The sequence below is a fragment of the Leuresthes tenuis genome, unplaced genomic scaffold, assembly GCF_036924035.1.
Source record: "Leuresthes tenuis unplaced genomic scaffold, fLeuTen1.0.hap1 SCAF_16, whole genome shotgun sequence".
Lineage (NCBI taxonomy): Eukaryota > Metazoa > Chordata > Actinopteri > Atheriniformes > Atherinopsidae > Leuresthes > Leuresthes tenuis.
The window spans coordinates 24,073,868-24,145,956 of record NW_027325370.1 but is presented as its reverse complement, the minus strand read 5'-3'; the positions used below and the strand labels follow the sequence as shown (position 1 = coordinate 24,145,956).

The 72,089-nt window shown below is 38.9% G+C and overlaps 4 protein-coding genes across 4 annotated transcripts; all 4 read right to left on the bottom strand.

Annotated features, from left to right (window-relative positions):
• Positions 1-9,059: 9,059 nt before the first annotated feature.
• LOC140271568 (uncharacterized) lies at positions 9,060-11,381 on the bottom strand. The gene is made up of 5 exons (XM_072366838.1): positions 11,297-11,381; positions 11,062-11,190; positions 10,737-10,950; positions 9,599-9,765; positions 9,060-9,340 (listed from the first exon to the last, which is right to left on the bottom strand). Exons 1-5 carry the CDS (start codon positions 11,321-11,323, stop codon positions 9,296-9,298), a joined length of 582 nt encoding a protein of 193 aa, XP_072222939.1. The 5' UTR covers positions 11,324-11,381; the 3' UTR covers positions 9,060-9,295.
• A 9,001-nt stretch (positions 11,382-20,382) lies between these two features.
• On the bottom strand, positions 20,383-21,867 carry tcf15 (transcription factor 15). Its single transcript, XM_072367154.1, has 2 exons — positions 21,225-21,867; positions 20,383-20,721 (listed from the first exon to the last, which is right to left on the bottom strand). The coding sequence occupies exons 1-2, from the start codon at positions 21,699-21,701 to the stop codon at positions 20,659-20,661; spliced, it is 540 nt and encodes a 179-aa protein (XP_072223255.1). The 5' UTR covers positions 21,702-21,867; the 3' UTR covers positions 20,383-20,658.
• A 7,920-nt stretch (positions 21,868-29,787) lies between these two features.
• On the bottom strand, positions 29,788-32,245 carry srxn1 (sulfiredoxin 1 homolog (S. cerevisiae)). The gene is made up of 2 exons (XM_072366842.1): positions 31,969-32,245; positions 29,788-31,261 (listed from the first exon to the last, which is right to left on the bottom strand). Exons 1-2 carry the CDS (start codon positions 32,203-32,205, stop codon positions 31,052-31,054), a joined length of 447 nt encoding a protein of 148 aa, XP_072222943.1. The 5' UTR covers positions 32,206-32,245; the 3' UTR covers positions 29,788-31,051.
• Positions 32,246-38,600: 6,355 nt separating this feature from the next.
• scrt2 (scratch family zinc finger 2) lies at positions 38,601-46,886 on the bottom strand. Its single transcript, XM_072367823.1, has 2 exons — positions 46,345-46,886; positions 38,601-43,051 (listed from the first exon to the last, which is right to left on the bottom strand). Exons 1-2 carry the CDS (start codon positions 46,499-46,501, stop codon positions 42,252-42,254), a joined length of 957 nt encoding a protein of 318 aa, XP_072223924.1. The 5' UTR covers positions 46,502-46,886; the 3' UTR covers positions 38,601-42,251.
• Positions 46,887-72,089: the final 25,203 nt, after the last annotated feature.

The window sequence follows — 72,089 nt, the reverse complement described above, 5'->3', positions numbered from 1 at the left end:
ACTGTGAGGGGAGTGATCAGTGACATGAGGTGCAGCTGTGAACAATTAGACAGGTGACGTGAGTGAACTGAACGTGACAGGTGAAAAACATGACTTGAACAAAACATGATTAAACAAACTGTGATATAACATAAGGAGATTGGGCAGACTGTGACAGGGCTACAGTATGATTACCCACTGGGTTGCTGTGTTTCATTATATTAGGACAACAGTGGTCATTCTTCAATTCAATATAATTCAATTAACTAATTCTTTATCAATCCCAACGGGAAATTATATTGCTGCAGTATAGGTTATCATTAAAGATACACTGTTTTATTCGATAGATAACAAAATAGATAAACTAGAAATCAGCTGACAGTTAAAGTGTAGCAGAGAAATCTTCAGAGATCACCGTGTATGAATCAGGGTGTTAAGATTAAGATCACATTTATTGTCATGTACAGGGAAATACACAAAATTTCTCCTCCGCATTTAACCCATCCAGGTTTTTTTTTTTGCATACTCTACAGGTTCTGGGATGATGAGGGTACTGCAGCTAATTAATCATCAGCAGCTTATCCATTGCAGGAACTTGAGATTGTATACTTCAACGGAAATGACAACACTAATCACTCATTTTAGCTTTTGTATTGCTATTTAGAAGTATAATGTACTGAGGTCCGTTTCACAAAGCAGGTTTAGGGAAAACTCTGAGTTTATTAACCCTGAAATGAGGGAAGTTTTCCGTTTCACAAAGGGAGGTAACTCAAACCAGAGATTGAGGGGTAACTCTAGCCTGTTTCAGAGTGAGAGGTAACTTAAGCTCTCGGTCAGTTATCGTAGTAACAGACTTTATGAACCTAACCTGGTCGGGACCAGATTTTTCTCAGCACCATTTTATTTCCTCATTCATTCATTCAGTCAGCAGGCGAGTAGCCTAGTTCTCCTAGAAGTTCTGGAAGTCCATTAGGCACCGTAGGAGGCGACTTTTTGCATGAACATGGCATGTCCTTTTGACAACGATTTCATGGATGAAGGTGCAGCATTACTGTCAGAGAATTAAATATTTGTTGGGAGATGGTTATCAGATAGATAACATAGATGTTTTAGCATTTCCAGACAATTATCTTTTTGAGTGGCACCATCAGAATCTGTTGGGACACAAGAAAAAAAAGACTATAGGCTTAAAAAATATATCTATAGGCCTATTTCAAGGCGTTTGTGTCTTGGGGTTGGAATCAGAGGATGAGCTCCGTCCAGGGTTTCTCTCAGCCACTGGCCTTACAATATTTTGGTTTAGGTCCAGCTCCTCTGCCCCTGTTAGAGGTGTCGGTGCTGGGCCAACACCCATTTTACGGGCATCTGCCTTCTTTCTGTTGGCTGAGTAGAAGTCTGTAGTTAGTTTGAATAGGCTTAATTATTTAACAGAATATGATATAGATGAGAGGACATTTATGTGTGTGAAAACAGCATTATGTTGGGATAAAACAACTGCACAGTCAAATAGCCACATAATATTTACTTTACAGTGTAAAACATGATCAAAATGAGGTACCTGCCGAGGTCTTACCTGTTTGAATAATATTTTTATATTTCATCTTAAGCTGCTGCCAAGTGCACTTCTCCCCTGCGGGATTGCACCCAAATGAAAAATGAATAGACAACCATTCAAGCAATTTTCCCCCGTAATATTATTGTGATTGCAAAGGACTACATTTAAACTTACGCACTGACCCGAGCAGCAATGTTCTCCCACGCCGTCTCCCTCTCTTTTGCTCTTCTTTCTAAAAACGTGTTGAAACTCGCCGTATGAGCGCATTAAGATTTCCAATTCAAGGTTGGTGAAAAACGTAGCCCTCCTCTTCCCTGTTGCCATGGTGACTCATTGGGGCACCATTGATGTTGGCTTTCTATAGTTGTGGCTCACGTGCTTAATTCAAGGTGTAACTACTCAGAGTTGACTAAACCAACTCAAATCAGCATTTCTGGAACAGGAAACTCAGAGTTTTCTGTCTCAGAGTAGATCAACTCAGAGTTTAGGATTAGACTCAGAGTTTGATTAACCTGCTTTGTGAAAGTGACCTCTGGTACAGACATGGAGATGAGGACCTGAATGAAGATTTATAGTAAAAACTTGATTTATTAAAAAAAACACTAACAAAAGGAGTGGAAAAGCTGGAATTCAAAAACCTAAACTGACATTCAAGGTAAAGACAAGAAACTTGTACTAAAGAAGAAATGGACCAGACTCAGTAAAGGGTAGAAATAAAATAGGTAAAGATAAGTAGCAATGGGATTCAAACCCTGGTTCGGGTAGGGGGTAATGAAAGTATAGAAAGTGCCAGAGTTGGAGGCAGGACAAGACATACTAGCAGATTCAGCAGACAAACTCACCTAAACAGTCCTACAATCACTAAAAAGCCAGCAAAAACAAGGCCATACAGGCCAACTCACCTAAAATGGCCGCCTGGTTTTAAAAGGCTCATATGGACCACACCCTCTCAATAATACCCAACTGCAGCCACCGCAAAACATGGCACGTAGACATAATAGGTATAATATTCCATCTAAAGTAATCCATAAGTTTAATCAAGAGGCAATGTGACAATAAATGTACCAAGCACTGAAAGATTGTTATAGGGTCGGACAAGATTTGCTTCTAGAGAGCTGAGATGGACTAAAATAGACAAATTGTCAGTGCAATCAAAAGGAAAGGGAGACAGAAAGAAATCCTCCTTGTTGAACTTTAGGAAATAATAAATATTTACCTTTTTGCATGGTCCAGTTCTTGGACATGTTCCCTGTTCTGTGGATTACAGATTTGGATACCGTTCCTATAGTGACATACCATCCGTTTGTTTTTTCTCCCCAACAGAATCATAGCAGTGTATATGTTTTACATTGCTGTGTTTTTTGTTACTCACAGCAGATTGCTGTGGGAGCCTGGACAGAGAAGACTGCTCTGGATTTGGAGGTGTTGCCTGCAATATCACAATCAAATTGATTTGTAATTATCGGATGACTACTATTGGTTGACTGTAATTGTCTGTCATACAGGGTGTTCCTAAGCAGACACATGGCAATGATTGTGGTGTTTTCATGATAATGGTGACTGAGCCTTATAAAGTAATGTGGGACATGATTGTTTTTTTTCTTTCTTTTTTTTTGATAATTCATTTGTAATTGCATCTTTAAGCCAAGAATTATTTCAATCTTAAGTCAATTTTGTTCCAGCTATAGAAGCTGGAAGTACTGATTTAATAATACATTGGATGATATGTAGTATTTTCCATGGCACCAATACAATTCAAGGACAATGTTTGGCTCATGTGGAGCAATACAACACAATTCAATTACTTGAAATTGATACAGTAACTTTTTTTGAAAAAAATAAACCAGTGTTACTATGAAGTAAATAAATGGATTGGAGACAGTGCTCTGTTTTCTATCTATGCAATATGTCATGTCTTTTCTAATATGCAATTTATTGTAATGATCTGCACTACATATCCGTAGGCACATATTTACACATTATGTGCCGTAGGCACATATCTACACATTTCACTGAGTAGTCAACTGTCAGATATTCCCTGTGTATTGCATGTATTGCTTGAGAATTTATCATCCCTACAGTATGCCTGGTACTTTGCCATGGATGCTTGCTTTGACTACAGTATTGTAAATTTTAAATCACTACTTTTTAAAAAAAAAAATTATATACTGCAGTAATAAGTGCAAATGTCAATCCTCTCTGGATCCCCACAAAACAAACTGACACAATTATGGTTTGCTTTCTGCAGAGTCCACAGGCACTGCCACCGACCACATGTACCACAAGAGGCCTTACAGCTTTCCACCCAGAGAGCAGGTTGATGTGTCTTGATTAAGGACAATAATGACTGCATGGACCAACATGATGTGGTCACCACAAGCAGAGATGTTGGGATCCTGAGTGAAGACACATCTTCCGACAGACTTGTGGTAAGGACATGCAAAGGATCAAGAAACAACAAATCTTATTTAATATACTTAACCAGAATAATTATGTTTAACATCTAAATGCTGATTAATCAAATTTTGGGAAAGGGCTCAACAAGCTGAACGCCAAAGAAGAGTCTCCAGTGACCTTCTTTTAACGTCCATCACTCAGGATAAAGGCCTACTGCAACATCTTGAAGTGAGTTTGAAATTAAAATTTGAGTGGCATACTGTAACTAATTTTGGTCGACACGTGATAAATGAATCATTTAAGTGAATCATTTTCTGTTAGCCTAGTGTTTGTGCATTTTCTTTGACCATCCTCCCAAAAAATATATATATTTACAGGCGATCATCGCAGGAAAAGTTTCATTCTCCTGGGCAACATCAAAGGGCAGGGTGAAAATGTTATTGTTTGTATATTGTTTATGACAGCCTCTCAGCGTGAATGTCATTTTACTAATTGCTATTTCATTTAGTCTCATCAGTGAGAAAAAGCTGCTACGCCATTTTATGTCCAAAAACATGAGCAAGGAGGCACAACAGAAAACGGACACATATGCAGAACAACTCAGAAGAGCTCTGGACTCGGAGGCTGTAGAACTATAAATATGTTTAACTGACAATGTTTGTTTTATTTTATTGCTAATAAAAGTTAGCAATAAAAGCTGGCTGTTTCATTTGTCTAAACTTTTTTCTCTTTTACAGTACATATTTGAAAGATTTGTGTATGGTCATATTTATTTTACTAGTCGTATGAATTGTATACATAATACAAAATATTTGATTTAGTTCTAAATAAATACATTTTATTTGTGTCAAAGGGCCAGCAATCTTTTCTGTTGACCCATAAGAAATCATCACCTTAGAGTGATGAAATAGGCCAAGCTCTGTGACAGTGTGGCTCTTAGAAAAACGGACAGTGGAAACATCCTATCTTAATTGAAATAACTACTACTAATTACTATTTTATTGAGTTTAAGATACAATTTTGTGAATTCATTAGTCACTTTCATAAATAAATATAATTATAAATCTGCAGTCCTATATTATCTTTTTAAGTACATTACTTTCTATTTTTGTATAAATGCATTGTTTGCATTAAAATACATTTAATGTTGTGAATCAACCATTAAAGTTGTTAAAATTGCTCCATTATTGCTTTGTTTCCCTCAGGTTCTAAGGCCATGGGCCTCTCCTCTACAGCCAGCTGGAGGCGTGGTTTGTAGTGGGCATGTTTTGTAGTGGCTGCAGTTGGGTATTATTGGGCTCTACAGCCAACTTGGGACGTGGTTTATGGTGGGCGTGTTTTGTAGGGGCGTGGTTTTTAGTGGCTGTGGCTGCAGCTGGACCTTACTCGCTGGGCCCCCAGCTACTATTGCTTCTTCTTATCCAAATCCACTGACTGGACTTTACTGCCTCATCTGACACTTCCTTCACTATTTTCCTCACACTCTGTCCATTTACACCAAACTTCCTCAACAATGAGAACAGACTTTGCAACAAATCCTCTACATCCTACTTCCACTGGACATAGCCTAACCTTCCATCCTCACTGCTCTGCTTCTGCCCCCAACTCCACATACCTAAGCTTTTTTTCTTTCATATGCTTCTGCTCCTAATTCCTCCCAAGGGACAGTCAGCTCTATGAAATAGATTCTCGTTCTACTCCGAGACCACAAGACTATATCAGGCCTTAGATTTGTAGAGGCAATTTCCTTGGGAACAACAATTTTCCTCCTAAATCAACCTGCATCTCCCAGTCACAAGCATTCTCTAAGCTGCCTTGCCTCCTTTATTGTCTTATTAACTTTCTCTACCTCTTGAACAAACTGAATTGCCTCTCAATTGATCAACTGTCATATTAAAAATGTGTAGAAAATAGATGATGTGGAGCCAGATCTTTGAATAGAGCTGGACTTTTCAACAGTATCTTATGTGGTTTGACCCAAACAGATACCACCACTTTGATGTTGTTTAAACTTGCTATGCAGATAATGTGCTACTATACAGTCCCTTCTGAAATGACTCCTCCTGATTTCTCTTCACCACCTCCCATTCAACATTAATTTCCTCAGCTTTGCATGGTCTTAATATACTTTTTACACTCTCCCTTTCAGACTGACCAGTTTGGTTGAACATTTTTCCTGCCCACATATCAGGAAACACCTGAACTGGGGAGTAGATGTATATGGCTGTATTTGGGCACATTATAAACATTCTAAAATGTCTTTTTAAAAAGTAGTTTTTTTATATATATTCAATGAAAAAACACTTGTCCTGCCTTTGATGCTGTTTTCAGAGCTGTACATAAGAGATGGGGGGAAAAATAACTGTTTTAAGGCTAAACGAGTTAGAGTAATAGTAATTGAACCAGTTTTGAAATAAAAGATTCATCATTATGATCCAAACAAATGACTGATTTTTATTTATTTTTTATTTGATATTTTCATTTGTTTTATTTTTTTTCCCAGTGACACCTCTGCTACAGTTTAAAATAATTCTTGTCAACATTAAAGTATTTTACACCATTGATATATATAATTCCACAATGTTTTTAGGCCATAATCCCCAAATCAAATTATACATAAAGTATTCTAATCACATCATTCTTTTGACATTGTTTTAAAAAAAAGGTGAAACCTAAAGAACAAATCATCATGACAACGATGATGTCCACTGTTAGTGGTGTCTGAGGATTTGCCAGCAGATGGTGGTCTGTTCACATTTTCTGTTCAGCTGCTCCCAATGAGGCACTAGACCTCATGTTTGATCTCTAATCCATGTCTATAGACATGGCAGTGTTCACTATAATGCAGTACATTTCCTTTGTCTGACTCTGTAAAGCAGGTGGAGATCTCAGTAGTAGGTTTTAACTCCTCTGTGGTGTTTATTGGGTTTTATAGCAGCTGCTGGATTTTTCTACAGCTGTGAAAGTCAATACAGACTGGATGTGCGTCAGCTGAGCTGCGTTTCCTCTTCTTAAACAGGAATTAAACTCCCCTCAAGGGGACTTTTACTATCAAACGAAAACTCTGAAACTCAGAATGGCTCCTGGAATTTTATTACAATATTGTTGCCACAATAAATATTTTGTTAAGCTTGATATAACCACTGTTTCTAGAGTGTTACTGTTTTTCTGAGCATCTGAAACTAAAATATGTGATGGAAGGAAAACTACAAATTGAGTGATACAAAAAAACACATTTTTCAATTATGAATGAAAAACATTCTTTAAAAAAAAAAATGTGGTTGGGAGATGCTTAAATGTTTCAAACACTGTGTGAGAGTGGATTTTTTTTTAATCTATTTTTCTTCTTAAGAGACCAAACATCCTGCCACATCTGTTCCTGTTGACCTCCTAAAATGCCAATAGAAAGTCAACAGGTGCTCTTGTTCTGCACCTTGATAATTTTACAAACTGACACCCATTCTGTTCCTTTTTATTCATGAATTCTAATATAAAAAGTAATTCAAATACACAAATAGAAAGAAAGAATGAAATAATAAAAATATGCTTGTTTGCATAAAGTCTATTTATATGTTTTCTCTGTAGTCTTCAGAGTTGTTGCATCACCACCTACATGATGTGAATGACCTAAATCAACATAAAAAGAGACAAAAAAAAGTTCAGCAAAGGAATCTTGAAAGAAACCAACTCTGCATGAAAAAAAGATAGACCCCCCCCCCAAGCTTGGAAACAAGCTGCTGTTAGAGGAAATGGTGCCTCAGAGCAGGAGCTAGAGCGCCTACAGTCTCTCCACCAACACAAATCAACAACTGCCACACAACTGCTTTCGAGTCTGACTCTTCTACTGACTGAAATATCTCCAATACAGACAGTTGGGTCTCGCACCTCATACATAAACTCTTTACATCTGGGGCATTGTGAAAACGTTGAAAGTTTATATTTGCTGTGTGTTACACTCATCTTTCTATCTAATCTAATTCTAATCTAAAAGAACAGCAGTTTCATCTAAAGGTAACTTATGAAGCTATTTATAACACCACAATTAAAAAAGTTAATGTATGAATAAAGGGTTAAACTCATTTATAAGGGGCTGTTTGTTAATGATAAACTATAGGTATTTATGAATGAAAATAATGGTACAAAGAAAAAAACATTCTGTGGAAACAGTTTCGCCTTGTGCTCTGTTCTGGTTGGCCTTTCTTTATATTTCCACGTTAGACTGCCAGCCTGTAGGCTCAAACCGCCAAAAAAAAAACAGAAAGAAAGTGAGAAAAAGGAATGTGTCTGAAGAACACTATTTCCCCTTTTTAGATGGTTAGCTGGTTTTTGTTTTGGACTTTTCAATCTTTTCCATTTGATAAACTGCCGTTTTGCTTTAACATTGAGGTGGATTATGTGTAGAATGAGGAAAAAATATTTACTGAACCTTTTCAAAGAAATATCCAAAAACAAAATTTGGAAAACTTAAAAGAGAATGAAAGCATTCAGAATGCATTTAAAGTATTTTAAAAATAATTAAATCAGTCTTATTAAAATAATTCCTTTATCTATATTTAAGGTAGTGAGAGGTCATGTGGCTGCTGGGGCACATAAGACAAAATGTTGATCAACAAAATGCCGGTTGGTGGTTTGTCAAAGCAGGACAATGACCTTTCATAAACCCCTGAACTACATGTTGATTTGAATTAGTTGATGACAAAGAAACCTCATAACTGTTAAAGCACTTTACAACAGTTTTTGTATTTATTTCTTAAATCGCTCAGTCCTATTTGTCTCCCTTGTTCTGTCACTACTTACCAGTGAAATATACTTAAGGTCAATTTCCCAATTCTTTTATATATCCAGAAGCACACCACCTGAAGATCTCTTAAATCTTTTAACAATGCTTTTCCTTGGCCCCAGTCTTTCCTGATTTATAGAATTTATTTCAAACTTCCATAAAGCACTTTCATCATATAATCTATCGACTATCTATATAATCAGATAATAGACTTGATTTGTTTGTTTGATGTTTGCCTGACTGGCGACCTGTCCAGGGTGTACCCTGCCTTTCGCCCAATGACTGCTGGGATAGGCTCCAGCCCACCCCGCTACCCGATTAACGGACTGTCGGTATAGAAAATGGATGGATGTTTGCCTGCATATACTTCAATAAAGACTGATCAAATGAAAGTTTAACACAAATGTGTTGATGCACAAAAACAGACATTTGAAGTACAAATAATTGCAATAAAGTTTATGTATTTAATCAGGATAAAGTTTTAGTCTCTTCTGCAGTTTAAAGTTGAACGTAACATGATGTATGATAGGATCAATCTGGAGTGTAGACATGGTGGTGGTCTTCAAATGAGGTTCTATCTTGGGCTAAATGAGAAGGTTGGGGAGCAGGTGGGATGCGCATCGCATGATCTAGGAGAAAAATCACAGCAGAAGTGAAATTAAAAAAGGAGTGGAAAATGACTGATTGGCTGCGAGAGAAATCAAGCAGGAAGACCAGATTAGTCCAGAGAGTGATGTCATGATTAATGTGGAAAACTTGACAGTTTGGTAAGATGAAAATGGCAATGCAGTAGAGGAAAACCCCAGAGGTAAGAAAGAGTGAATGAAACATATTAGATCTCCCTTATTGACGTTTCTTCAAAGATTTATGTAAAAGACTACATTTACCTGAATGCTGATCAAGGATAGAACAATTTTGGCCACTGCCACGACCACATAGCCTATCACGGTCCACGTGAGCGGGAAGTCCTCAACTTGTTTGTTGTAGAGCAGGTTGGACTGAGTTGTGTTCAATGTGTTTGTCATTGTTATCGGCTCAGCCTGGGTCACGCACTCTGCATTTAGACAAAATAAACCACAAAGAAAAATCACTATACATTGTACAAATAACGTTTCAGAGAGTTTTAAAAAAAAAAACATTCCAACAGTGACAAGTTGTTTGTAACTCAGTACAACAAAGAAAGGCTTTTTCAAATGATTTTATTTACATAAAAGAAATTAAATATTTGCTGTAAGCAACTTTTGTTTATGGAAAATATATACATGTCAAAGTGGAAAGAAAATATTGTTTGTGTATTTATAGACTCATCCTAAAATGTGCTTCCTGCTTTCTGATGTGGTTTTACACATTATGTCACTCTGTGCAGAAGCTACACTGCAGTGAGAGTGTCATAAACTTTGTTTTGACAGATTAATTTAACACATTTGTTGTGCCCAATTTTTGGCCGATTGCACGCATGCACGCACACACAAACATATATAAAAATATATATATATATGTATATGTATAGATATATACTGCCAGTGGTGAAAAAATAAATAATGAATGCATGTATTTAAAATATATATATGCTTTGAAATATTGTTTCAGTGACATTGTTGTCATGTACATCCACATGTAACAAGTCTACAGGTGTGTGTGTGTGCATATGTATTACTTTTGTACTCTTTTGTACATTGACAATACACAGTTCAATTTCAATCATTCAAAATTAAATATCACATCATTTCTGAAGCATCTAACCCATAGGAAATAAAAAAAACTAAATATAGATGACTCTTGCTGCTTATATACTATACAATAACTTATACCCTTTTAAGCGTCTAACGTCGTGGAAAATAATCTGCTAGATATGCGGCAACAAACTTGTATTAACCGATTTACATCCAAAATTATAGATTAACTATATTAGAAAAAAGTACGACCCTACATTGTTTATGCTCATGTGTAGCTTCTTTTGTAGGTTTAGTCACTCGGGTGTCACACATATTGACAAAGATGATTGATATTAAATTCAAAGCTTACCATGAACCATTAGGTTGACTCTGTCTCTCTTGTTCTTACCACCTACATTAGCTTGAACGCTGCACTCATATGTGCCTGAATCTGCAGGTTTGACGCTGGGCAGCAACAGGCACTGCTGCTTTCCAAACTCAGCTACCCGAGTGAAGTTGTACTTCTGCGAGGTTTTTTCACCTGTGCTTATCCTAATAATGCCATGCTTTTTCTCACCGCTGACCTGTTCAAAGTAAAAACCAAAGAGCCATGTTTATGTCACCCAATAAAGTGAAATTGTACAATATATAAACTTTAAAACAGATTGAAATAAATGTATGTCCAAGCCACTGACCTTGTACCAGGCCAGTGAGAGGAAATCCATGTTGTCGCTGTTGATAGCTGGACATTCTAGTGAAACATCCTCATTGCAGAAAGCATAAATTTGTTGATGATTCTGGGCAGCATAATGCACCAGCAACAACTGAGACAACTACAGAGTTCAAAACAAAGACATTTCTGGATTGATAAAATGTTCAGTTGAATATTATTGAAATGGTATTAGCTTAATCAAATTAAAATCAACTCACACTGATGAACAGTACCCCCTGGGACATGTTTTACACCGCATCTGGCACATGGGTTTATCGACTAAATGGGGTCATTTTTACACTTCAGATGAAACTGAATCAGTTTCCTGATAAAACAGGAAGGATGAAGCATTGTATATGGAGAGAATATGCCATCAAGTGGCATCTGAGAATATTGCATCTTCACTTTGTTTTTATTCTAAGTTACATCATCAGTTCAGTTTAGATCTCCCACAAGGCCAACAGTTTTGTTGCTGTGTTCATGGTTTAAGTAACCTTTATCATGCTGTTCATGATCTGAACAGAAAGATGAACATATCCTTCCAAAAGGCATGTTGCAGGGTCACTTTATCTTTTGCACTAATCGCTGGTAATAAACTGGAGTTTTTCCTGTCCTCTTTAACCTGGAAGATGCCACGTCCATAACTTAAGACAAGAATTTCACAGTTTTATTGGCTCGACGATAGGACAATTTCCCACCTCATCCCCATCCATTTGAAATTAGCTTAGACGAAGGGAAGATAGCAGCCCTTCTTGGATCATGTAAATATACAAATACATTTTTATTTAATATTTCAAATAGCTCCTCTCTTTGGATAGTTTGAACTTACATGCGTACAACCCCAAATCTTATAAATCAATCTTATATTCACAATATAGTGTAGAAGACATTTGAATACTTTAATATTTGATTAAAAGTATTAGCTCACCTTCATTTTGATGGCAGCGACACATCTGAAAATAGTTTGGTAAGGGGCAACAAAAGGCTGGAAAAGTGGTACTAAGTAGAAAGAGCTTGGAGGACCATGTTGCAGCTAAGCAGGTTAATTGGCAACAAGTTAGTAAAAAGATTGGGTACAAAAAGAGCACCTTAGAGAGGCAGAGTCTCTCAGAAATAAAGATGGGCAGAGATTCAGCAATCTGCAAAAATCTGTCTTCAAGTTGTGGAGTAGTTTTAAAATAATGTTTCACAATGTAAAATTGCAAAGCGTATTCCATCCACCGACTGGGGGACATCTCTATGACATGTCTGTCCTTCGCCGTCAGGTGAATTTGCATTAAAAACAGGCAATAGAAATCCCTGCAGGGGTCTGAATATAGGAAAGTGACAGGTGCAGCATTCTTTAGATCAAATAGACCTTAATATGTTTTCTATTTCCTATGATGAATAAAATATTAGCTTATGAGATTTTCAAATCATTACATTCTATTTTTACTGAACACATTTACCCAGTTTCTTTGGAATTGGGGTTGTATTTGTCCACACTTTCTTTCACAAAGGGAAAGAAATCTTTACAAATGACAGAATCTATTTTTCTGGGCTGCCCTCTTTATCCCCAGTCAAGTTGTCAAATACCCAAACTATATAGATCTTTAACCACGGATCCATAGGACTCTACTACTATTACTACTAACAATAATAATAATAATCTATTATTATTAGTAGTAGTAGTAGTAGTCAGGGTCTTTAATCTCTACCCACAGAAGTATGTGAAACATTTTGGAAATTAAAAAAGATTTAAGTCAGTGAGTGACATGGTCCTTCCAGAGACTGTCTTGCATGCAGAGGACTCACATCAATCTTACACACATACACACACACGCTCTTATGAGTCTGGCTCATCCTGTTGTTTTTATGGCAGGGAACTAACCATTGTCTCCCCTTAAGCATATTATTTGTATGTGTCGCTCTTGTTGACAAAAGAGGTCGATATATGGTTATTAATAGCAAAGTGACTTTATGGAAAAGGGAAGAGTGAGGTCTCTGGATTCCCCCATCTTGCATTAAACAATACCTCATTCAGCAGCAGCTGGCACTACAGGAGAAGAGGCATAGAAATGTACTGATTTGACCACGCAACATTAGTGGAAATGAGGATTTTTTTTTTTCTTTTTGGAATCTTCCCACTGGACGCAAGCAACTGCAGCTGTGAGCAGTTTTAGATCTTTGACCGGGAGTAATCTCAGCATTACAGCAGAGTGAGACATAAATATCGAATGTTGAGGCATGATACTTCACATTCCTCAAATGTCTCTCAGTTGCAGATGTGCTGATATTTCAGTGCTGCATTTGGGAAAACACCATAATCAAACACAAGGGAGTTTTAAAGTTCTTGCAAATGACATGCAATAAGGGGTCACAGAGGTCAGTGGCAAGAACTGTGCAGGCGTGTAAGACTCATCAAGGTTGTGATTCTCTGAAGGTTTAATTGTTGGTGTGAATGTGACAGAGGGCACGTGTGATGTATGCATGTATGTGTTTGATTTTGCCTCTCAGTGCTGTAGTTAAAGGGTGTTGCACGCCACACTAAATCCCAGAGGTTGTTAGCACGCCCAGCTGCGAGTGCAGGCCTCCATGTTTCTGTCAGTGAGGTTGTTCACTGCACACTCTGTCGCCTCTGATTGAGGAAATCCTCTGACTGTTTGCTCTGTTTGCTGAAATGAAACATCCCAATGGTTCCGCCATCGCTCCCACAGGTCCTGTATGCACAGACTTTCCCATGAAAACCATACATGTTTACAAGGGTTTGACAGATATACAGCTCTTTGATAGACACGAACAGCGCCAGTATTTCTGTGCCAAAGAGGGATTTACATGATATTTAGAGATAATATTTGCTTGTTTATCACTTACTCTTGAATTTTAATGCTACAAATAGTTGATAACGATTTAGTTTTGTTTAAAATTGTCTAAATATTATGATTACAGTATGATAGGTAAAAGAATACAGATATGGAAGTAAAAAAAAGCTTTAAGAATAAGTGATTATTCTTGCTTATTTATCATTTACTCTTGAATTTTAATGCTGAAAATAGTTGATAACGATTTAGTTTTTTGTTTAAAATTGTCTAAATATTATGATTAAAATATGATAGATAAAAGAATACAGATGTGGAAGAAAACAAAAACTTTTTGTTTGCTTGAATTTGAGCGGCTGTAGCTCAGGAGGAAGAGCAGTCGCCCACCAATCGGAAGGTCGGTGGTTCGACTCTGGCTTCCCCAGGATACATGTTGAAGCGTCCTTGGGCTGAACCCCACGTTGTCCCCCCAGTGTATCATTGGGGGTATGAATGTGTGTGAATGATTAGAAAGCACGTTGTTATGTGTATCTTAATTAACAATATTGTGAACTAAAACACCCGCTAACTTCCACTCCATAAAAAGAACAGACAGCTGAAAGTATTTGCAAGTGCTGTAATTGATTTACGTTATCAAACGGGCCAAAAACATTGGTCAGATCTTACATAGAGAAACAGCAAGACTGGAGCTTCCTTGGATTTGCCACTTTTAAACTCACTCCAGTAAGCAGAGGTAGTACATCTGGGTCAGTAATCCAGTCCAGCATTAGGATCTGTGTCATATTTTATTTAATTTTTTTCTCAGCAAGGTCAAGTTTCTTTCTCTTTTCCTGTCTCCATCTCCATCCTTCTACACTAAATTTGACCATATTCAACACCTATTTTAGCCAAACTATGCCAGTAAACAACAGACGGTGGCAGAAGCCGATAACATGACAGTGTTCCACATAAGTTGGTGCTCCTTTTCCAACATGCAACTAGGCATGACTGCCTGTACATTCTCTATACAAATGCTTTTTATTTTGCAATCATATGAATTAGACACAATGTCAGTTTAGAGCACTTTGGCACAGGTTTAATTTTTCAGAACTAATATATGTCTATTTTCAAATAGAGTCTATAGGTTAAGGATGGTAAGGGGTAAGGGTTGAATCACTATGGGACATGCTCAGTTCACAGCAGGTAATGACAGGTCAAAGGTTAAAATATTAGTTTGACAAGTTAGTCTGTTTTAAATTTGCCAGTTAACTATAATGTCGCAATTCATTAAATAAACTGAAGCTACATAGGATAGGAAGACCAAAGACTTAAAACTGTAGAGCTCAGTTTGACTTGACATAACTGAGAAACAAGAAACAACAAAAATGAGGATTTGGCACTGAACAAAGGAGTATTTGTATTGAGGGAGCAAATGACTCACAAAATTCAGGTATGGAAATTATTGAGAACAGGTATGTGGTAAGCAAGAAAGCAAGACTAACCGAGAAAACTCGGTGGAGCAGACTGAGGAAATGACAAGTACTTGTGTCATACAATGAAACAGAAACCCAACATGAACTTGATGCAGAGTAATACAGAAAACATGAAAATCAGAACAACAAAGTGACTCATAAACAGAACCAAAAACATAAAAGAAAAACACAAACCATGACATCATACCAAAGCACAGTTGATGATGGTGGTTTTCACTAGTTGTGCAGATAGTTTGCAATAGATAATGTAAGGGACAAATGGATACTTTGGCCTGTTGTTAGCGCTAAATGAAAAGTCAGGATGTTACACAACTGTTTGTGAGTAGTTTTTAAGCCAGTCCTCTTGGCTCGGCTGCCATGCAAGTTGGTCGTAGACAAATCTCATAGTGGAGTCAAAGGAAATGACAGAAAGCAACCTCCTCCATCCTCTGAGCACCGTGAATGTTTGAACAAACTGTTTCAGCAATTGTTTCAACGATATTTTGCGCTGAACCAAAGTTACGAGCGGTATGATTCTGCCTGTAATGGAGCCTACCTGCAGCTGTAATGACAAGCAAGCTGTTTGTGAATTCTATCAATCACTGATCAAATCAACATGACAGTTATGCAAAGTAAAAATAGAACACTAACAAGTTTGTCACATGAGCGTTATGGAGCAATAATTTGTCAGTCTTGTGTTTATTGCCTGTTTCTGTTGCTCCAGTGTGGGCAAAACATGATTCATAGCCTTTTATTTTTATTTCACACACATTTCAAACACTCATAACTATAAACATTTACACACACTGGGGGAAATGAGTACTTCTGTCACCACTCAGAATGTGTTTCTTCCCCTCCCACTTGGAGAGGGTAATGTCTTTGTTTTGTATTGCTGAATACAGCTGTAACTGGTTGAAATTATTCTTGCTTTTGTGAATAAACTGAGGCTTCAGAGCTGCAGCACAGTGCCTATTCAACTGTTTATTTAAGAAGGAAAAAAAAACCTTTATGATTAGTGTGTATCGCTGGATTCTCACCTCTGCCTCTAGGCTTTGGCATGCTGCTGACTGCTGGGGGTTGATTGGCTGAGCCTGCAACAGAACACAGCAGTGTTACGAGGATCTGTATTGTTCCCTTAATTTCTTCTCTGGGATTTCCTCTAACCAGCTCCCCCCACCCATCCATTCTATTCACTCTGTGGCCCTCAATCATCCTCCCTCTGTCTGAAGGGCCTGCCAAACTCTCTGGCACATGAAAACAATGGTTCTTGCATGTCTGAGGAGACACAACTGGCTCCTCGGACAGCTTTTCTCCCCCACAGAAGCTCAGCTGACGGTCAGGCAGACAGACTTCCTCCTCCTTCATGTGGAAAAGTGGCCGTGTCCAGTAAAATAGGAAGGGAGGCGTCTGAGCCTCAAGCCACAGAGTGACACAGAACCATTAATATCTTTGACATGCAGGTGGAGCGAGGGGCCATCTCCCTGGCTAATGGGCGTTTGAAACATACTGACTCTGGGAGCAGAAGCTATTAAAATATTACCATGTGCAGGTTTGTCTAACAAGAGTTCTCGGACAAAACTACAAAATGCTGAAGATAAGCACCCTTCTGGGAATCAGGATTCCGTTCCCAGATGATGCTAAAAAAACGCTTTACATCCTTCCTCTTTCTGGTTCATCTAGTTTAACTTTTTCCCCTCCTTTACTGTTGGTGAAACAAGAACCGGAACACATTCAGCTGTCTGAGAACTGATTTGGGGTTCATCAGTAAAGGTGTTTTATAGCTGTCAATGCTCCAGGATTTATTAAATAAGGCCTCTTCATTTAAATATGACTTCTTTCCCCCTCTATGTATCGGATCACATAGTCCTTCACTATATTCACAATATGTTTTTTATGCTCTTTTACATGAATAACTCCCAAAAGATGCAATCTGTAATGTGCTGTAAATCAGAGTTTCCCAACCACGTGTCCAAAGACATTGAGGTGCTGCATAACATGTAAAAGAAAAAAACAAATGGCTTCAAAATCTCTTGACAACATGACTACGCAAACAAACTACCTTTTTTAAAAGAAAGTTAGGACAGGGGCAATAAGGAATGGAAAAGTTGTGTATAATTTGTGTAAAGTATAGAAAGAAAAAAGGATAATCAATTAGAATAACTGGCGACTGAGTCCATCCATAAGATGATGCTGAGTCGCTTTAGAAATAATGACAGAATGATGGGGAGAGATTTCACAATTTAACAAAAAAAAAATAGAAATGTCATTACCAAAACATAGAACAAAACATCCCTGAAGGAGTTTGTTTATTTTGCAACAAAAGTACACATTATTCTGTCTTGGAAATCATTGCATGGGCTCTGAAACACGTCTAAACAACACTGTCAGTGAGCACAGCTGCATCCACAAATGGTTATAGATGGTTACGTTAGTAACTTATTCAAAGAAAAAAAAAAACAAATATGTAAGCACAAACACGGAGAGCTGTTCAAATGCATAAAGAATAAAAAAATTCAACTGTGCTCAGAATTTATGTATGCTGCAGCCCCCAAGCTGCCATTAGAGCCCAGCTCAAAAACCAGCACCTGTGATGGAATCCAGGTGCACTTGCATGGGAAAGATATGTAGTCATCCACAGTCTTTCTCTTTTATAGGGATGTTGTCTGGGTGGTAAAATATCTCACTACTTGCTGCCTTACTTACTTTAGCTAGACTACATCAAGCCCCTGTCTGCATGTAATTACAACATGACTTTGCAGTTAAGGAGCTCAAGTTCTTATCCTGCCTTACGTCCAGACTTGCCAACCACTTACAACATTTCGAGCATTATGCAATAATGCAACAAGGGGGTTAATAAACCACTGAGCAGCTAAAAGTCCTACATCACACAAAAATGTGAAAAATGTAAAATTAGCTTCCAAACACTTTATAGTTTCACTGAAAGAAAATCAGAAGCAATGGAGTAAACATGCCCCTGTCTCAATATTGCTGCTTACATCTAAAATGTCTCAGTTTCAAGGGCTGATATTTCATATTTGTAGTATTTTCAACTGATGTTGCCAAAACGTTGAGTTACAATGAATACATAATACCTGATAAAAATATATATTTGCACTCAATCTCTATTTGCTTAAACTTGAAAAATGTGAAAAAAATTCAATGGATCAATGGATTTAAACTTGTGATTATTAGAGGGAAAAAAGGTATTTTTCCATTTTTTGTCACTGCAACAGTTGCTTATTAGTACAAAGGAAGTTTTCCAGCTGCATTCTTAAAATAATTTACATTACAGAAGAGAAAGGTAATTAAGAATTTGTTCTGTTTCTATGTTTCTATCCTATCTGACAACAAGAACAACAATAAAAAGAATAAAGAATAAAAGCTCTAACTATTCAGGTTATTTTTCATCTCATGTCACACTTTTGGCAGAAGGAGGCTGTAAACTGCGGTTGAGCTTCATTTCATCTCTTCCTGCAAAAAATTCTCTGTTGGGATTAAGAGAGAAGAGCATCAGAGGAAGAGGAAAAACTCACCAAAGTGAGAAGGTAAACCTTTGCAGTGGTCCCCAGATGGATCCCCTGGACCCTCGCCTGATGGACATGTTAAACAGATCTGCAATGATCACATCCGCTGTCTTTCCTTAAACCCTTCTCCTCTGATAGTCTCTGCCATCAATTTCTTACCTGTCATCTTTGTAAGAAAAGAAAAAAATATATATACGATTCTGAATTTGTTCAGGACTCACCGTTGGGTTCGCTTGCTCTGAAAAATATCACGAGAGAGCTGTACATCTGTGTCCCAGTCCCGGATGATGTCAAGACTGGCGATGACCCAAAGCCCACCGCACAGAGAGTTCCTCAGAGAGGTCGGCTGTGCGTTATTTTCCCTTCCTCTGCCTACGTGACATCTTCCTGCCGGTGGGAGCCTCGGGGAGCCATTTGAGGAGGCCCTGGTCCCGAAACTTGGAGGACAAATTCGACTTATCCTGACAGGGCAGGTGGGGGAGGGAGGCTGACGGAAGCTTAGACCTGCAGCATGCACCTTTAACTGCCTTAAAATTATCTTTCCATACAGCCTCCTGTGTCACCGGGGAGCCTTCTTCTGTCATTATGAGGACTACGTTTGCAGTCTTACTCAAAGCGATGCCAGACAGAAACTCTGGCTCAGCAGTCTGTGTTTCTGAGCTGCAACCTGCCTGACAGAGTGCTCACTAGTGGCTTTTGAAGACTGGAGAAGAAAGTAAGAGGCTGGGCCGTTTTTTGGCATTTTTAAGTGAACGTTGTCTGTGTTCGCTATGGAGACAAGTTAACAAGAAAACATCAAAACTGTATGAGGAAATGAAGAACCTGAGTCTTAAAATCAGACTGAGTCTTCAGCTCCTGCTGACATTTGAATGAAACGACTAACAAGAAAAGACAAAAAGACAAGTTTATGTTTGCATCATTCGCCATCATTACATTTCACTTCACTTCAGTGCTCTACTGTGACCTCTGGCCTCTCACCCCATCTCTCCCTGTCCACTGGGCCCACAGCAGTGATTTATTCCTCTGACACACCAACAGCTGTGTTGGGGCTCAGAACAGAGTGTGGGCTACTATTTGCCGTGACTAATCGAAAACAGACTTCAAAAAACAGCAATGCTGAGGATTTGGGAAAGTAAAAAAAAAAAAACAGCAGACAGTGACACCAGAAACTTTGAACCTTTTGCTGTAGCTCCGCATGCTTTCCAAACAACATTTTGGCAACAGTGATGGAAATCATGGAAATGTTTGTGTGCGTTTTTGTGTATGAGTGATGCAAAGTACATTTAATACCTTATAGATTTATAATCTATATTTGTAAATGGAGCTTCAAACAGGATTTTCACTGGGCATTGTGATAATAATATGGTTAAACAAAGTGGTTATTTTGTTTCCAACTGCAATGGCTTGCTTAATATTTATATTTATTATATATATTCATTACAAAATCTCACCTAATATTGAAAACTTATTTCTTTTGTGGCAGAAGTCTCTTCTTATCAGTGGATCAAAACTGGGAATAAGATGCTGGCTCTCATTTTGATAAAATAGATTTTATTTAAAACTTCTGCCAGATAAAAGGATTTTAAAAAAAACAACAACTCCCAAGTTTCAAACAAATGCACTGCATCTTTTAAAGTCCTATGCTTAAATGTCTCAGTCAAGTATAAATAGTCTCTTCTGTGGTTGCATCATTTGATCCAGCATGTGTACAAGTACACGAGTGCGCGCTCTGTAAAGACCAGCTTCGACTCTTCCCTGAGAAAGTCTTTGAGGATTTTCAGGTTGCTAATCATCCACTGGTCTTCAGTCAGCGCCTCATTCGCAGCGGACCCAGCCCTCGCATTTTCAAACAGTCTTTTCCATCCTTAATCTGAAAAGACAAAAAAAATAGAGTCATTTGAGGATTCAAGAAAAATGTTTAATTTATCTGCACCAGATTCCACTGAAAATTCTCCTCTGGGGAAATAATGTAGTTACTACACAGCAATACTTTTTTACAACTTAACCATTTGAGGGAGGGTGTGTGTGTGTGTGTGGGGGGGGGGGGGGGGGGGGGGGTGTCTGTCACACCATGTGAAAGTGGTCAGTAAAACACAGCCATCTGTTTGAGGAATTTAAAGAAAGCGACAAGCATGTGTGGTGCGTAAAAGTGTTTTGAACCCACACTTTCAAAGATTAAATGATTAATAGATAAATAAGAACGACATCGCTGCAATGATTTTAAGCAAAAACAGATGCTGCCTCAGGCACAAACCTCTTAAAACACATTATCAAGACCAACAATTTAGGTTCGTCCTCAGAGCTGATAAGCCATTGTCTTTTCCTGTAGCTGTATCTCAATTAGTTTTGACCGAGATACAAAACAAAATTTACCCCTTTTCTCTGGTTGCTCAGACAGAAGGTGCAGATGGTCCGAGGCTGCTTCCCTCCGCTCTCTCCTGGAGCGTGGACCGCGCTGAGGCACGGCTGTCCATCAGCGCAGCCGTCCCCTAGAAGAAGCACGTTGGCCAGATGGGAAATGTAGCTGGATGCCAGTCTAAGAGTCTCAATCTTGGACAGCTTTCTGTCCACCGGTTCGGTGGGTATGAGAGTCCGTAGAGCTGTGAATGCGGTGTTCACGCTCTGGGTCCTGCCTCTCTCCCTGGCGTTGGCTGCGCTCCTCTGCTTCATCACCACCGCGGTCTCTCCCTCCAGTTTGCGCGAAATCCGCCGCCGTTTTTCGCTTGAGCCGCAGTAGCTTTGCTCCGAGCTGCCGTCGCTCTCGCTGCGGTTCTCGTCGTCCTCGGAGTTAACAGCGAAGTCCGAATAGAGTAAGTGCGTCGCCACAGGCCGCAGCATGGCAAAAGTCATGATTAAAAGTTACCAGCTCCCAATCCGATGCACAGTTAGTCCGAAAACAAAACCCGGGGACTGTTCCTACATTTCCATGTGGCACAAAGCCTGCGATGTATGACCACCTGCGGGAAAGGACGTTTGTAATAAAGCTGTCCGACTTTTCATAAGTCAACTTGTGTTGGCCTAGATCAGGATGGACACAGACTACCAGGTCAGCTGGCCTCTTATAGCTGGATGGGAGGAGCTGCCCGCACAAACTTACAGTAGCTTCTAAAGTCAAAAGACTCAATAAACTGCACATTGAATACAGAAACCACAGAAGTTGTGGCTTTTACAGTTCGTAGACTAACTGATCACAGGATCAACACAGAAAGAAACACTGGCACTGGATTTATTTAATGTAGCAGCCACCATTTACAACAACTTTAACTTGCTGAATTAGAAGTTAAATTCTAAGTTGCACTTGGTAAAGCCAGCTTATTGAGTGAAGAAATAATCAAAAGCAGTGGCTCTATCGTATAATAAGTACTTTATTATTCATGTATTCCTATATAAAAAAAGTAACCCAACCAATGTTGCTTCTCAGTGTGGGTCTGCTTTACTAATGAATAAATCTGTAATTTAGTCTATAAAAATGTATTTCTTTAATAAACCAATCATGACTTCGGCTTGTAAAAACAATAATACAACTACTAATAAAAGAAAAGGTGTAAAATGGACAACAACATGAGCTTGCATAATGATATTTGTGATTTGAATGTTTTTAAGTAGAGGTATAAAGCTGAATAAAAGTGAACAGTCCAAACCGTCTGCATGTTGCAGCGAACTCTGTTTAATACATAATGACAATCCAGGCTAAGATTTAATGATTAACTTTATGGCCATACTTTTGGATGTTTAGAGTCTTTTAAAGGCATTTTGGGACAAAAATGTGCTTTTCGTTCATTTTACAGTCATATCTTGTCTTTGTCTGACATGTTTATGGTTCTGCCACCCGCTGAGATCTGTTTTTCTTGGCTGGTAAACTAAAAATGTAAGAAGTGCTCTTATCCAAATATTCCCCTCAGGGACATACATCCATTCTGTATCTTTAACTAGTATTAGCCTGCAACAAAACAAAGGGGCCTATCTAGTTAGAGCACAGAACCCCACTGTTTAATCCCCGTTTAGAAAGCTGCTTCAGGCTCGTTGCAAGGATCACAGCTCAGACAGCAGGAGAAAGTTAAGTGTGAGTAAATAAACAATGAACAGATGATCCTGGAATGACAAGGATTTATTTGCTCTTTGCCCTGAGTTCAGAAAAACAAAGTGGTGGCAAATGGATGATTTAGTCCCTCCAAGCCACATCAGTAGACTCAAGCTGGCAGCAAATTCAGCCACTTCAGTGTGCCTCAGCTGCATCAACAGTCACACATCAGACACTCAAACTGCCAGCTGAAAGAGCACTGAGGTCTTTCAAAGGGCAAGCACCGAACACAGGGCTCTGCAGGGCAAGAGGCTGGCTGAATATTTAAGTTTGCATAGATAAAATCTCCAGCGATTTGGCTTCATCTAAATTAATCAGACATTTTTGACATTATAGTATTGAAAGTTATAAGCAGGTTTTAATACGTTGCGATACCCGCTGGTCCTTCAATAACATTATTAAGTTGTACAAATCCTCTCATCTATAGGTAAGCAAATTATGCAGGAGGTCTCTGCTGCTCTATGGTTAATTACATTTATCACAAACGCTTGCCAGGAATTTATTAGGTGTCTAAGTGGCTGGCTGCAGACCACCATTAGCTCTAAGCAGTACACAGATCTGTGTATGTGTATAATTGTGCATAGGCATGTTGACGAAGCATCAAAGACATGAAATGCCTTTTCTTTAGACCTGCTCTCTTCTCTCAGAGAGCTGTGAAACGCTTGCGCTCTTCCGAACCATGTAGACCTATTTGTCCTGATGAGGCGAAAGCATGTTGGTTTTGCCACCTGCTGAGTCCACGTTGCTGTGCTTCAGAGGTTTGTGAGAACAGAAGCTCTGTCTGAGCCACAGAGAGGAAGGCTGATTAGGTCTACTCTGCCACATGCATGTTTTGTTATTCAGTCAATGGCTGGTCTTTAAATAGATTAGTACAGAATTGTGTAAAGACATTCACCATCCGCAGAGGACGAACCCTGACTTGGCAGATCCTGTCGCTAATCATTGTGACACAATACAGTTGAGATTTTTGGCTTTTAACCTGATATCATCAGGTTTGGTACAGATATTTATGCTGTGCTGTAAACAATATTAGCAGATCAAAACTTTTATTTGCCTAGTGGTCAAATGTATCAGTTTTCATGTGAAAGATCTCCTTCCTTATGATGGACTGGCACAAAACCTTGTACGGGCATTGAGAAGTTATACTGTATATATCATGTAACTTATCTCAAATTTACAAAACTGACACAAAACTTGTTACATCCTCCAACAAAAACTTATAACTGCAACATTTCATTTTTGCAGCAGCTACATTTTCTGCTAGATGTTCTTATATGTGAAATGTCATAAATAAGGGACTGTAAAGCCAGTAATCATAATAATATTGCACAGTTATACATCAATGCAGAATAAGAATAGTATCTTGAAGTTAATCTCTACCCCTCTAAGACAGAGTGTGACCTCTACACTTCCAGCAATATCATCAATATAAGTCGTGACTAACAGCCTTTTCATGCAGGCAGGCTGGTGAGTTCAGAAGATGAGGTATGCATTAACAGTGGTAGAGGTATGAGCTTTAGGCTCTTAAAAGTCATCTGTTGTCTTACTGCAAATCAGGTGACAAATGGTCTATAATATGATGAATATTTAACATCTTTCAGTAGTCTATGAAAATTCTAACTAAACACAGGGGCCAAAAAGTGTCACAGACGGCTATGAAACTTCTTCACACTAACATAACTGATATTGGACGCAAGGTTGTTGGGTTCCATTTCTGCTGCATACAATTTAGTAGAGCTACAGTTTGGAAAAGATTCAGTAGAGCTATAGTTTGGAACAGATTCAGTGACATCAGGATCACTAACTTATCTTTATAAAACTGTTTTTTTGTCTCCTGTTTACCTTTTTTTTTTTTGCTGGAGTCTCATTCTGACACGGTGAAGGTGATCACCTGACTCACTGAAGTTGGAAATTCTCCCTTGTGTCTGTTATGCATTCAGCCAAAAGTTGTTAATTTGGCCATACAGTTCTGGAGATGCAACTGGAGTGTTTCTTTGGGAGGAAATGATATTCACGTCAAAAAAAAAAAAGAAATAGCTCAGTGCTCAAAGTGTACCCTGGTAATCCTTTGACTTTTAATACAGAAAATCAACAATGAATAAAACCACAATGGCGTGTGTATCCACAGATATTTATTCCTCTGTGACATAGAGCTCCATTGTTGTCCAAAAACTATTAAAAACGCATCAGTCAGCCAACCACTGTTACACTGTCTTCCTTCATTTCAATCAGGATAGGCTCTGTAGTTTATTTGGAACTGACCCCTGCTCACTGTGCTGCTGTACTAAATACACACTTTACCTTTAAATACAGTAGCTGAAAGAAAATCCCCCACAAAAAAAACAACTGTATTTAGTACCACATTTTTTTAAACCGAGTACAAGTACTTACCTTTTAGTACTTGCCGATACCGAGTACCGACAGAGTACTAATCCCCGCCATTACAGTTCTTACGATTAAACACATTTTATTTTCTTTAGGCATATACAACTGCTCTTTGTGCATTTTAGTAATATCAAACTACTATTAGTGCGACATACTGTTTTAACATTTTAACTTTCACAAACACATTGCAGGAAAATTAAGCTCCTGTCACACTGGTATCAGTTCTGTAGTATCGGAACACTTTAGTGAATACTGAGTACGAGTACACGCACATGGTATTGGTGCATCCCTTGTATTTAGACTTGCTTGGGTTTTGGGCAATTATTCAGACATTGAATTAATGTAGGAATGAATAGGTTTTGTCTAAGAGCTATAGATAAGCATTGGGCCCAGTGGTGGTATCACAACACCTTGCAAACAATATTGCAGCAACACTTTTGGAAGATGTTCATTAGCTATTTTGCCACAGGGAAAAAAAAAATCGCAAATACATCACAGAACTATTTTATTCAACACAAACATTCTGATTTTGTGAAAAATACCTTAAATAAAAACTTTATTTAAATTATTGTAATTTATCTTTCAAATCACAAGGCGGAAAAAACTATGGAATAAATAAATTACAAGGCAATAAGTTATGGAAATTATCTATCAGTTTATTCATAAAAATAATCTAAAATCAAATAAAATACCAAACAAAATAAAACAGGTTACTTTCAGTCACACAGCAGTCTCGTGATGACGTGAATAGACTCTTAAATTTTCAAAAGAGACTACTGTTAAAAGAGTGCTTGCAGAGCTGTTTCACTTCGCTGATCAACAAGAAACGTGGCGCTAACAGGAGAGTTCTCAGCTGAAACAGCGGAGAGGATTACAAACTTCCTTCAAGAAAGTGATTAAATACTGAGTGAGGCAAAAAATGTTGGTTATTGGTTGAAAGGTTGGAGCAAGGACAAACAAAATGGGAAAGTTGTAATAGGGAAACATATAGATTGACCAAAGAAGACACCAAAGCGTCAAGGCATAAAAACTCAAAACCAAGAAGTGAGAAGATGATGCTGGAACTTTTATTTGGGGTAGGTCCAATGAAACATAAAAAGATGACTGCCTGAAGAAAACAAGCAGGTTTCCACAATTTGGTGATACAGGAATGCATGTCAGGTAAGGGATCAGGGGATCCGGCACGCATGATTTCTACAGTAAACTGCACAGGTCAGCAGTGACAAGGCCAGCAAAGAGTCCAGATCTCAATACGACTGAAAATTTACAGTGAAAACTGAAAAAAAATGGTCCAGACGACACAGCTCCAGCCTGCAGAACCGATCTGCCAACTGCTATACAAGAAAGTTGGAATCTGATTGGTGAAGAATATTGTTTTTCATTAGTGAAGCCCATGTCAGGAAATTCAAGCTGTCATAAAAGGTGCAAACAAGGTCATAATTGTGACAGTTATTGGTCCGTGATTCCATCATTTCTCCCTCTAGTTTATTTTTCTAATTGATCTGACAAAGAAATGAATTAATTACAAAAATTTAATTTAATGTTTTTGAAGTATGTTTTGCAAAGCCAGAATGTTTCAGCTTGATGATGCTTGATGAGCTTTGTGATTTCATATCGGGGGTTTCATTGGGTGGGACTGTGCAGTTGTTTGAGTTAAAGGTCATTTTCACCATAGATTAGTTTTCTGATTATTTTCATAATTTGAGAAACTGGAACCATGAAGGTTTCAGGCAGATATCAAAGAATTACCAATTCTAAAAGGTAAAATATTTACACTGACTAATACAGTAATGACAGAAATGTGTATTACAATTTACATCAGATTTAAACCAAACTCCAGAACTTACACTGGACAGCAGTTTTGGCCCCTGTACACTCAATGGGTCCAGTTAAGGGTAAACTGCATAACCAGTGTTTGTGTGCATCAGCTACTACTTTGATATCCATCTCAGTGTTAATGTTTCTGGTCGGTCTCCCTTTGGAAGGCAAAAATACTTCATGCCAAACATCACCAGCAGTTTTCTCCTTCTACATTCAAGAGAAATGCATTTCAGATGCAATTTACATGCTTGAATAAGTTCTTCCAACATGTGTCGTGGTTTCTTCACACACAAATCACTCTTCTTTATAACTTCTGAATTAGTTATACTTTAACAGAAGTATAACCCCTCATACTAGAAGGATGTCTATGTATGCATTATCATTAACGCTGGCTCTTTTTCATCAAACGTAGCAGTGCAACAAACAATTTCAGTAAATTCACTTGACAGACGGGAGAAAAATTTTTTTTTTTTTCATGGGCTCACCCTAAAGTGAGCAGAGTTATATTGAAGGACAGTTGTGATGAAGTTTATGATAATTAACGAGAGATTACACCTTCATAGGAGTCCGACTTTTTTTATAATGAAGGACACTCTCTGCTTGGCACGGTGGATAAGTGCAAATTTCCTGGTAAACGTGCCAACAGAGCGAGAGTACAGGTTTGAATCCTGCGTGCCAAATATTGCTATCATAACACAAGTAATCTTTTACAGGTCTACACAGAGAGGAAGGTTTGTGCACAATGCCTCTCTACGGTGAGGTCAGAGGGTGGATACGGAATTGCAAATCTGGCACAAATTACACGCCTGCAGCCACCAGTAGTCTGAGGGAATTCCGGATAGGAAGCTGTGAGAAATCCTCATCGACTCGAACAACCAAAGCTAAACTCCTTCAAGAGGATTTGACTGGAACGGCTCCCCAAGTGGAACTAATGGGTGAGCTGGCTAACCAGAGATCATTTTTCAGCTTGCATTTTCCATGTAGACCAACTCCACAGGAGATTAATGATGATATCTGCCACTTAATCATTTTCTGGATCAAGATACGTTTATAAATGATGTAAATGCTGATAGAAATTAGTTTTCAGTTTAAGATTTTCAACAACTGGCATGTTTGCCTTTTCTAAAAATATGCACTTCTGTCTATATAGGGTGCAGGAATAAGAAAAAATATATACTGCCTGCAATGGCTGCGATGCCAAAAAAAGTGAGAAAGCTGCGACTGCAAAGATGTTCTGATGAATAATGTTACTGCTAACATTTGGGGGGAGGGGGAGGGGGGGATTGTTAAGGCTTGAGTAATCGCCAAATAAAGTGAATGGTTTTCTTGGAGACTTGAAACTTTTCCAGAGTAGATTCTCATTCTGTCTTTTCACCCACATACAAGACACATGTAATGTGACAAGAATGTGACACAAATGATTGGAAAGTTTCACGTGAACTCAAAGCCAACTCTTATATTTAATCACTGTTTGAAGAACACTTCACAGGGTCTGCCTTAAAGTTGTTAGAATATATCAATTAAATGATCATGTCTCGTTCACAGGCTGTTTAGAGCTGAAAAACAGCAAGTATAAATGAATAAATTCATTTTAGAAATCATACCTTTGAAAGTACTGTCAAAGCCATGTTATTGGTTAAAACAAAAAGAAAAATGATCTCCTTAAAGTAATGACATGGATTTTTGGTATTTATTTTTGCGATACTTTAGCTTTTACTTACATTGTTCCTCAAGTATGAGAAGAAATCAACCTCCAAAGTCCTCATCTTTTTTTAGAATTTCAAACAGCGACATAACAGCGAGACTATAAGAACGTACTCGTAAGTGCGTCCGTTATGCTTTTTGATGTGCAATGCTTCATTCAGAACTTCTTGAGGTATTTTTTTTGGCCACATTTTTTGCATCTCCAGGTGATCGAGCCGTAGAGGAAGACACAGTTTGGAACCAAAGTTAAGTAGGGAAGGATTTCTAAATAAGCAGGAGCTAATCAAACCCACGAGAAAGCAAGTGCAAGGCTATGTCTTTGACCAATAATCAGAATAGATAAAAATTTTTTAAAAAACTGGCTTTATGTTAAAAAAATTAAATAAATAAACAAGCAAAAGAAACTTCTTCCTCTTATCACCCCCTCCTTGATTGCTTTAAAACCTCAAAGGTAAAGCATGCAAACCACCCATGGAAACCGGTCCCAGAAGCAACAGGTGCAATGCATTTTTTCATACTAGTATTGCGTGTCAAAACTCCTTTGAGGATATGGTTACTTCCAGACAGTGAGTGAGCTACAGGAAATCTTCTCACACGCGACGATTCAGAGGAAAAATTTAGAGTCCTTTAGGGCCGGTCGGTAAAAGTTGCTCCGGGTCGCCCTTCATTTCCTCAATGGCCACAAAGGGAGATCACCAAGCAGCTCTGAGCTTGCATTGTGAAAGCGCTGATGTCGGAAAGGCCTCGTCTATATTTTACCTATATTATTCTGTAAAACTGCAGTTCCTTCCTCCAAGACAGAGGCAAGGGAACTGCTGTCCGAAATGATTTAGTGAGCTGAGGCCAGCCTCAAGGACAGATTCAACAACAAACAAGGCATTAGGTTAAAAAAAAAAAAAAAAAAAAAAAAACTTTATACATTAACATCGGAGGGAACAGGGCATAAAGGTTTCATTACTTTATTTTACAGGAATGTATTTTACATCATGCTGTATCATTCATTTATTTCACATGATTTTAATGCAAACTGACCAGTATTCTTCAATAGTATGTCTCCCCTTCCACCTCCATCTTCGTCTGGAAGGTTACAAGAGGAATCCTGTAAAGCCCAAAAAAAACGGAAGACTGACAACCGGCAGAGTGGGATAATTCTGCACGACATCTTGCATTTTGTCAGCCTGATTTTCTCAGAACACCTGACTCATTCAGCAAACCATCTGGTCTATAGGTTCCTTGGCTGTCTGGAACATCACAATCAAAGTTGACTGTGCGTGAACAAAGTGGGAGAGTATCTGAAAAACAGGGCAACGTGTGACATCAGAAGTGTTTAGATTTCAAACACGGTCAAATTAAAAACAAAACAAAAAAAAATTAATTATCTTTTGTAAATATGTGTCCTATAGAATATATTTTTCCTTACACTCTGATGCTGGAGCACAAACCATCAAAAATTAAATAAATTCTGTTATTTATGAAGAAAAAAGACAAACTCGATATATTTTAGACAAAAACAGTTGCAACATAATGGAAGAAAACTTGCATCAAAATCTTTGTCAATATATTTTCATGTACAGTGTGAACAGCAAACCTTTCATGTGTCAAAGGCACATGCATAATAAATACTAAAATTAATGAGCTGAATTCCATTTATCTGCCCTCGTTTCAGGATGAAACTACTGAGCAAGATAGCCCATCATCTTGTCTCACATCTTGTGTCTTTATTCAAGAAGTTATTCAAGATTTCTACTGGAATCACGTGTGAATTTCACCCGTTTGTCCTGAAACGAGTCAAAATGTTTGCTATGAAACAGTCCTTAAAATTAGCAGCAACCATCGCTGTAGTGCCATCAAGTCATTCTACACATGCAAACAAATAAATATAATTTTATTCTTATTTTTGCAAGTGTAAGACTGAATAACGAGAGAAAAACAGCCATTTAAATTATTTGAGTGAAATCTAAATTGCAATTTAAGGGTTTGAGCAAATGGCCTAGATCTGCTTGATAAAAAACGACTAACTGTTAAAAAATTACATTCAAGCAAATTTCAAATGAAAAATGCAAGAAGTCGAAAAAAAAATGCAATAGTTTACAGACAGAGCTTCACTGCCCCCTGTTGGTAAATCTCCTGCTCTGCAGTCACCAACTACATCCGGCAGAAATATTGCAGGTATGACCCACTGGAGCCGAGTCTTTGAGCATTGCCAGCATCACCGCAAATCAGGCGTTGAAGCTCCCAAGTAAACTCTGAGGTCTGAAATGTTTGTTCTGATGATCTTGGCTGGAATGAATGGCATGTTCAGTCTCTGATACGCAGCAAACCTGTGACATCCTCCAAATGAGTAGTAGTAATTTCCTCCCTCTCGACCTCTGATCCAGAGGACATCAATAGGAGGAACAACACTGATGTCTGTTGCTTCCTGAAAGGAGAGAAAAGCTGTCATTTGAGAGCATAAATTAGCTTTCATGCACAAGGTTCGCAGGTATTACAAGATAGTGTCTTGAGGCGTCATACATGTTCTTATACCACTAAACAGTCGGGCTATTGCTTCATATAAACGATACGCTAAAATACAATTATTAGAGTGAAATTATTGTGTGTTAGCGACACAGCAATAATATAGATATTTCCTTGTGCCAATAATATTGTAATGAGGTGTGCCATTGTTATGAGTTTCTATTAGGATTATCATCTCAGTGTTGCAGCAAGTATACACATGGTGCCAACTGTAATAATGATCTATATAAAGCATCTACAAGGCAGTAGTCTTGTGACATAGCGAGGCTTAAACTCTAAACCAGACTCGTCAAATTCATTCTGCCAACACGCTGCCCAAACGTACAGATCCAAATGCACTTGTTTTTTTTTATCTTTATTTTTTTCCCTCTCAAATGTAAATAAGCACAAGAATAATGTGGGTTGAAAAGAAATTACTCGTAATCTTAACAGTTTTTGACAACACTACCCTCTTCTTTTTTCAACTAGCACAACAAGCTATATTGTGAGGATGTGCTGTTTCCAAGCTAACTTGGATCATTCGCAGCAGACTCACAGGCCATCATTTGTCTGTATAACTTTTAACTTTGTTATCGTGCACTTACAACGATCAAACAAAGTTGATGTTACCTTAATTGTGTCCATCAGACTTTTGACTTTCTGCTCGTCCAACACCGGAGGAAACGGTCTTATAACGACCTGTAGCGGGACGTTATGAACCTCTCCAATAGTGTCCGAATGAATAGACCTGTTGACGCCACTGTTCTCACCTTCCGCCGCACCATAATACGTAGACATTTTAATGTTTCTACTCGGTAAAGTCACTTGCTTTAGGAGTGTTTTCGTTCCGTGCCACAAACGAAACATTTACCAACCTACAGCTGTACTTAGTTACAACTCGACTCGAGTGCTCTTGTACTTCCTGAACTTTTTTCGTCCGACTGCGTGCTCCTATTCACGTAAGGATCTGATTGGTCATGCTCACTGTCAATCACAAACACGCCATGCCCTCTCGCTCTTGTCCTTTGGAACTATTTTAAAAGGCCACTGAGTTTGCTCTAGAGACTAAATAAACTGAATTTGCCGAATTAGAATTTAACTCTGTTTTAGCAAACGACTTTCTAAGAGAGGTGACATAGACTCCTCAGTTTTGCAAACTGATATGATAAAAGGTAAAAAAGAGAAAAAAGCTTAGTTGAAACTTTTCCCTGCTTGCCTTCCTATGTGTCCCGTATATCCGGTGACAGAAAAAAAGTCTAAAAATTTTTCATTTTTATTTGCTGTATTGGTTTCCTCAAACTTTAATAGAAATGCAAGAACTGTCATGATCTGTGTTGTATTGATGTTTTTTGATGTTTGTTTTCCATTCTTTGTTGTTTTGGTTCTGTCACATCCTCACTTGTTTCCTCAGTCTCTCTTCAGCATAGCATCAGCTCCACTCCCTTCACCTGTGTTCACTTATCCTCAGCTGCACTCATTCACTCATTCTCTGTATTTAAACTCACATTTTTGCCTCCTGGCTCTCGGTCAGTGTCTGCACCTGGGTCCTCCTTCCTCGCCTCCACCATCGACACGTGACAAGAATAAGACTCTCGATGACATAGTAACCCTTCTCCTTGCTACAAGCATGGCTTGCTTCATAGTTTTGATGATACACAGGCTGTGCATTAATAAAAACGTCTTTTGTTTGTTGTTTTCTCCCCACAAAATGAGTAATTCACAAATGAAGGAGTACAGTTGTCCTGCATGTTTGGTTTTTTGGACAGTAAAACTGCAGTGACAGAAATCCAATAGGCCTATTTCAGATGAGATAGGAACATGTTAAAGTACTGCCACTAACAGACACAGATAATGTATGAATCCTGCTAGAAACATGCATTTTATCAGCTAGGTTTTCTGTGGTTCCAAATAAAAGAAAAGTCACATCTTCTCAGACGTACTTACAATAGGGGTTATCATCAGATTCATGCTGATTAGCAATTCTGTCTTGCTGATAAAGCATTATTAAGTGTGTTTTATGTGCTGTCAAACTAAATATTAGGGTTAACTTGTCTTCCTCTTAACTTGTAAGCGGGTCGTTGAGTATTTCATGACCATGTACTTATAGTACTAAACACACACTGAAGAAATTTGGTGGCCAAACTGTTTCTCATTAGGATTCACTCCAGCAATTAGTCATGCAGGTAAAAGGGAGAAATAAGCCCAGAACCCTTTGGAGACGATACTTTTTAATGAGGTCATTGTTTTGCATTGTCGACTGTTCCACGATTGAGGCTTCCTCCATCAAAGTGAACTATGTGGTGTTATTCTATTTTTGCAGGGATTTCAAAGAACTAGCTTGGTTGCTGTGGTTACAAAAAGAACGTCTGGGCTCGCAGCTTTGCACAGGTAAATGGACAGCTTCAAAGATCTGCAGTTTTTGAGCGGAAACAGAACTATTGTTGTTTTCTCCAGCCCACAGTCACAGCATCTTTTAATGAGACAATTAAAAACGATTTCTTGGACAGGAGAGGCAGGCCATTATTTTGAATTATTACAAATTCTTTGAACTACAATGGCAGCGCCTTTTATGTTGATTAATTGGTCACACGGGGATCAGTTACAACGTGGAAGAGGTCTATATATAGTATGTAATCATTAACTGTGATATCAGGATATTATATACCCTTGTAGAATAAAGCGGTACAAAATTTATATTGTAACTCAGATGCCAGTGAATGTGATAAACTTTTTGGCCCGTTTGTGAAGTGCAGTAACAGAAACAATCTATTTATTCTCACAAACATAGCTTAGATTTGGCTGTATGACTGTGTTTCTGTAAGAGTAACCACAGTGTGGGATTTAAGTAGAGGGACATATCCCCTTGAGTGTTTGATACTGTATATCATAGTCAAGTTACTGCTTTGCTGTCTTTCAAAAACCACTTCATCAGGCACCAAAGCAAACCAGCATCACATGATGAGAAGAGACCTTGTCAGTCAAAGCATATAGACATGCAAATCGTCTCCAGCATTGAAGTGTGTTTGGAGTCTCACTACACTCTACATGACCCTCTGCTGTCACAGCAGGACTTTATTCTAGTTGCTAACATATCTCAATTACTCAGATTGAGTTAGTCATACAGGTACCGCAGCAGGTCATGGAAGAACAGTTCCCACATAATGATTTGCTGTTAATATTAGATTTCAGTCCCCGTGGGATTGTCACATTTAGAGCAGCTGGAGAAAATTACCTGCCAGCTTTTCGACAGGGAAGTGAGCTATATTTATTTATGCCTTCTCTCTTTCTTCTTCTTTTTTCTTTTTTTCTTACACGTTGACATGCTTTTAAAGTGATAATTATTCTGATCCCGATTTCCTGTCTTCAAACTATAGCTTTGTGATGGATAAGGTGTGTGAAATGATAATTCGATTTAGCAACAGTGGATGTTGCCGTGTGACTGATTTGTGCTGGAATGTTGATTATTCACTGATGGCTCTGGCTGCCTAAATCTATGAAATTATTCTCTGTGCAATCTTCCCCTTGTACAGCTGCGCAGAATGAGATTTCTGTTTAATGATTTTTGCTTGACTTAAAATAAATTTGCTCTCCGTATGTTATTCGGCGGGGGGGCAAATGGTGTTTTGGAGTGAAGTTATGCAGTTGTAGATTATGCTGCATACCTATCCATTAACACTTAGTTCAGTTGATTAACTTTCACACCGGCACAATGACATTTTTTCCAGCAGTTCAAGACTAAATATCAACAAGGAAAGCCTCATAAGGATTGTTATATTCATGTAAAAATAATTAATTAGGATGCCAGTAATCATTTCCATTAGCTGTAAATTGGCCCTCTTATTAATTGCTTATAGCAATAAAGTGTAACAAAAAATGCCTCAGGATCCACAGATAAATGAGTGAACTATAACATGTATGACAAAATATTATTTCACAATATTTTTCATATAGGCTTGAAAATTGCTATAATTGTTAGATAATCCAAATCATGCTGATTAATCTCCTGCTGCTCAGTTAATCAACTAAAGACTGCTGCTCTCCAAATTGTAAAAACTCGTGGCTGTGAATCCTCGCCGTCCTTGTTTCTGCACGTATCGTATAAGAAGGAAAAAAGGAGCTATTTAAGGAGTGCCCTCCTTGACTTTTGCCTGAGAGCTGATGACGAGTTGGATGTCTTAGATGCATAAAGATGAGATTTTGATATGACTTCAAAAAGAGAAGCATACGGATGAGGTGGACCCTCTGCCAAGAGAGAGGCGAGGAAACAGATGGGTTTTACACAAACAGCACAAACATCAAGAACACTGAGTTAAAGAGCTTGGCAGTCTCACTTGATGAAACAGTGAGGAATTGAGGCGCTTTTAATGAGCATCTCTCCTGTGATGCAGAATGTGAAAAGACAAACTGTTAGCTCTTAAAGGGGCAGTTACAGTTGGTTGGTTCTACTGGTTGAACTGGATGGTTCTACTAACTTCTTGTGGAATGACTTTGGTTGGTGCATATGCCGTTCTGCATGTAGATGTCAATGACGTTTTAATGTGAGAGTAGAAAACCAGAAGTCCTCCTTTAGCTGAATTATACAGTTGAACTGACAGCACTATTATCAATACACAAATCCTGTTTGTCTGTTGTTTGACTGATACTGACGGTTGGGGATCTGCCAACAGATGGCGCCAGATGCATGCGAAGGGTCAGAGTGGGGGCAGACACAAGTTGAAAGAGAATTGGACTGAGAGTTAATGAGCGTAATTGATCTTCTTCCAAAAAATAACTTGTTGATTGCTATAAGCATTTAGACAAGCTTTCTTGTCATTTATTTAAGTAGTTTCTGGAATAGTTCTCCAGGCTTCTTGAATAACCTTCCAAAGCTCTTCTTTGGATGTTGGCTGCCTTTAGTTCTGTTCTCTGTCAAGATGATCCCACACTGCTTCAATAATGTTGAGGTGTGGGCTTTAAGGAGGATTCATTAATCCACAAGACCTGCTACCATTGGTTTTCAGTGCAGTTCTTGTGCCATTTAGCATACCTCAGCCTTTTCTCCCTGTTTCCCTTAGAATGACTTCTTGACAGCCACCCTTCCACTGAGACCATTTCTGATGAGGATTCAGTGAAAGTCTAAATTCCTTTGTCAGGTCCTGTGTCAGATTTTCGCTGATTTTTTTTTTGTTTCTCAAGGACATTACTATCAGATACTATTCACCTGCAGTGTTTGAGGCCTGCCACTTATTTGTTTGTCCTCCACTTGCCCAGTTTCCTCAAATGTTTTAAGGACACACTGCCCAACATGCTGAGATTTGCCAAGTTTTCACTCAAATTTCTTTTTTTTTTAATAATCTTTTGTGGATACTATTTTATGTATGTCAAACTGTGATGTCTTGGGCAATTAAAGAAATGGGAACAAATTTTGTAGCTTTACAACAAGCTGCTTGTAACAAAGTGCCTAAAAGTATAATTCAAAATAGATCTTTTGCTAAGTTGACTGTTATGTGTAGAAGTAACACTGGTTCGTCCCTTGAGTTTAGGTGGCTTGTTTTATTCTTGATCGATTCATAGGTCATTGTTGAGTCGCCTCTACAAAAAAAATGTAAAAATTTGCATACCCAAAAAAATGGTCAGGTACAAGAACTGAATAAAAAATGAGCGAAAAAGCAGCCAAAAAAATACCTTTTTGAAGACCTTCAAAAAGCCTGGATAATTATTGATCAGAGCCACTTTAAAAGATTACAAAAAACTCCTGACTCCATGGAAGCTAAATATAAAGTGTGTATTATAATGTGTATATGTAAAATACACTATTCTCTGTTTAATGGTTAAAATAGCACTAATATATTATTGTTCTTCAAACAGCATTATAATTCAAGGTCTAGTGTTATCCCTCTTGAGTTACTAGGGTTTACCAGCTATGTCTGCTGCAATAGATTTGTGCTGTAACCTTGTGGTAACCTCTCACCCCATCAAAACAGAAGGCACTTATATTTTCTCTCCACCAGTCACTCAGAAGATGATGGTGTTCACAAGTCAATATCTTTGAAGTGTGAGTGAAGCGCGCTCAATTTTGCAGGTTGTTTTTAATAATTTACCTGATGTGCTCCGAGTGTGAGTGGTTGTGGGAGGTGCTGGCTGCTGTCTATAGAGGGCTGTGGGGATATGTATGCAGGGCCATGGTTGCCCTACCTGCCTCCCTGTTCTGATTGTTGTTACACACGCAGCACGCCCAGGGGTGATGTAATTGGATTCCATGGGTCCCCATTTTACAGTCCATTGCCATGTAATGAAATCAGTTATTTACTTTCATCATAAAATCTGATAAGGGACAACATCTGCTGGGGTAAAGTTTGAGTGAGTACTGCACATGAATGTTGATGAGCGGCATTCTGCAACATCCTGAGCTGCAGCACTGTCAGCATGCAACACTTAGTTGCAAACGCTTTACTCAACACGTGAAAACAAAAGCAAATATTTATTATTGTTTAACTTGAGCCACATTGATTGACATGGAAGCAACAGGAAGGACAATCACTGCTTCCCCACACTGAAAAGAGGAGTGTAAAGCACAGTGTCCCTGCTCTGCTCTGCCTGCTGTCTCATTATACCGCGACTGTGCTGCTGGAGGACACTGAAGGACACAAGCGATTGAATTCAAGTGTTGTATATTCCCTGGAAACCAATCAAGAAAAGCCCCGGAATAATAATCTCTGTCCGCTGTCATGATTCATTTTTATTTTGTTCCATATTTTTCTCTTGGCTTTTGAGTCACTCAGGAAGGGTAGTTCCAGAATAAAATCAATGTTCCATTAAAATTTAATGACCGGGAAGGGCTTAATAGTGGTGGAACAGATGCCTCCGCTTCTGAGAACACCGACATCTCAAGAACTCTTATTCAAAGCTGTATTGGTGTTGTCAGGTGCTCTGACCGTTCCCGCTCTGTAGCTGCCGTGAAAAACTGAAGATATTGACATTTTTTTTCAGCCTCAGAGCAGCAAAATTAAAAGTTAGGAAACTTGACACTAAAGCTCATGAAATCCCACAAAACCCAACATTGACAGAGAAGGCAGCAGCTGATGGCACATTATTTTCTAAGTATAATAACCCATTGTGGTAATGTTGACTAAGGGCTACTCTAAACAGATACCAGACTCATTCTTTTTTGAGTGTGAACATCTGCAGGTTATCCGGATGTGTGCATGTTTTGTCAAAGACAAGAATGAAAAACAAAAATCCAGAAAAATCAGATTTATTAAAATCAAATGTGACTATTTTAAAAGAAAAACAAGTGGACGTACAGGTTCCTTGTGCTATTGTTTTTATTAACATTATCATTGCTATTGTTGTCATCATTATTAATTGTAGCAGAACAAGATAAATCAAAACACCCCTCAGCAATCATGGCTTAAGTTTCTTCATACTTAGCTGGAACAGAGAGAGAGAGAAAGATAAAGAGAGAGAAAGAGACAGAATGAGAAAGAAAGTGGAAAATCTTAATCAGTTTTTTTTCTTTCTTTCTTTCTTTGAGGACCATATGGAAGGTTTCAAGCAGCCAACCATATGTTGAAGGCTTTTGTCATGGAAATCATACTTTTTGGCACTTTTTCGCTGCACAGCCAAGCTGGGCACATAAATAAAAAGAAAGGAAGAACAGAAGAAAATCATACAGAACACGATCAAATCTTTGAGAATACACAGAGTTGGAAGATTTTGTTTTAACCTAGAACAGATAGCTTCTTAATCAAGACACTCCCTGATTCACATGGCCACCCAGACTGCAGTTGGTACCTGTATTTGTCTTTATTTTTTTTTCAAATAGAAAAAAAGACAAGGTGAATAGAAAAAGGGCAATTAAATGTCTACATGCATTGTCATATTATTGCTGTGATGTATTTACAACTATATTTACAAAATCATCAAAGAGGAACAATGTTTCTATACATCTAGATGCAAATGTTTTTCAATCAAATTGTGCCTCCTTGTCTGTAATTAGTTTGTCTCAGGGGAAGATGTCTGATACTGACGCTCAAACAGAAGCCTACAATTCTTTTCCAGTTTATGTTTTTTAATGATTTTGGTGCTGTTGTCTGCCTTATTAACACAGCCCCCAGAATTCTGAGACACTCTCACACAATAGAAAACATATAAAAGAATCTATTGTAAGTAATGATTTCTGCATTTGTTTAATAATACATCAACATGGCAAACTGTGGTTTCTGTTAGTTAATCAGGAGACAGGTGGTTTGGATGCTCTCATGCAGTGATTCAGCTGTAGCATTAGACAGGATGATGGTGAAACGGGGAGGAGAGGAACGACAAATGGAGCAGAAGCTCCTCTTTGCTCTCCTTTCTCCTCGGTTTGGTGTTTTTTTGTTTTTCAGGGCGAGCTCAGAGTTACTGCGATGGTGCCATCCATTTGGAATATGCAAATAGCTGACAGTGCATTTGCCTGCTGGTGCTTGACCTTCCCCTTGGAGGTCGCTCACCGACTCAATTACGCTCCCTATCTGCAGTCTGTCTACAAACACCTGTTATCCTCCCACACTCCGCCACCCTCCGCCAGTCCCACTTCAGCGCATCTCATCCTCACTGCGTCTGTTTAGAGGCAGTCGGGACAGGATGAGGACGGCTGGTGGGGAGGGGACAAGACATATGAAGAGGGAGCTGCAAGTGCATTACTGTGCATTGTTTTATTACAGCAGTCTTGAAAACTTTCTCTACAAAGGCAGTTCACATGAAGATCATTTCCACTGGTGCTGGTTAGGACAAAACATAACCATCCATATGTTATCTCAGGGGAATGCCTCTCACACCTCAGAAAGCTGTTTCAACTTCACTGACACATTTGGGATGAATGGCAGATTTAACTGTTTTAAATGTTTAATTATTCCAGTGACCTAATTGAAAATTATTGTGTTCTTTAAAACAAAAGACAGTAATAATGATAATGTTGCGGAACAGCAGCCTATTCCGGGGAAATTACCACTTGTATCAGTTTAATCTTTTTATGCGTTTATAGTAACTATTTTATGATCATTATTGATGTTTGGCCTCTGCAATTTTAGTTTAACTAGACATTGTAATTGATATTGTTGAGGGTACAACTACGTTAGTGTCAACCATTTCTGAGAATTAGTTATTGCCTGAGATTTAAAGACCAAAAACTGGGCCAAAAATGTCCAGTCATGCGGAGGCAGTGGGCTTTTGGGAAACAGCAAGGTAAGCAGTATTTTCGTGTTTTGTTTCCATCGTTTCTTTTTATTGCCCTAAGTTGATCGGAAAAAAGAACAGCTGTGATTGTTTTACATGTCAATTGCTTTGTCAGTCAAGTTATTGCCACGGAACCAAAAACACTTCTGCATTCATTCATTGGAAGTCTTCTAGCACTGCTACTGTACATTGTTCCTCTTTAAAAACTAAGTCCCATGGACTCTCTACAGTTTTCATGCATATAAACATTTTCTTTGAAGATCAGCAGCATCTTACAAGGTCAATGGATGTTCATTTTTTAAAAATCATAAACCATAAATAAATACATGATAAATAAGCGAGTCTTCAATAAATACACAAAAATAAGGTGAATAAATAAATAAATAAATAGATAAATAAGACAATAAATAAAGTATTTACATGATAAATAGATGGTATGCATCAAAACCATGGTTTGAGCTTTTAGCGACATATAAAACAGACAAATGCAAACACTTCACTTTGTAACTGAGGGTGTGTGAGTCCATACCTTTAATCTGAGGTAATACTGGTGGAGAGGGAGCACCTCAAATACTGGGTGAAGATTGCTTGTTCAGACCGGACGATGCACCATGAAGGCAGCAAAGTTTATGGAAGCCACCATGGTGGAGGAAGAACAACAAGAGTTTTCATTGCTATAGACGAGTCAACCGTACATGGCACTTATTTAATCATTTGGTCTGGCTCTCAATGTTTTTGCCTAAGTGTGTATATCAGGGTGAGACTATGAATTTGATCAGACGGAGTGAGTGACCACCTGTTCAACAGGTCAATATTTTGGAATCACTGCTCTTGCAGAATTGAATTGAATGACTTGTGATCTTTTATAGCTTATTTAAAATGAGCTTTTGTTTTTTTTAAGTACCCACAGTTACAAAGATTCATTTGATCAACAAGGGATAATAAGCACAAAAAAATAAATTTAGAAAAATCAAATAGAAAAATAACATCCGTTGAATTGAAACATTGGTGTGGAAAAAAAGGGGTTTGTCTTTTTACCTTTTAAAATGATCTCCCTTTTTTGCAAATACTGTCATAGTTCACATTTTCATAAAAAGTTCATGTTGGCAGTTGCAAAAGAATTCAATTCTTAGCAAATAAAAAGCAGCATAAAAATACAAGAGGTCATTTTGTCTCTAAAAAACAAAAGAACACTGTTAGTCCTTTTTTATGTTTTTTTTTCTTTTTCTCATTACTATTTCCTATAAAATATCAGGAATCTAAATATTATTACTATTGATATCAATATCATTATAGTCATTGATAAAAATTCACATGCCAGGCCTCATAAATAATTGTGTGTCAGTGTGTTTGTGGATGTGTGTACGCGGGTGCAATGGTGTGTGTGTGTGTGTTTATGTATGTGAGTGTGTTTATATGTTCCCACATCTGTGAGAGCACATGTTGCTGAAGTGTGTACAACTATCATCTACAGTCTCTATTTGGGGGAAGGTTGTTTGATTGTATGTTTCTGTGGACGATTAGCTACTGTGCAGGGAAAAAAATCCAGCATCTTTTGAAATTGTCTTTGCCATAATCATTAGAGTTTCTTCACGTAATCTCAGTGAAAATATTGCTTTCTAAAAAAAGGGAGGAAAAAAGGCATGGAGGGCAGAGTGAACAGGGTTATTGGTTGTGAACCTACAACATGGGTTCAGAATTTAGCTTCTTCCTCATGGTTAGTTTTCTGATCCAGAGTCGTCTTCGTCTGCAGAACCCTTGAAGCAAGCTGACTCATAGTGCTTGTTCAGGTAGGACTTGAGAGCGAAGGTCTTATTGCAGCGCTTGCATCTGTAGTGCTTGAAGGCAGAGTGTGTTTGCATGTGGGCGCGGAGGTTTGAACGGTCAGCAAAGGCTTTGCCACAATGGGCGCAGGCAAAGGGCTTCTCCCCCGTGTGGGAGCGCATGTGACCTTGCAGCAGCCACGGCCGGCTAAAGGCCTTGCTGCACACCTCGCATTTGTGCTTGAGGTCGTGGGTGAGGATGTGCATTGCCAACGCTGGCATGGACACGTACACCTTATTGCAAGTGGGACACTTGCGGGCCATCTTGCTGTCCAGGCTGCGATGCGTCTGCTTGTGTCTGCTGAGGTTGGATGAGGTGGCGTACGTTTTGCCGCACTCATTGCAGGTGTGACGAGGCACACCAGCTCCCCTCTCCTGTGCCCCGCCGTTCGCACTGCTGCTTCTTGAGCCTCCCCCATGACTCTCCCCGTCTCCCTTCCGCCTCGAGCGCCCATCAGAGATGAAGAAGGCATCCATGGTGTAACCCTCGGCCAGGGCCTCCGATTCACCAGTGTAGAAGCCGCTCGCTGTCATGCCGGATTGGGGGCTGTCGGGGTGCTTTAGGTCGGGGTCGCAGTACTCTCCTCCGCTGCTCACCTGGGTGTACAGGGGGTCTGACACCGGCGAAGCCAGCTTATGCTCCATCTTTTTCTCCCCCTGGTATACAGATGGCGTGATGTAATCCTGGATGTATCCTGTGTAAGAGACACACGTAAACAGAGTTGGCCAGAGGTACTGAAACATAAGGATACAGTGTCATGATGATGATTACAGTCTAAGAATGTTGAATGACTGGCTTATTAAAAATGGTGAGTTTCAGCACCAGTTTCATTGCATTTTTTACCAGAACTCACAGGTTATAGACACAATACTTGTGGGAAACGGAAACATGGCACAATCAGTTGTGTTTAGGACGATTACATTTATACAATGAGGATAAACACTGTAATAATAACTCATCAAAGAAGTCCTTTGTGTGGGAAGATGCAACGTAAAGCCTCTGTTGAATAAAGTAGGCTCATTGTGCCAGCATAACAGATACAGTACAACACACAGAATCATATTTTTGTGGTAAATTTGAACATTGCCCTTATTTCTCCTCATTTTCCAAGGCTTACATGAATTTGAATACATCCAATGTATTTTTTGTAGTAGTTTTCAACACCATGCAGCAACCCCCAAAGCAACTCGAGTGATTTAAGTGTCCCCAAATGTTCAAAGCATGATTTCTGAGAGATATATTTTTGTTGGCATCGTTCTTGTCCTTCCTTTGCCTCTGAAGCAGCTCATTGCCAGAGGAGCTAAAAGGCTTGCTGGCAGCTAAATGGACTCAAACAGACCTCAATAGATGCTGAGAATACCTGAAGCTGAATACATACTCAAGGCACTTTGCCTCCTGGGTTGATATTCTATAGGGACAAATGTAGAATGTGGTAAAATTCCTTTCTTGAGACAAATAGTGCATAACTGCAGAAAAAAAAGCCATTTGCACTGTGTGCAGCAAGCAGTGGAAATTAGGTATTGACTGCTTTTTAATGAAATTCAAAGTTTTGAACTGATCAATAGGCTATCATCTGTAAAATAGTGCAGCTGTTTGAGGAGTTGAATGCTGTGGAAGGTAGAAATAACGCGAGGAACAGATCAAGTATCCGCGACACACAGTAATGGTTTATGGAGCGCAGTCCGCTCGAGGACTGATAATGTGTTGTATAGCATTCCATGCATTGTATGTGAAGAGGGTCACCTGTCTACAGCAGCGAGCACGCTGAAGTGCTTTCAAGAAACAAGCCATTAAGAAATCAGTTTAAGTGCTCTCTCACTACAGCTTCTCCATTTCCAATGGTCTCAGTTCACACACCCACTTTGTCAAAGACATGACCATGACACACGGGACAGCGAAACACCAGTGTTGTGCACGCTGTATTTTGCTGCACTGCATGGCTTCAACAGTTTCAAACTACACAGATGGTGTTCATCTGTGAGAGAGCATCACTTTCCTTTAGAAAAAAAAAAGGTACAAATGAATTTACAAATGCTGCTGCTGCAATAATGAGCAGCTAAATCCACCTGTTTAGCAGCCACATTATCAGCTCGCATGAATTTATCTGAAGGGTCTTTGCTCCACATTCAACAATGCGCCCTTTATTTTGCAGAGATTTTTACCAACAAAGCCCACAGTGCAGTATCACTACAAGCAGAGGTGTTTACTATGTTTCAATTACCCAAGGTCAGACACGTAGCTCATCATTTAGGACTTGCGCTGTATCAGCCTTTACAGCTCATAGACTCATTTCTGTAATGCAAAGCAAGCATGTAATTAATGGACCCTCTCAACCAACCCTCTTTGTTGTTCGACAGACACTCAAGTCAAATGTCTCTACAATGGGAGGAAAGAAAATCTCCCGGCACAGCAGAAGTGCTGATGTTAGGTGTTTTAGCCATGCTGAGAATAATTTTCTTTCTACCTTCTTTTTTGACTCAGCACATAAGGATGATTCTTTTGTTCAAATTAAATGGTTTTTGTCAACATTAATAATGGTACCTTATTATCCCTTTCTTCTTTTTAAGATAATGCTTGTTTTTTGACGATGTTAAACAATAGATTCAAGAACAATAGAGTGACAAAATCATACAAATGGAATATTAATGGTGATAAAAAGAAATAAACCCTGCAACAGGAAGACTAAATTAGATGTAGTACAAGCTAAAAGAGGCTAAAAGGGAATTATTTATAATTATTATTAGTACTGAAATTCTTGAGTCATAAATAATATTTATTTGTTTGTAGTGTTGCACACCTGCTCTGTATCTTTGTCAACAACAACAAAAATAGTTAAATCCTCTAATCCTGGTCTTTTAAATTTCAACCCGTTAAGGACACGTTTGAATAACAGGTGGTTATCATCAACAGCATTTTGCTCTTGGACCGCCTCTCGCACTGTGAAAACGTCTTAAGAAATCACAACAAAGGCTCACATATGGCCCTTTAAACGTGGCCACAAAATGGAAGCGACAAGCTTAAAGCAGATTGCGAAAGTGAAGCTCTGACGAGAGCTTAGTGTGGTCGGTCAGAGTGTTTGACCACAGTGCAGATATGTGCCTTTCTTTCTGTTTACTGTACAACCTCGACCACGTGATCAGCCTCACTGCTGCCCCAAGCATTTTTGTCTCCTTATTTTCCATCCCTTCACCATCCCTTCAGCCCAGCTACCCACCTCCCTCCTGGCTTAACTGTACAGCGTGTTGATGTCTCTTGTGGCGGCAATAGGCCTGCATTGCTGAAACTCTAACCCCTGCTAGTTTTCAAATGCCCGGAAGGAAGAGAAAGATGTAGTGGAGCGATGGGGGTGGGGAGACAGTGTGCATGCTCCATTTGGATGGGAAGAGGGGGGCAAGGGAGGATCGGACCATGATGGGAACTCAAGGACAATAACAGCTAAGGACGAATGTATCATCTGATACTCATCTCTCATATTCATGAATTTTTTAGTCCACAGGATGACCATATATTGTCAGCCTGTGCGTGTTCAGCCACCACAGGGTTGGTGCAGTCATACAAATACGTAACTGGAGCTTCTCTTGATTAGACACACGTTTTGTTCCCTATTTACATAAACTAATCCGTGGCTGTGACCTGAATTGTGTCTGTCCTTCACTGGAGTCAAAAAACAAAAGTCTGGGAGCACAGGGATGGGGGTGGGGTGCCTCTGGAGAGGATTATTTTGGATGTTCGTGCAAAAAAATATATAAAAAATTCAGCTGGCTGCATGTAACATGTCACTTTAATTTACACACTGTGAGGATGTTACTGGCTGACGCAAAGAAAAATCTCACCTGACATTAAAAAAAAAAGCTTAAAAAAAAAAAAGAGGGCACCATCTGTGTGGAAATGTCAGGCATGCTGAAATCAGCACCGGAGCTGTTTACAGGCACAAGTGTTAGCACATTTTTAACTGGAGCGGCTTAGACTGGAGGCATGTTAACTCACCATTTTCACTGAGACGAACCCCAAGACTGGTCACCGAGTCTGTGATGGAGCGTGCAAAAGTGAACGAGTCATCCAGGTGGTGATGATGGTTGGTGGTCCCATTGGACGAAGAGAAATCATCAAGCTTGATCTTCTTCACTAAAAATGAGCGGGGCATGTTTCAATGGATGAAAACACGGGGCTAAGAAAAACGCATGAGAGATAATAAAAGACCTTCTGAGGAAGCACACAAGCAGGGCTGGCTTGACGGTAATCCTTGTGGTTAGTATGGTCAAAAACATAAGACAAGAAAGAAAATGGAAACCAGTGGTGAACAAGGCTGACGGCAATGCTGTGTGATACTCTCTGGTTCCCCCAGCTTCCCCCGGAAAAATAAAAAAATAAAAAAATAAAAGCGATCCTGTTCAGCACTGGATAGCTCCTGTGATGCAGCAGGCTTAAGGGACCAGTGAGGAAGAGAAGAGATGGAGACAGACAGAGAGAGGAGGGAGAGAGAGACTGTCAGACTAGCTGAGATCAGCAATCACGCCAGCCTTTATATGGGGCACAGGCAGTGGAAGATCAGGTGGTGCTGCGAAATGGAGCTGCTTAGCTTTAATCCATCAAATGTCCCCGGGGACACACATCAAATTACTACTGAACCGTCTGTGCATTCGCACACAGACAGAGGAGAAAGAACACAGCCAGACCCCCACTGCCCCCCCTGCTGCTCCCCCTCCTCCTCTCTTCCCCTCCTTCTTTCACCCCGCTTATGCTCTGTGCTCAGAGGAGGAGTAAAAGAGATGGGCAGACAATGGAGATGTGGATGAGAGCACACTCGGTGTCCTGTCCCCCATTGTCTTCAGATGAAGTGGCACAGTTTATGTTTGTCTTGTACAGGCCCTGCCTCCCTTAAGTCATCTCTGTTACCTCAAACAGGCTCAGATCTTTCCTTCCCGTGGAAACTCTGCACTGTACTCACATGCTGTGAGCAAACATACAGTAAAGGTAAGGTTATCATAGCGTCTGGGAGTGCTGGACCTTTATTCAAGCTGCACTGGATTCCAGCACTGTTGACAAGCCAGCTACAGGGAAGTACAAGTGCTGCGCGGCTCAGCTTGTCTGTCTCCCTCCCCATTACCGCTGCACAGATGTGTGTCCGGCCATGCATGGCAGTGAATTATCTGATTAATTAATTACATCTTTTCTGATTAGGGTGAAATCCAGAATTAGATCCATGCTTACTAAATTGGCCACATATCTCTGGGTAGATTTGTATTTGTGTAAATTCATTAGCCACTGTATGCTTTTTTATATTACATTATACACCATTTTTCATGAAAAGTTTTTAATAGACTTAAATATTTACGCGGATGAATAGAATGTGGTGATGTCAGATGAACTGAGTCACCTGTTTGATTCACTATCAACAGGAAGTATTTGTCTCACATGCCTTGTCTGACTACGTTATATTAGTAATAACTAACATAAAGGAAAAATGTATGCCTTTATTTCTATTATCTCGCAGCGCAGGGCATTTGAAAGAAGTGTAGGTCCGCACATCTGCTTTGATTTGTTGTAACTACTCTGCGTCTGTATTGGAGGAGTAGTGGCATCAAAGTCATCATGATAGGAACACCTTTGGACAATGCTTATTTTTGTATAACAGTCAGTTTTGTAATGTTGGATAATGCTTGCAATTAGTTTGTCAAATATTTATCTCATTGGTCACAGAAAGTTTGAAATAATGTAAAAGATTTTCAGAATAACAACCCAATATCTTTCGATTGCTTGTTTGGTGCTTGAAGAAACTCTCAACATTTTAGAAGCTTTTAGGCAATAGTCACTTATTCTATGAGATTTTATACAACTTGAAACCCTAGGAAGAGAACATCTTCCCAAAGAGAAATGCATTCACACATGCACAAGACCTCTTGTAAAACTATTAATAGGTCTTTTGAATGATTTCTGGTTTTATTTAATTTTTTTCAAATCTTTTTTTCTGTGTGAATGTGGTTATAGGTGTTGTAGATGTTCTCGAACATGCCCTCTTACCTGAGTCGCTCTAAATCATCCTTGCCACTAACAGTGACCCTGCAGCTCAGATGCGGCAGGAGTTGAGAGGGGACAATGTTAAATCAGAGCCGTGAGGATTTATCACACATATATGATTGTACATTACAGGACAAGTTGACGTTTTTGTCACCGAGCCAAGCATGTGACGCAGAGGCAAGGACAGGATAGGTCATGGGAACAGTTTGAGTTTGAACAGTCTTTTCTCTCTCTTCATTTTCAAGGAAAATATCCTGTTTTTAGAAATGATCTTCTCTATGAGTCATCTTGTAGTGAAATATCTCACACAAGGCGTGACTTGTGACTTTTCAGTCACTTAATTGCACCTATTTTCATTGATAGTAAAACATTTTGGTTGTTGTAGATCATGATTTGTTCAGGAATAAAGAACAAAAATGCTTGTTGCTGCTTACTTACTCTTTAGATTTTATTCCACACAGCAGTGAGGTTAAATGAACAATGAACCCTCCTTGGCTCATATTGACCTTTTCCAGCAGCTTCTCAAACCTGTGGGCTGTCTCTTCCTGAACTACAGTTCACCTTTTCCAGAAGCTCTCATTATTCACTCCTTTGTATGATGCAGCACAGCACATCCACTTTACCTCTTTAAAGTAAATACGGCAAAACGGTCTTGTAAGTTCACTGAGTTCTGTGGAAGTACTTAGGTGTTAATAATAGGAGTGGACGGACTTTGGCAAAGGCTAACAATTGTTTTATGATGTTAATTTGCTGATTATATTTTCCGTTGTTCCATTCTTTTATATGAAAAATTGTGAAATCAAATCCCCAGCGGGACTTCACAGTGACCAAAAAAGTTTAGTTTTAATATAAATATTATATATTGAACAGTTTCGCTTGAGAAAATGACTTAAAGTTGCCAGAAATGTTGAGCTGTTCCTATATAAAACACTGTATCTATTCATCACTGTTTCTTGGCTTTATCAACTGAACAGCAATATTCAGGTCGTGTTACAGTGTCTCATTAAGGTAAAATATCCAACTCCATTCCAATTCAGGAATTTTCTTCAGTAAACAATTCCTGTTTTTGATTTTACTTGTAAAGTTAGGGTCTTTGTCTCAATGTATTGCATGTCCCGTCTCCTCAGCTTCAGATTTAGTCTCCTGTCCAGGCTAAACATGATGCTCCCCTCACCATGTGTTGTCGGGGGGGAATTTTTGGTTTTAGTGTGCAAAGCCTTTCCCATCTAAATATGATATTTCCTTTTAGATGTTACGTAACATCCAGTTGATCTTTTGCAAACTTAAGATAACCAGCATATATATATATATATATTTTTTATTTTTTAAGAGCAGTGGATTCCTTTGTGATATCATTTTAATTTCACCATTATCAATCACTGCTTTTCACGTGCACACATGAATAAAGTACTGGCAGGTTGTAGAGATTTCTGGGCTTTTTCAGAAATGCAAAACATGTTCTTGGTTTAATCTTTGCAGGCTGCCCATTAACTTTAAACCATACATTAGCCCCAACATTATGAAATGGACACTTTTAGACAGGATGCTGATAAAACACATAAGGGATAATAAAATAGAGTTGTCACTGTCAATAAAAACTGAAAATGAAGAGGCACTCATTATAACACTGTTACTGCACTGATACTAGAGAGACGGTCTAAAATATTGATTTCTGCTATCTCAACCAGCTGTTAGCATAATGGTAGTAATCACCTGTAATAGGAAAAGCATCAGCCAGCATATTTACACTAACATCATAGTAGTATGTAATCTATTTTCTAATTGATATCAACATGTTCTGCAAATCAATTATTGCAGTATTTTAATGTGTTTGAATTTAAGTGTGCAACAAGTCAGCTACAGGTTAGAGATCTAAATATGATATTTCCTTTTAGATGTTACGTAACATCCAGTTGATCTTTTGCAAACTTAAGATAACCAGCATATATATATATATATATATATATTTATTTTTTTATTTTTTAAGAGCAGTGGATTCCTTTGTGATATCATTTTAATTTCACCATTATCAATCACTGCTTTTCACGTGCACACATGAATAAAGTACTGGCAGGTTGTAGAGATTTCTGGGCTTTTTCAGAAATGCAAAACATGTTCTTGGTTTAATCTTTGCAGGCTGCCCATTAACTTTAAACCATACATTAGCCCCAACATTATGAAATGGACACTTTTAGACAGGATGCTGATAAAACACATAAGGGATAATAAAATAGAGTTGTCACTGTCAATAAAAACTGAAAATGAAGAGGCACTCATTGTAACACTGTTACTGCACTGATACTAGAGAGACGGTCTAAAATATTGATTTCTGCTATCTCAACCAGCTGTTAGCATAATGGTAGTAATCACCTGTAATAGGAAAAGCATCAGCCAGCATATTTACACTAACATCATAGTAGTATGTAATCTATTTTCTAATTAACATGTAATATCAACATGTTCTGCAAATCAATTATTGCAGTATTTTAATGTTTGAATTTAAGTGTGCAACAAGTCAGCTACAGGTTAGAGATGAACTAAGAAAATGTGAAGAAAATGTGCTTGAAACATCATTCAGTTTCCAGCATCATCCAGCAGCTGGTCGCTGGTTGCGTTTGTTTCCAAGTTGCCTTGCTCCTCGTCCTCTTCTAAATGCTAGAGTTCTGGTCAACTTATGGCCCTCGGTCTCCCACTGACATGTGGTCACAGCCTTGGGGTGTTATCATAACGACTGCCCTCATTTGGGCTGGAGGAATAGTTTTTACTCCACTGCGTTGGAGCAGGACGTAAAAAAAAACAGCTCTAATGAGAACGAGGGAAGCTCCAAGACAATCAGCCTCATTAACATCCTGTATCACCCTCCAGGGCGGTGGAGATGACCTGGCTGACCAAAGAAATTAAATCACTCCAGTTGATTTGCTGCCTCACCTACGAGACACTCCTTACATTTACCCGAACTACAGGTCTGTTAACTATTTACAGAAACCAAAGTTTAATAATTAAACTTTCATCTAATTAAGACACTAGAATTACCCAACAGAAAAACTGTTTTCAGTTCGATTCAAATGCTTAAAACCTGATGCTTAAATGTTTTATACAAGGCACTGCTTATATAAAGACACCCTGAGCTCACTGGGCTGGAGGAAAAGAAGCTAAAAGGCCATTAAGTGCATTCATCTATAATTCACCTTACTCTTGCTTACAGGGTTGCCTCTGTGAGTCTTTTTTTAAGCTGTTACAGGAGGAGACTATTTTTTGACTATGTTTGGAATGACAAGAGCTGATAATAATCAAAAAGACTAGAATAAATTATGATTTGGTTTTTGAAGCAACAAGTATTTACTTTTCTTTTAGAAAATAGGTTATTGAAAATATTGTTTGTGTTATTTTGTGACCGACATCATTCATGAATTGGCGCAAAAAATATTCTTACACATACACTGAGAAGACTAGAATTTAAGAAGGTCATGATATTAGTATTAGACGTTGTACTTATAGTCCAACATGAAGTTTGAATGGACCTTAACTGCCATTCCAGTCATACTGTATCTAATGCTGTTTGGCAGATAGTTCAGTGTATCACTCATGCCCTATTTGGCTTGTGTCTGCCTGTTGTCCTGTATGAATCTCGGAGCGTGTGTGCATTTGTTGTCCACAGGCAACTGTTCAGTAAATAGGGCAATTAAGTGTGAAAAGCAGAAAGGAGCTAGCATGTTTCTATCTCTTTGGTGGGGGAGATAATTTATGCTAATAACATCTCTACTGCTCAAGCTGCCCAAAAATGATAGCAGACCCTTTTGGCTTCAGAAGAATCTTTTCATCCTCTTGGAAAAAAAAAGTGGTTTCTCAACACCTTGCAAATAAGACAGCTGTGTGGCAGTGAATGGATCTCTCTCCCTCTCTCCCAGCCTTTCATCTCCAGATGATAATCTTTTCTCCTTCACTGTCTTGTATGGTGCATGTTTGTTCTTCATTTAGCCTGTGGAATACTTGAAGCCTAGTTCCCCCTCTGTCTCCTTGCTGCACTCTCTAATAGAATCACACCCTGCACACAATTTATCATTATGCTTCCTTAAAAAAACATCATAGGAAGCCACAGCATGTGTGAATGTATTACCGTAAATAGTATCCTACGCATGAGTGATGCTCCTTAATAACATTTAAACTCAAGCTCCGTATGCTGCTCATATGGCATAAATTCCTCTATCATACTGAGGGGCACAGAGACATTGGGTGGCTGTGGAGTGCAGGGGCCATACTGGCAGTTCAATAAATAATCCCAGTGAAAGTGAGAGCAATAAACCATATGAAATCTCGACCAGCTGCCCACAATCATCCTCAGTGAAGAGCTCCTATGGCATTGACTGAGAGAAAATGTGTCCGTTTTTTTCTTTTTTTAAGCAGTAGTAGAAAAAAGACCTAATCAAAATGTGTATTACAGTTATAAAAACTTTGGACACTTTTGGAAAAATCTGCTTTATACTGAGAGATGCCTCCATGTCGGGCTGGGCAATATGGCAAAAATTATCACAATATTATTTCCGCTATTGATCGAATGTAGAGTTTGTTAATGCTGTCAGTTTCAAAAGTATACGACTAATTACCACAATATAAAATAAATATGGTTAAACGTTGGGACAGAGTTTATTAACCAAAGTTCTCAACTGTGCAAACATACTTAGAAACAATACAAATAGTTTCCCCTTGAAACTATGAATGTATAACCAAATAAAGTGTGGATCACAAAACTCTTGTACATTAAAATCATGTATTTTGCTATGAAATATAAAACTATTGTTGTAATTTTCTTAGTTTTGAATGCTTTTCATATGGGGTACAACCTACATCTCCTGATCAACTAATAGGGACAAAGCATTGAGTGACATGTTGATCAAAGCTGAACCTACCCATCCTCAGAAGGTAACTCATATCAGTTGCTTGTATCTGCAAATTCATTCTTTCAGTCACAGCCAAATGGTAGCATTGGCAGCGACATGCAGAGTAAACAAGCTCAACTTTGTACCAGAGATGTAGAAATAGTTCTTGCTTTGGTTATACAGGGATTAATATGCAGAATTCAAACAAAGAAGCATATCTGGCTGAGTTGCAACAGCAGAACCCATGTCTTTATGATGTGTCTTCAAGCTCAGAGTAAAAAAAAAAGTTTCAACATACATTGTTATTTTTCAGTTTGCTAGCTCATAAAAAACTTATGGTCATAGAATCTGTGTTGTTCTTCATTGTCACAGCCTACTAAGATTCAGCCAGTATCATCCTTGTTCAGTCTGCACACATAAAAAATGATGCTGTAGCAAAGTTCATCAGATGTCTGTTGTACATAGCCACAATGTGCGTCCACTGAACTTATATGACAGTTAAAATTATACAGTGTGCAGCTGCCTCAAGTTGTTGTTTGTTATTTGTTGTTAGCTCTCTTGTCAGTCCACTCTTATTCCCAGGACATTTAAGACTACTGTTTTGTTAAAGCTGGTTTTATTTCTAACATTTATTTCTAACATTGACATCTACCTTGTGAATCAGTGGGCATGGCAACATTTAAAACCTGAAGCAAATGGCAAAAAAGAGCGACTATGCGTTGGCCGGGATCAGATTCTGAAACTTAGAAAGAAAGGAGGGAAGCTGCCCAAACAGTTAATTTGCTGATTACAGCTGGTCATTGTAAGAGGTTTTTTTAGGAATTTTTCCCAACAAAAGAAGTAGCCAAAGTCATTGAGGTATTCCAAAAACTTTACACTGGCACTGCTACTGGGATGGATTATTCGCTGTATACTAGGACTGAGAGCAAAGTTTGCAAGTCAGGCCTGCTCTTAGCTTGTGTTGAACTTCACCAAGGGTTGTGCCATGTTCTCTTGATATTAAGGGAGATAGTCTATCTTAGGTGGGGGAGTGTGAGTATCTTGTGGTCTGGTTGTGAGTGACGGAAAAAATTTATCTACTGGAGGGGAACAGTTAACCGCTTTTAAAGTTTGTCGTGAACAGGTAGTCTGGTGCTTTACCCTGGACATGTTGATGAGATTGTATCTCTCTGGTGTCTTGGGAGTGGTGGGAGATCCCCAAGGAGAAGCTGAAGTGGAAGTTGGAAGCTCTGGGGAAGTGGAGGTCTGGCTTCTCTTCTGTCCTTGTTGTTACCATGACCGATATGGAGAATTGATATTGCATAAATACATTAAACTGGAATGAACATCAAGCTTGCCTGCTATGGGGTAACAGCTACCAGCACCTACTAGCTACTAGCACCTTTAGATTTAATTGTTCAAGCTATAGAAAAATGGTTGTGGAAGAATGAGTTTAAAGCCCTACTGGGTGTCCCAGATTATTACTCGATGAGAACCAGTTGTCAGCCATCCAGAAAACTCATAGAAGTTACTGGTGCCCCTCAACAATAGCTTTTCCTATTTATCAATAAATAAATGTTCAGATAATATACATTATTTATGATTTAGCATCTGTTTTGCCATTATTTACAACCCCACTTTAAAACTTGTGAGACTGTGTAAAATGCAAATGGAAAGAGAATGTGACAATTTGCAAATCTCATAAACCAATATTTTACTAACAATAGAACACAGAAAGAACATACAAAATGTTGAAAGTGAAACATTTACAATTTCATGAAAAATGATTAGCTCATGTTACATTTGATGGCAGCAGCACATCTAAAAAAAAGTTGGGATGGACATCAAAAGGCCAGAAACAACAAGTGGTAATAAAAAAAATACAAAACAGTTGGTGGAACATGTTGCAACTAATTCAGCTGATTGGCAACAGGTCGGTAACAGGATTGGGTATAAAAAGAGCACTTAAAGAGGCTGAGTCTCTCAGAAGTGAAAATATAAAGAGGTTCAGCAATCTGCAAAAAAACTGCATTAGGCGCATCATGAGACGCAAAATACAGTAAAGAAGACCCAGGTCTGCTGAGTAGCTGGAATCCTATATGAGACAAGAATGGAGCAATGTTCCTCTCCCAAAGATCCAGCAACTGGTCTACTCAGTTCACAGTCATTTACAGACTGGCATTAAAAGGATGTTACACAATGGTAAACACAGCTTTGTCTCAAATTCAAGGTGAGCTCATATTTTTCATGAAACAGTAATAATAATGTCTCACTTTATAATGTCGCACTCTCACTAACATGTGATATATTTTGTATGTAAAATTAATTGTAAAACAATGATTTGTGCCTGTGTGTTATATGCATAGCAGAGGCTGCACAGCCACTGACGACAAATCCAACCAAGTCTGAGAGTTTATAAAATGATCTAATGCAAATTAATGGGCCAGGCCAATAAATTTGTTGTCCTGTCTAATTTTGTACACAGTGTCTAATTTTGCTTGAACTCAAACATGAAAAACTGCACTCACAATAGTTAAACCCTTGGCTGAATTGTCCTGCCAGCTGCTGAATCTTGTGAAAATGATAGACCCAGTAGAAGTGGAAAGCGTTTTACACTCAACTTTTTTATTGTTATGAGTACATGAACCAGATATTAACAGTCATGCTTAAATTATGAACGACTTCTGCACTTGTACTTGCAAGTGTAAGTATGGAATTATGCGATTAATACCCAAAGATGTTCTGGATTTTTTTACCTTGCTGTTGGCAGGAGATTAATATATTTATTGGACTACTGGACATTCACGTCTTATGATATCGGTACTAGAAAGCATGTTGGCGTATTCTCAACTGTTTAAACTGTATGGAAGCAGATTTTTTTCTTAACAGTTCTGTTTTAACTCAAATGTTTTCTTTTTATAGAGATAACTGACATAACCATCTTCAGCCGGAAATGTTTTTACAGAAGCATTTTCCCACGAAAGCAATTTCAATTTTAATGCTGTAATTAAACCTTAACTATAATAGTCATTATCACACCTTGCTGTGATTTATCGAGAAATAATTGTTCAGATAATGTTAGTCTAAATTAATTGGGTTAATTAATCACTACAGTATCCTCACCCGCCCTAACTAAAATAAAGGCATTGTAGGTCTTTTCACATTATGTTCCATCACAAAGGTCAGAGCGCTGGGTAATAGACTGTCGTTTTCAATTTGTACTTCCACACAAAGGAAGAGCAAATGCATTAGTGTGATGATATCAGCCAGTTTAAAATTAAACAACAAATGCTCAGATTTGCATGCAGGCAGCAAGGACGGAGCAGCCCTGCAGAAACACTTGTATGTTGTGTTCAGCAGCAGCAAGTCTGGGAAACAATTACATGTCAGTTGCTAATTTTCTTTTTGAAGATTCTCTACACCTGTTTAAAGCCACACACCAGTTCCTGGCACCACAGTGCAAAAAAATAAATAAATAAAAGAAATGTGCTACAAAACAAATTTCCCACTAGGCAACACTGAGACAGGCTTTTTCCTCTTATGTGTTTTTTCCTACTAGTGCGTGTCAGGGAGAGAGGTGAGATCAATTTCCACAGGATTAGGCTGGCCAGGGAAAATGATTGCTTTTTCTAATACTTAGTAACAATTTTTCAATTTCCTGTGGTCTTTGTTACTCTCAACATTTTTGCAAATGAGCAAAACAGAGGCAAGCAGCCTTGCTGCTCTGCGAACTTCACCTTGGGACCAGGCATCATTTGCATATATATTGAGAGCATACGTTTTTGGTTTATAATAGTCACCATTCTGGGGTGGGGGCGGGGAACTGGGGGCGGCTGGCAGGCATTCTGTCACCTGTTATGAGGCCCTTGTCCGTGAACATCCCTGTGAGACAAAAGCAGGCGATAATTACGGTGCTGGGACTAAACTGGTGTTGCTCTCTACCCTCACACATTGTTTTAAATCTGAGGAGGAAAAAGTGAAACAAAGACGGCTGCAGGGTACCTTTTTGTTACTAAACTCCCAGAGCTTCTCAGAGGCTGCAAAATTCACAGAGAATGAAATGAATCTATCAGCACAGCATGTATTCAGTTGTGATTACAGTTGGAGCCTGGCAGTAACAAATCCACACGTTCCACTCTTTGCACTTTCAAAGGGGCTAAGTACATTCAGGCAGAATCAGAAGAGATGCACTGCAGATGGTCACATGACAAATGGCTTTATTGCCCCGTTATGGAGATTTGAATCATAATTGAGTGTCTCTACAGTGATGTGTGCAGTTGGTATGACTCACAGTGAGTCTTTTGCTAGAGGTTGGATCAGCTCTGTTGCTTCCGCCTCAGTCTTTTGCCATACATTTAGATTTCATGTCTAATCACTTTAAAGTAGCCTCAGTATTTTTGGTTGTTTTTGAATATTTTGAATTTAAGATTTTAACCTAATAAAGATTATGATAAAATTCAACAGTGAAAGTAAAGCAGAATGATAAATCCTGCTCAATAGCAATAAAACATATTCACTATATTGTGAGAGCTACCTTTATTACCTCAGTTTTACTTGATATGTGAAGTTGTGTGAAGAGTAATGTGAGCATCCACGTTTGTACACTGAGGCATGTGCACCACGCATCACTGCTTTTGTGTGTGTTGAGCACATTTCAAAGGGCATGCTTTTGTGCAGGCACAGATGATGCAGCTGGCAGAAGCATGACTATTGCTGGAAGCACGTCCGTGTTGGCACACTTACAGAAAGCCATGGCTCCTGGGTCACACTTTATATAGGCTTCATAAAGGCTGCCTGCCCGTCTGCTGTCTGGCCCGTCCATAACGGCTGCGATGCGTGGACTGATAAGACAATTTGCGTTTAAAGATATCTTCAGTCTAGATCTGAAATTATGACAATTAGTGAATTGACAGAAGCTATTTTATTTGAACCAATTCCCATTTTTGAAGTAAAAAGCGTTGCATTTTAATTATGAAATGTTTTTGCTTTTATTTATCATCTTTGGTGTTTGGATTTATTTGTTCACCATGAACAAAGAGTTCCAAGATGTTCATTCAGAATTTAGAAAAATGCGACTGCAGACTATGAAAGAGATCATTTTTTTACACAATGCTTCAATTAAAGGATACAAGTTTAGTCTGTTTCATATGCAGGTTTCATGTTTATCTCTTGTCATCGGTAAGGTCTAAAAGTATTCTTGTTGAAAAAGCCAAGCAGTCTGAGAAATGTAGAAAACAAGATCTGGAAATGAAATCTTCTTACTCCAAACTGCAGCTGGTTGACGTCTCAAGTCAATCTCTTCAAAAGATTTGTGTAATTTTGAGCAGGATCAATCATATTCCCTACGTAACAATAGCTCCATTTATTCTGTAATTGCTTGATAAATTAACCAGCACAGACACCTGTCAAAACAGCAGACAATCCCTGTAAATCCACCTCCCAACAGGCTCATCTTGATGGACTAAGTTGGTAATGACAACTCTCCAAGTCTGTCCCCTCAGGCTGAAGGATGAGAGCACCATGGAGTTCTCTTCTCCCCTATCCGTCCCTATTAGGATAATGCATCAAATAGACATTTTAATTTGAAGTTCATTTTCTCCTCAAGGCTCTGTAAATGTCTGCAAGCAAGCATTCTGGAAGAGATAACCTTTCATTGCGGGATCTTTTTGTTTTGGTGTCCTAATGAAATGTTCATTTATCATTTACAACATTTTGGCCTTGTATAAGAGTGTAAATGCTGATATTTTGGAAGATCGTTTTGAAATTAAGTGCTTATGGAAACAAAAAGTAAATTGTACTCATGTAAACAGCTCCACCTCCTTCTTGACATGAGACAAAAGCGCCAGTGACTCATTGATTTCCACAAACAAACTAAACTGCCGGGAGTCGTACACGCCAGTGTGACTGAGGCAAACTCATCACTCAGCAGTTATATTGTTGTGCACCCAGCAACCTCTTTTTAAACGGAGTTTGTGTGGCGATAATGTGCGTGAAATGAGCACCGAGGCCTGCCAGCGGTGCCTGAGCCCTCACAGGGCCTGACACCTGCCTGCGCTCAGCTGTTCATGGCACGCTTGACCGCATGTGGCCAATAAACAGACCTGTCCTTATCGCTGGAACTCCATTAACGGGGGTCGCAGTCACCTGAATCCCTCGCTGGGGCGACATCAAATTACAAGGCAAATGTAATGGGTTTTGCTATATTGCCACATAGTGAGATAGTGAATTACACCAAAGGCCTGATGTTATTACATGTCCCCAGGATGCTGGCTCTCTGTTTTATGATGACTACAGTGAAAACCAGGTCAGTGCTCAAATTGTCATGGTCTTTGCCTCCATTGCTCCAGTTCTATCTATCATGTCCATTCAAAGAAGGGACAAAGGCATGCAGCAGGTCATTCAGTTTACTTGTCAACCAGTGTGAGTAGCTCAGACAAGTGTTTCAGTCCACAAACTGACATGAATCTCCGTTGTTCGGTGGATGAGATCACGATTTGTTGAAAACAATATAAAAGCAAAGTGACTAAGCAGGGCGCCATGCACACCATGAGATTCATAGGATGTAGAGGTGCTCTTTGACATAAAAAAAAACTAATGGCAGCAAATGAAAGAAAGAAAACCGACTTGCTTTCTTTCCAAAGGGTAGATTCAGAAAGGAGACTGTGGTTGCCAAGTTGTAGTTATGAATTTCACCTTCTTGGTTTGCCTCTGGCCCACATAACCCTGTGTGCATGCACTGCAAGATGTAGCCAGTACAGAGATAGAATTTGCAGCCCCCACCCCCAAGGCTAAAAGCTGCATCAGCATTCAAAACAGTTGAATTAACCTAATGACAATGTCATTAATGAAAAATCAAACATCCTACAGTCAGTCTGACTGATTCTTATAGAGTCTATTAGCAGCCATAGAGGGAAAAACATTTTATTGTTATTTTGAGTCCCTGTTGTACTACACAGAGGACACAAGATGCATTTTGTTAGCTCATTTTAGTTATTTATTTTGCATGTTTCAGGGAATGGTAATAGTGGGTGTCTATATATTGGGCTTTTTTAATGTCAGAAAAACAATGTCAGCTGTGAAGGAGGCACTTTATCCAAGCACCTCATTAAAAAAGAGATCCCACTTCTGAACGTTGACTGTCTCTCCCAGCATGCTTGCAACTTGTACAGTGATGACAGCGCAGCATTCATCAACATTGAGTTCTGGGCAGTTTGCTCCTTAAAGTAGGCTTTCCTGTATTTCTTACGACAATTTGCATTTGAGATATTAAACAAGTGCAAATCGGGATAGAAAAAAATGCAGCCAGAACTGCATCACTATTTTCTTGGTTATCAGTGTGACAATTTCTTGACAAGAAACAAGCTCCCCAGAAACTATTTGTGGCTTTGTGGAGCTTGCTCATAGTGTGACTTTTTCACTATACATTTTAATTTCTCATACATCATCGATGTGATAAACAATAAATAATCTAATAACAATAATAAATCTGCTGCTCTCCGGCTTTGTGATGCACACCACTATTTACTTATTATTCTTTATATTCTTACTCAGTGCTTGATGTGTTATTTAGGTGGTGTTGCTTTTCCGGTGGGTCAGGTGTCAAAACAGTTAATGTCTCCTTTCTTGGCCATTTGACAAAAATAAATCAATGGAAGTCCCACCTTGATAGTAGATTGGCACAAATTAAATTACTAAATTGTCAATAAATGTAGCTAATATGAAGTTCCATAGATTTGGACATTTGCATTTCTCTCATGCAGCTCCTCCAGCAACCTGATCTCATGACAGAACATGGCGTAGCTGCTGTATGTTGGTCCACACCCTTAAACATGCCAGTTTTCACAAGTTTGAAACATTGTAGAATGACCCAATTTTCATGTCTCTACCTGAGAAGGCAAACATCTCTACATGTTAGAATAGATGATGATGCTCTGTAAAACTGTCCAAGTTCTGGACTGTTCACTTAGCCAAAAACCGTGTTTACTAAGAAGGGGCTGGTGGTATGAAATAATATACAAAAGCGTGAGATTGCCATTTTGAGACTCTACCTGCACCCCTTTTTCCACAGTCCTTTTCACATGATTCCTTACTTTTCTACTTCACTCTCCCCTGTGAATAGAGAAGGTGTTGAGTTAAAAGAACATGATTAGGTTTAAAATTAATGTACAAGGTTAGGTTTAGATATTAAAAGAATAAAGAGGTTACAGGTCACAGATCTAATATGGTCACATGATTGCTGCCTTACACAAACAACTTCCCTGACACATGTTGGCTTTTTACAATTGTGAACCTTGGATTATGACTCTACTGTCTTTTGAACATGTGGACAAAAATATGTACTGCATGTTTTGTGGTGAGACTGGGCTGTCACTGTATAATGTGGGAAAATGGCTTAAGTGGCAGCATAGACTACAAAATAAGTACATAGTCATGGTTTTAGGTGCAAAACCACTGCAAACAGCTAGGCACTGACAAAAAATATCTGGCTCCAGTAGAATCCCCTTTAAAAAGATACAAACTCTTGTCCATTCAGTTTTCAAGTATCACTCCTTAACTCCTCCTTCTGGTGCAAATATGGTCACTTCCAACCATAAAAGACCAAGATGGTAGGTGCAGAACTCAAAGCTTCAGAACGGCAGTTATCAAACCAGTGGCTGATGTAACAATGACTTTCCATCTTTTATTTACAGTCCATAAGTGACAGCTGCAGTAGCAAGCTAGCTGACAAGATTAACTGCTAGCTAATGATTGAGTGAAGAGTTGTATAATCCTGATAAGAAAAAGCCATCAGGGAATGGGAGTTTAGAGCACTTACAATAACTCAGTAACTAGCTCTATGAATGCCAAGCATTGCATAGTTTGAAACAAGATAATGAAGATGGTAAATTATTTTAAGCTAAACAGATTTCATTTAAATTTGAAACCTAACAAAGGTTAAAAATCTATTCAATGAGGCATTTATTAGTTGTTCTTTGTCACAAAAATCATTTTGTTCTGTTTGATGCTCTCCTGCAGTCAGCAGATATGAAAGGCAGCCTTTTTGCAGTCGGCAGTAAAAAAAGAGGCCATGTAAGAGAAGCAGTCAATGACAAGAGGTTTGGTCTTGATTATTGAACCCTACATCTTTTCTCTGGCCATACATCTTCCTCTGCCAGGCCTCCCAGGGGCTTCTGGCCATCCAACACCACAGGCCAGCTCTTGAAAAGGAGGCAGAGACAATAGTACCTGCAGGTTCCTATCTAGGCTCGGGAGATGCCACTAGGGGCCTCATTGACAAATTGTCCTTGTCTGGCCGCATGAGAGAGTGGGGATTGCGGTAATTGCATATTTTCCTCTAATTGCATTTGTCACATGTGGGGTCTGCGGCTGTGGAGCCAGGTCTGAGACCCTTCTCAGTGATGTGTTAAACCAAACAGCTGAACTCTCACCTGCACCACAAGAAGGGGATGTGCACGAAGAGGCCTGCAAAGAGGGCAATAAATTATGCAGTGGCACAAAACATCAGCAGAGCAGCAGTGGAGACAGGCACAGACGGAGACATGCTGCAGGTCCATTAAAGCCTCAAACGTGGTCATTGAGGACTTGACTCAATGACGCTGTTTAAGGACAGTCAAGGGCTTCGGTCTGAATGATCACATGAAACTCATAATGCTGCTACAGAAAAAAAAAACATCCTTATAATATCCCAGTTTTATTGCAGTTCAGTTATTGTTAATGGAACATGTGAATTGTCCAATGTACTTTACTGTAGAGCTGCAACTAACTTAGTATTTTCAATTAAACTGCTGATTAATTGATTTCATTGTAAATGTCAGATATTATTAAATATGCCCACTCTTAAATGTATGCTCAGCAATACAAAAGGCAAAAATATTCATTTTTTTAAACTCTTAAGAAATAAAGAGAAGCAGGAAATGGCTGCTACTTTGAGTTGAACAATGACAAAATGATTTATTGACGGCCATAGTTCCAGACAAAATCTTTTGCCATTTGTTTGAGCTCAAACCATGTTTCACATGTTTCTGTCCTGTTTTCCTGCTTCAGCAAAGTTTCACGTTGGGGTGGTGGCAATAATAACAAGCGCCTCTCATCTCGGCTTCTGCTGCTTCGTGATATGCGGCCAGGCGGCTGCATTATACAGAAGGGTTGTACAACTACATTTTAATCCACTCGTGTTTCTGGCCTGATAAAAGGATTCTCTCCATCTCTTTCTGTTTAATTCACACCATCATCAATCAAATGTGTCCCTGCTCCCCCCTCCCTCCCCATCCTCTTGGGTTTTGGGGGTCTGCAGCAGATAGGTTGGGGGTCCCCCGAGGGGGTTAGGGACATGACGGACCGGTCACAGATGCCACAGAAATTAAAATGCAAGAGTCTGTGCAAGGTGTTACATTTCTCAGACATGCTCATTTGCAGTAATATCTGAGCGACATAAGGAGGCTTATCTGTGATTTCACAAACGACTCTCACAAGATTATGTGAATATGATTAAAAAAGACTGCGATCTTTATAGTGTGGCTACAAGTGTGGAAGATTCCCTGCATGGTACATACACTCTTTTTGTCTTCAACCATTGTCTACACATGACAGTCGCCACAGGCTACTTAGTAATGAATATGTGCCTGTAGCATGTGAGCTGTGTGGAGCATATGAATAGTGTAAATATGCACATCCCTGCACAACAGGTCAGCTTGTGAACTCAGTTAAAGGAGAATATGATCAATCACAGAATAAGCTCCTGGAACTACAAAGGAATTATGTATAAACAACTACGCAGTCAGTGACTAATGTGTCACACAATGATGTCTGATGTCCCAGCAAACCCTTTTTGTCTAAATAAGGCTACCGCTCTGTGTTCTTCATTGTCTTTCACAAATATCCATAAACCTTTGATGGTGGCTCTCTTTATGTGACACGTGAATGTACAGTCGTCTGACAGGTAATACAGACTGTAACAAAAATAGTATGTTTGTGAAAAAGCCTGCGCTGAAACATTTCATTGCATACTTCTAAAAGAAAAGCATTTCTAGCAGATTTGTCAATCCAACCTGGTAACCTCTGAGTTGTGATATTATTTTATTTCACAGAAGTGCAAAGAGTAATGGCTTCACTTCTATATAGCAGTAATGAGATTAGGTAGCATTTGTGTACTCAATTGTACTTGAGTACACAAATAGTTTTTATGTAAACTTGTAGTTTACATAAAAAGATCACCGGCCTGTTCAAGTTATAGATACATGGAAGAAGAGTCCATCTGTAATAATTTCGATAAATTCCTGCCACAACATTAAAGCCTCCTGACAGTTGAGGTGAGTAACACTGATTATCTGACACATACCACTCACCTACAAACATAGTTTTCAGACCAGCAGTATTCCAGAGTGTCCAAACTCCCCGTATCCCAATCCAATGAAGCGGCCTTGGAATACAAGCTGGAACAAGCCCAATCCACAATACGTGGTTTGATTGGTATGAGTGTCATCAGAAAACATGTAATAGCTGCACTTTGTCCACATGTCCAAAATGTACTAGTGTCACTATTACTATTGCACTGTTAGTTCATAGCTGCAATGTTGTTGTTATTGGCGGCTATCGGGGGGCTTATAGAGGGCTTTCTACACACTCGTCAACTGGGATGATGTCATAGATGCCCGCCGCTGCAGCACAGCTCATTCACTCCGGTAAGGACGTCTATCGTACTCAAAGATGTCGTCCACGTCGTCAAAATCTGACAAATATCCTGCCATGTTGCACAAAACTATCAGTAGCAAACTACGTGTGAAGTTAGTGACTGTCACAGAGCACGGAGTAAATAAGCTGTGCTGCAGCAGCGTGCGTCAATGACGTCATCCTAGTAGCCGAGTGTGTAGAAAGCCCTCTATAAGCCCCCAATAGCCGCCAATAACAACAACATTGCAGCTATAAACTAACAGTGAAATAGTACGTGTTCATTCATTCATTCATCTTAAAGTATTGGTGAAATAAAGACAGATAATGTCTTATTTAGAGGCTGCATCATCTATGCCCCCGTTCACTCCGTTATATGGATCACGAGGGATCTAAATATCTTCCGAAGGACGCCGACTTTCACCAAACCGCTCTCGGTGAGTAGATAAACGTATTTCATGCCAGAAATAAGGTTCAGGTTTAAAAATACCGGAGTTCCCCTTTAATACATGCAGTTAAGCAAGATGCAGGGATTTCATTAATAATTTTACAGAAATATGTTAATTCTACAGTTTTTTGGTAGCATCCCCCTGGCCACATAGCAGGCAACATGTTCAATAATTTCCATCGGAGGGGCAGCTTTTGCCGAGATGAAGGTTATATATTAGCCTTCGTTATTTAGGGCTGTAGCACCAGTGGAATCACTTTTGTGTAGGAGCTTAGCCTAGCCTGCTGGAGCTTCATCAAATCTGAAGAGTTCTTTGCTGCTGTGAGATACTAATTAATCACCCAGGCACAATATGCATTTGACCTTAACTGCTTTAGTCTTTTTCACCCACATTCAAAATAATGTGAGAACTACCTCAATGTAAAAACTGTCTTGTCTCGCTAGCTGAGTGAGCTGCACAACTGCCTCCTGACTTACATCTTACATCTAAATAAATCACTGTTAGCATTATTGTTTGATTTTTAAAATGTATTGACAGTACTTAACATCAAACAACGTGTTTTTCTTTTAGGTTATCGAATTGACTCCTATACATGTATACTGGGACAAGTTCCAATTACATAGCTACTTAAAGCCGTAACTACTTCGACTTAACTGTAGATGTAACCATGCTGAGTATTTCATGTGTGTGTGTTAGTTTAGCTCTTATTAGTAGCTGCTTTGCAAAAGTTAACTCAAAGGATGTATCAGAAATGCTTTTTAACATTTCCCTCTTATTAGAATAAAACACATTTGTGATTTTAACCACACAATAGCTACAGTTCTTTCAGTTTTTATGGGGAAGCCTAGTCTGTCTGTATGGTCTGTGTGTCTTTGTAGGTAGGATATCTGCCAGCAACTAAAAACACAGTTTTCATCCAATTTTCAACTTGGTTGGTTTGTTGTTAAGTCACATTCAAAAGATAGCTTTGCATTCCATTTCTTTCCAAAATGCCTAAATATGTTTTAATTAATTAATCCACTTTTCAGTATTTTATTTCCCTCAAAAATTAGGTTTGTTTTGTTTTCTAAACCTAACCAAACTTTACCTGGGAATGAGATGTATGAAATTAGCATAGTATGATACAAGAATGATACAAAAATAGTACCATATGGGAAAACAGTGAACCGAAGCATGATGCTGACTCACATCTCCTGGGGAAAACTCCTGCCTTAACTAATGCTGCCATCAGCTCCTCCGCCTCCAAATGTGCACTTTTCTGTAGAACTTATAGTTGATAAAGGCTCACAGAGCTGCGTTCTTTGAGGTGGAGAAGGAGAAATCCATGAGAATTCTAACAAGTGATTTAATCAACTAATTACATTCAAATAAACAACGTACGTCAGATTGCATAGATATAAATCAAAATGCAAATTTGATGACCTTCCTGATATGTTGCAACCCACACAGCCACACAGAGTTTAGTGCTGAAGAAAAAAGCATTTTGCACCAACAATAAAAGCTTCCTCGCCTAAAAGGTGATAGACACACAGACATACATTATACTGACATTACAAATTAAAAATGTACATGTAAATGTAAACATATCTTGCAGTCATTACAGAAACATTTTTCTTATGTATGAAGCCACAAAGAGGGTGTAGGTTGATCAGCCTGTTAGCAGAGCAGCAGCAGCACCTGTATGCCATCTGTGTTACACAGGAGGCGTTCAAGCAGAGTATTGAGTTGCTGGTTACTCCAATTTGAAAAGCACTCATAGTCTCATATAAAGTCAATTTACTTGCTTTTGCTCGCACAGTGGGGAAAAGTGCACGTGAAGTGTAAAATACTGTAGCATTAATGGGTCTACATTTCAAGTAAAACACAAGCTGTTACACTGACTGATTAGACGGTTGGATTGATTAAATGAAGAGTATATCTGTTTTATCAGAGGAATTTAAAGCAACAAACAGAAAGAAAATGTGTGGCTGTAAAACAAAATCCAAAGCAACCCACTTTGACTGAGTGTAGTTTGAACACGGACCAACTGAAAACCTCTACTTCTAGTATTTGCCATGACTCATCTTCTTGTTCTGTTCATACATTTCCTTTCAGTTGATCCCTCTCGTATGTTAAGTTGAGTGCACATGGGGGTCGGTCACAGACTTAAATTATGTTGTGAAAGTGTAAAGGTGTTGCACCTGCACTGCATTATTAAAAGTACAAAGGATACCAAAATGCATGCTGTGGGTTTTTTTTAGCTTGTAGGCTGTTTTTCCACTGTGTGGCTCTGTAGTACAGCAGCAGGTGGCAGGTGCTGGAGGGGGAGAAAGTGAACGCTTTGTCTCCTTCTGCTACAATCATTTTGAACAGTTCAATTTGACTAAAGGATTAAGTGTCCAGCATTAATCGTGGGCTAATCTTGTAGATTTAGGCAAGTGGTTCCTGAAAGTCAATAAAGCTGTAATTTAATCAGCGAACGTCATGTCATGTTTGTGCAGCAAAATGGACAGTTTGCTTTCCGCTGATCACTCTGTGCACAGCAGGCTGAACTGAATTGCTGTTTTATTTTTGTAGTGGAATAAACCTGCTTCGAATTGAAGAGAAACATACCTATCTGAATGATGTGACTGTTTCTGCATTTGGCATAGATTTCGTTTAATAATGACAAGGTGGAATGTGTTGTGTGTTGTTCATCTGAGGTCATATGTACCTCATCTTAAGACCATTTTAAGAACCACAACATTTTGTATTATTTCCTGATATGTAAGAAACTTTGGACTGACACACAGTGTGCTTTTGTTTTCACATGACTGTATGAACTACAAGAATTTTATTAGCACAACTTTTTTCATGCTGTATTATTAATAAATGCCAATGGTGCATGCATTGATTTTGTACATTAACTAAAACACAAACTTAAGATCTGGTCCATCTATAGGCCTCGCTTTTAACGATTTCAGTTTCAATGATCTCAAAGAGTGTAGCTAAATTGTACTGATTTAACACAAGGCACATAAAAACATTGCTTTTTGCTCAGACTATAACTGTAGCCCTACTTTATGGAATTATAGTTAGTAGTTTGTGGGACAAAGGTGTAAATATTTCATCACAAGTAAATAATTCAACACCTGTGTATTCCTCTGTGGTTCTCTACTAGCTCTGATCCAGTCACTTCAAGACATCTTTTGTGGATGGAGAGGCCCTTAGCCTAAATGACACTTGGCCAAATAGCACTTAAGTACATGCTCAATATTTTAACAGGGTCGTGCAAGGAAGCTGTGGAGTGGCTGAGCTGTTCCCATAAAGCAGAACAGGTGGATTGGTTTTGCTGTGGAAGCACAAGCACGGAGCTCTTTTTAGCGATCGAGGAGCTTCTCTGCCCAAGTCTAATGATTCACTCGGAAGTGTGAGTCAATAGATCTGTAATATGGCTACATAAGGAGCGGGTTATTATCATTGTATAATAATGGTCTGCAAGTCATTGCATTTTAAAGAATAGGGCTTTTAGCAATTTGGATTTTTCATATTGTCAATTAGTCTCATGGAGAAAAAAATAAATAAATAACAATGTGTTACATTTTAATACATGGAAAGTATTCATTTTATCTAAACATGTGTTTATGCACTGCATATAGACACATAGCAGTTCATGTGGAGCAACAGTGTAATACAGTACATTCTTACTTCGTGAAAGTCATAATATTTCATTTTTTTATTTGACTTTTCTAAGGGAACTGTGGATTCACCTTTATGGTCATTTTGGAGGATGTAGTTTTCTGTATTTTACTGCTTTTTAACTGTTTCTGTTATGTAACCAACCTTCACTTATAAAAATGGGAAGGACAAAACAGTCGAAAAACCAGGCGGTATAATGTTCAGTATGTGCATTATACCAGTTATATGTCCAATTACTGTGCAGCTGAATCAGCACTGCTCAAATCGAGACAGAAATTAAGCAATTATTTCAGGATTTGTGGTTTTAGAGCTCCTCTGGATTTAGCTGTGTAAATCAAATAAACACCCAACATAATGCGAATTATAAGTGGTATTTTCTTCTTTTCTGATCATGTCTGACTGATGAAGAAAGAAAAATAAATTCTAGAGGAAAAACTGTTGAAAGTATGTGCGGGCTGTCATCAGACCTGTGACAGCACTTGGCTTATGTGTGGCTACACCACGAAACAGTGGCTAAAAGATGGAGGGGAAAGAAAGGGACTTTTTGAATGGCTCAAAAACACATAAAACAGGTCTGAAATGGGAAGTAGATATTTTGCAATCTATTGCACCAACAGATTCAGGAAGAATTTTGTGTTTTCTTTTTACTGACTTCCAATAATGAAAGCGAAGAAAGTCAAATAGATTACTGCAATTAAGACAACTAGAATTTAGGCTTGGAAATGTGGATTCACAGTGCACACTTTGTATCTGCTGTATTAGATTTCTGAGCAAAAATCATCAATGAGCAATGATTTGACAAACTAAGTTAGGTTTTTATAATCTCCCATATCTAGTCCATGTTACTGCAATGTTTTTTTCTTGCATTTGATGGAAAAAGAACACCATACCTCTCCATATGGTATGCATTATGATTGATGGTTAGACATTAGCTAGTCATGATAACTTCATAGTCACATCAACAGGTGTATTCTGCAATTAAATTTGTACTTAAGGTGACTTTGTTTTTAAAGTTAGCTTCAAATATGTTCAAATTATGTTATTATTGACATTTGATATTTTGAAAGATAGCTAAATCACACTCCTAACCTGTCTTTGTCATCCTGATTCACAGCTTCACAATTCTAATGCTTGGTCAATGGTATAAAGCTAGCTTAAAGTTCTCATTATAAACGTTTTAACTGTCAAGACTAACCTGCCCGTGTACAATCAGAATATCTATTTGGTCTTCATCAACTTAATTTTTCCTTACAAATCCCACTCTAAAGTATGATCACGCATCCAAACTTTCCCTATCAAAATAATTAGGTATAATCTTCAGGAAACCCGATTTCTGGCGAGATGTTAACGTCCAGAAATTCTTTGGTAGGTCGCATGGATCCCTGTCAAGACCAGTAGCCTTTAATATAAGATAATATTCACATGGTAAATTCCCAGTCCCACAACTGTCAGTGGCTGCCACGTGAAAGGTTTTGTTGGGAGAGTGTCTATGTTGTAAACATGGAACAGTAACATCTATTGTGTGAGACGTATGTATGTTAGTACTTTCACAGTTTCATCATATCAAAAGATAAACATTTAGGCTGTGTCTACATTTACTATAAAAGTATGATATATATGTACTTATATATAAACTACAAATGTATGCATTGTTAGATATTAGCTACCCAACGGCATCTGTAAATAAAAAGATCAACAATTAGTTCACGTTGCACAGAATAATAAATGGATTCCACCATTGATTACCCCAAAAAAGTTTTCGTAGGATGGGTTCATTGTCAATTTTGGTCATTCCATAGAATGTGCGTTAAATATCTCCAAACATGTCAAGACACATCTCTTAAGTCAAAGAAGAAATAAGTTAATAGATTTCCTAGAACATACAGTTCATGCCAGCAGTACTTGTGATAAATTTAACAAAACTACCCTGGAATAAGTGTTGAAATGGCCATTTAAGAGACTCTGATTAACGCTCTGTTGATGTGAAAATGAACTTATATACACTTCATTATAAACCCAGCAGACCTCAAGGACCTACACTTTTATGAAGCTGGGACCAGATGTCATCCAGCCACAGCCCCAATTAATCTCTGGGCCTTGTAACACGCCCTAAGAAACAAAAAAAAACCTTATTGGGTGTGGAGGGCAGAGACAGTGAGTAGAAAGCAAGGGTGAGAGATGCTATCCGGGGAGCAGCCGGCCCTGGCGAGTCTGCAGAGGGTGAGATAAGAGGGGGGGCGGCTGCGGTGGAGCCTGGGTTTCAGAGTGGAGGCTGAGGTTATTCATTGCTTTGCCGTGAAAGCTTGAGAAGATTACCCAGAGCCTGGTTGGCAGTGATACAAGAGGGACAGGCAGAGGGGGCCCCCTCTCACCCCTTTGTTCCCCATCCATCTGCTTGAATCTCACAAAGGCTCATCAGGACCAAGTAGGGTGGAGGGGTGGAGCAGCGGAGGCTTGCAGAATGGGAGGAAGTGAGTGAGTGGGGTGGGGCCGAAGCGGGGTGGGTGTGTGTGGGGGGGGGGCAACCTGCAAGACACTGGGAGGTAATGTGAGGCAGCGTAGGGAGATTGAGGCTAAGAGGAGAGAGAGATAGTGCAGGACAAGAACTGAATCCTGGAGCTCGGTGCTTGTTGAGATTGAATGAATGGTGCTGCAGCTGACAAGCTCTGACAGACTACATTGGGAAAGGCCGGGGAGGCGGGTGTTCACATTGTTATTTTCTGGGAGGTAATGGGCTGGCAGCTCCTCTTCACTCTGAATAATCAGTACTTTGGTTAGACTCAGACACCACTTCAAACCATGATAAATACTCCACTCAAAACCCTTGTCACCAAGAGGATGGCATTTGTCTCTGAATGCCCTGACCACCATATTTATCTTGTTGAGGAATGATCAGATGATGGAGGGTGTTTTCTTCCATTACACAGGTAATTATAGGTGTTTTTACATGAAAAAAAAACACCAGCAGCAACTTAACTTTACAGGAGGGGGCCATCTAGTTAATGTCAGTTCTATTCTCTGGCTGCGAAGGAAAGCTTTATGCCCAAATACAACGAGTTTGCACTCAGCTTTTTGGTACTTTAAC

Excerpts from the sequence above, each read along its gene's own strand:
- tcf15 (XM_072367154.1), bottom strand. The coding sequence starts at position 21,701 with ATGACTTTTGCCATGCTGCGGCCTGTGGCGACGCACTTACTCTATTCG. Across the intron at positions 20,722-21,224 it reads TGAGCAACCAGAGAAAAGGG|ATTAAGGATGGAAAAGACTG; the intron begins GTAAATTTTGTT and ends TTGTCTTTTCAG.
- scrt2 (XM_072367823.1), bottom strand. The coding sequence starts at position 46,501 with ATGCCCCGCTCATTTTTAGTGAAGAAGATCAAGCTTGATGATTTCTCT. Across the intron at positions 43,052-46,344 it reads GGTTCGTCTCAGTGAAAATG|GATACATCCAGGATTACATC; the intron begins GTGAGTTAACAT and ends TCTCTTACACAG.
- LOC140271568 (XM_072366838.1), bottom strand. The coding sequence starts at position 11,323 with ATGTCCCAGGGGGTACTGTTCATCAGT. Across the intron at positions 10,951-11,061 it reads TCTCACTGGCCTGGTACAAG|GTCAGCGGTGAGAAAAAGCA; the intron begins GTCAGTGGCTTG and ends TACTTTGAACAG. Across the intron at positions 9,341-9,598 it reads TATCCTTGATCAGCATTCAG|ATCATGCGATGCGCATCCCA; the intron begins GTAAATGTAGTC and ends TTTTTCTCCTAG.
- srxn1 (XM_072366842.1), bottom strand. The coding sequence starts at position 32,205 with ATGTTTCGTTTGTGGCACGGAACGAAAACACTCCTAAAGCAAGTGACT. Across the intron at positions 31,262-31,968 it reads GTCTGATGGACACAATTAAG|GAAGCAACAGACATCAGTGT; the intron begins GTAACATCAACT and ends CTCTCCTTTCAG.